This window comes from Glycine max, chromosome 3, assembly GCF_000004515.6.
Source record: "Glycine max cultivar Williams 82 chromosome 3, Glycine_max_v4.0, whole genome shotgun sequence".
Lineage (NCBI taxonomy): Eukaryota > Viridiplantae > Streptophyta > Magnoliopsida > Fabales > Fabaceae > Glycine > Glycine max.
Genome location: NC_016090.4, coordinates 33,483,109 through 33,555,197, shown reverse-complemented (window position 1 = coordinate 33,555,197; position 72,089 = coordinate 33,483,109). Strand labels below are relative to the sequence as shown.

Here is a 72,089-nt window from a genome sequence, read left to right as displayed (position 1 = left end):
TATATTAGAATAATCCTCCTTAGTCAAAACACTGTTGGTCAAGCCAAGTAGACCAAAATCCGTAGAAATGTCTATAAACACTTTCATCAGAGGAGTCTCAGTAAAAGACATCTCAGAAGGTGTAGTTTCCTTCCCTTAGGATAGAGGGAAGGACTCATAAGAGTAATTAGAGGATTAATGCTTCTAAAGTTTGTGTGACTGCAATATGTGTTGTGTGTCTCCAATAGCATATGATACTAAGGGTGTGAAGTTCAAGAGGTTTTTTGAAAGAATACTTGGGTAGAGCTTGCAGAAGCTTAAAGAATTCTAGGTGAAAAGCCTATAGAGGTTTAAAGAATACGGGTGAAGAGCCTATAGAGGCTTAGAGAATACCAGTGGTGCTGCCTATATAAGCAAGCAAAGAATACTATGTAGAACCTACACAAATTTAGAATACTGGGTTGTGGTTTTGCCTCCAGGGACAAGCTAAAAATACTAACTCCCTTGAAATATATTTTTTGTAGTGTATAAACTAAAATAAAAATTAAATAAATATGATTAAAATGATTATTTATGATCACATAACCATGTTAGAGTTATATTTAAGTTTAAATGGTACCAAACATTCAAGAAAAAAAATTAAGTTATCTGAACTAAGGTATCTTCTAATGGTTACTTTGAGTGTGTTTTATAAGATAAAACTAAATTTAGAAACACGGAGAAGGTGTGAAGCATTAGCCTATAGTGAAAGTTTTGCCAACTTAGATTATGTGTAATCAGAAACATAACTACTAGAAAGGGAGTTTTTTAAAGCTAGAAAGGTAGTCACCTTTTATGAGTCAAAGTTAAAATATACTCCCTTTATTTATATATATAAGACTCAATTACCTAATTCGTCAAGATTAAGAAAAGTGGTTAATTTAGTTGATAGCGATGATTTTTTTCTTAAATTTACATTTTTTTCAAAAGTATCCTTATCATTAATACTCATCGCTCTTCTAATTATTTGTCAATATATTCTCTCTCTCTTCTTATTAGGGGTATTTATAGTCTAAAGATAATCAATGCAAGAAACATTATAGATTGGGTATTATAAAAAATATCATTTCAAACTTAGGTCTTATAAATGGAACCAAGGGAGTAAGAAGTTGTGTATGATCTAAAACACAATGTTGGGGTTAGCTTTTGTAAAAACGTAGATATAAGAAGCTACACATGACTAAGGAATCATTAGAATATGTAGTGCAAGAAAGATGTGGGAAATCAAACTTGTATACACCATTCACTAGTGCTAAGATGACAACACATTCAATTCCTGGTAGTGGGGAGAGTGTGATGTGTAAAATTTGTTTGTTAAGGGAAAATGTATCATAAGCAGTAGTATCATGGACTCTAAAAGTCTGGATATCATAACCTAGATACTAGTTATGTTCCCAAATAACTCAATTCGAATAAAACTAAACAATTTGGATTTTATCAAAAGTTGAAGGATTTGTGTTCATAACTAGTTTATAGGGTATGATATATGGACTTTTAGAATCTACGATACTACTGCGTAGGGTACAATTGTCCTTAGCAAACATATTCTGCGCATTAAGTTTCTGTGAATTAAATCATTTGTGTTCCTATTTTTTTACTATCTTTATTTATTTTTATCTATTTTGTTTTATTTTAACTTAGTTTAAATTATGAATTTTTATTACAATTTATTTTCCTTTTTCTCCCAGTTGCGTTTAATCCTTTTTGTGTGTGTTGATAGTCTATGCTAACTTGATCTCATAGGGCTGGAATTCTTAAGCATAATCTTGAGATAAAAAAGTCTATCGTAGGAACAACACTGAAACAAGGAGAAGGAAGGTGCTTGTCGAACAACAAGAGCGCACCTTGCAAGATTACCTCACCGCTAGTGTGGGAAACATTGCAGATACTACTCCCAAATTTGGGAGACCAAACTTGTGAGCTAAGGTATAGAGTGATCAACATGATTGAGAAGATATAGTTCCATGGCCTACCATCAGAAGATCCTATGGTCCATATAAGGAAGTTCTTGATTCTCACAAACATAGTAAAGAGTTTTGTCATTGCCCCTAACTACATCAGATTAGTTGTCTTCCCATTCTCACTCATAGGAAAGGCTGAAGATTGGCTCAGTGACTTTTTGAGTAGGAAAACTACCAACTATGATTAGTACTCACTAGTATTCTTGAAGAAATTCTTCCCTATAGCTAAGTTTGAGAAATTGATCAGAGAAGTGGGGAACTTTGCTCTATTTGAGCAAGAGTTGCTTTTTGAAGCCTGGGAGTGATTCAAGGGACTACATAGAAGCTACACACAACATGGTTATCCATAATAGAGGTTAGTCCATATCTTCTATGGAGCACTATCATAGCACAACCAATCCTGCCTGGATGTTGCAACAAGGGGAAACCTCATGCACAAACTGATTAATGCAACAATAGAGATTATTAAGGCAATGGCCTCTATTTCTTACAATGATGTGGGCAACAAAAGGATTTTTAGGAGGCCTACTGGAGTTTATCAAGTGGAGGCTAATCCATCTAGTTCTTCTCTTAAGAAAAAGATGTATGTGTTGACCAAGCAAATGGAGATTCTAAGAAGGCCTTGATAGAGATGATGACACCCACCACTTCATCCCCTATTTGTGATGAGTGTGGGGAGACTAGACATATGGTTGGAGGAAGTCAACTATGCTGGTAAAAAAAGTATTGGTTATTATCCGTATTCCAACACGTACAACCAGGGGTGGAAAGACCACCTAAACATCTAATAGAGCTAGAGAAGAAAGATAAAACCACTCCACCACCAGAAAAAGAGGCTCTTACTTAAGAGAGCCATGAGGAGAACAAAGAGGATGAGAATGAGGTACTGACACCTCTTTGGGTAAGTGCTCCCTTACCTTAAAGATTGAAAAACAAGAGTGAGGATTGAAAGTTTTCTAAATTTGTTGAGATGCTTAAACGGGTGCATAGTAATATCCCTTTCATTGAGGCAATTGCTCATATGCCAAAGTCTGCCAAATATTTACAAGAAATTTTTGAAAATAAAAGAAATTTGGTGGACTTTGCTACAATTAATCTCAACAAAGAGTGCTCTATTGTAGTTTTAAGGAAGTTGCCACCTAAGCTTAAAGATCTAAGAAGTTTTTAAGTTCCTTGTACTATTGACAACGTCCAAATTGATAAAGTTTTATGTGATTTGGGTGCTAGAATTAATCTAATGTCTTATTTTGTCTATAAGAAGTTAGGGTTACAAGAACCACAACCCACTAACATTTTTATTTTTCTAGCAAACATGGCTCTTAATTATTCGCAAGAAATAGTGGGAAATTTGTTGGTTAAAGTTGGAAAAATCATTTTTCCTACTGATTACGGCTAAACCTCACCTAAGTGTGGGAATAAAGACCCTCAAAGGAAGAAAGTCATTCCAGAAAGCCCTGGAAGGAGTCAGGAAAAAGGAGTTGGCACCACCATTCAAGCTTTGGGCTATGGAGTGGATGATTATATTGGAGGATTAATGCAAAAATGGAAAATCATCTTGTTCAAGGGTGCTTCATTTTCTTTCCTTTTGCATCCATCTGGCTCAGGATGTTAAATAAGCACTACCTAGGAGACATCCTATGGGCATTTTGAGTTCCTAGAACTCATATATCTTTTACTTGCCTTCTTTTACCAATTTATATATTTTTCTTTTTAGTACTTTACATTTATGTTATTTCCTTTTCAATGTTTTGTTTTGATGCATTAGGTACACTATATTGTTTGAGTGTGAGGAGGGTTTCTTTACTGCACATGGCTTGTACCACCCATAACTTGTATTATTGTGGTGCTTTTGTTTGTTATATGTTAGAGTGATTGTTATGATTTCATTATGTATTAAGTTTGATTAAATAAATGCATTTCAAGAGCCCATAAAAAAATGTGTGTGTGTGTTTTGACTTACAACTGAATGATGGAAGTTCTTTGAGGATTTTAGAAACATTAGCAAAAATTACATGGTTTCATAGTCTTCTTTGAGCATAGTTACTAAAGAGTGAGAATTGAGCTACATGATCTTTCAGTGTGTGTTGTTAGGTCCACTTGGATCATCATGCACTTGGTTATATTTTGAAAAATATATCCTTGAATGATTTTTTTGTGTGTGCATGAGTTGATGAGACTATTTGTAGGCTTTATTCTTGAACTTAGAATTTTCCTACAATAGAACTCTTAGTTGCCTATGTTTTAGTCTTAATGAAAAATTCTTTGGCATTCAGTTACTCAATTTTGGGAGAAATAATATGCTGTGATATGGTAGAAGACAAAATTATGAATGCTTATGGCAATTGTAATGTAATCATGACTGAATTCTTCTATGAGCAAAATAAAATAAAGGCAATCAAAAGCCCTTAAAAAAAAGAAAAAAAAGAAAAAGACAAATTTTGAAAATAAAAAAAAAGAGCTCAAAAGGAAAAGATTTTTGGATACTGATAATCGGAAAAAGGCATTTCTCTTCTCAGTTAGTGTCACCAAGTTTGGGATGGGGTATGTGATGAGTCATTTTACTATCCTTTTTGTTCTTTACCCTCCTTACATTGCAGCCTAACCCTATCACAACGTATGAAGCCTCACTTTCTTGCATGCTGGAATTTTGTTTGAGTTGATTGATAGATAAACTGAGTTGCATACTTCTTGAGTGTGATCTGAGTGTTTATGTTTATGTCCCTGAAATACCGAGAATGGTAAGATGAATGACCTGTTGCCCATTAATACTTGCCATTCAAGAAAAATGGAAAGACTAATAAGCTTTCTTAGATAAATATATTATAAATATATGTATCGTTATAATTGTGTTCTAACATGCACTATTATTTTATTCTTTAGGTAAATATTATCTTGTTGATTCTGGTTACCCTACTTTTATGGGTTTTTTAGGGCCGTACAAGAAAACTAGGTATCATCTCCTGCAATTTAGAATTGGGCCTAGAATCAAGGGGAGAGTTGAAGTTTTTAATTATTATCATTCTAGTCTTCAAAGTACAATTGAACGTGCATTTGGTTTATGTAAAGCGAGATGGAAGATATTGGATAATATGCCACCTTTTGCTTTGAAGACACAAAACCAAATCATTGTTGCTTGCATGGGTATACATAACTTCATTCAAAGAAATGACAAGAGTGATGGAGAATTTGATTCACTAGATGAAGATAACGAATATATAGATAGTGATGAGGATGAAAGCGAAGTGGGTCCTAGTACTACAACATGAGAAGAACAAAATACTCAAAGTACTTTACAAATGGAAGGATTTAGAGAATATCTAAAGAATATGTTTCCAACAAGTATTTAATTTCTTTATTTTTTAATAATACAAGGTTGCATGTTTATGGTATGAGTACATTTGAACAATTTTATATCGGAAGACATTATTGATCATATTATTACCAAGTTAATGACATTTTATATTTTATGTTATAAATTATAATTACATACATAATAATTAAATTATAAACTAGAATGTAAGTGATAACATTACTAAAACAATAATGTATTAATTATATTTTAAATATGAAAATTAATTATGTAGAAAGACATATAATTATATTTATATGAGATAAATTTATTTTTATTTTTATAAAAATAGTTATTTTTTAATCAAATTTTTTGCAAGATATATAACAATATTTTAAATATAATGATAAAGTTAAAATAGTTTTATAAATGAAATAGAAAAAAAGTAATTTTTATTATTTTTAATAATATTTAATTATTTAATGCATTTAATAATTATATAATAATATCAAAGTATTTAATTATTAATTTTAATAATGTCAAAGCATATGATACCCTTTTTGGTAATTTTAATTATATAAAAGACTTTTTACAATTTCATTCAAATATCATATTATTTTCAATAAGTACTCAAGAATTTATTATCCAAATATCAAATTAATCTATATAAAAGTAACTTTTCAGATAAGAATTTTTTGAATAAGTTCTTTTCCTATAAAATCTTCTACAGTAGTACATTCAAACAGGCCCTTAGCCTACCTATCTAGAAATAGGTAACACTAACCTAGAAATAGGTAACAATAACAGGTACTACTCCAAAATCATTATTGGCATATTGGCAAATGATACATTTCTCCCAGCAACAACATCTAGTAATAAAGAATATGCTAATTTTATTTTCTACAATGAGGACTTGCAGGAGAGCCAAGAGCTTCTATATTCACTTCACCAGATTTGCCCATTGTGGGAGATGAAACTGTAACATCTCAATTTTTGTAAACTAGATTAAAAATGATTGTTATTTATAAATAAATAAAATTTTAAAAAAATGATGAGATTTTATAAATAAATAAGTAAGAAGATATAATTATTAATTAAAATAATGATTTGAGAGAAAATAAAAAGGGTATTTTATTTATTTGTTTGATAGAAAATAAAATAAAGTTTGTTTTTATAAAATAATAAATAATAAATAAATAAATAGAGTAAATAATAGGTCGTAAATGCCCCTAGCTATAAATAGCAACATGCTAGGTTAGTTTTCAGACTAACTCCTTAGCCTCCTCTGCCTCACAATTTCATTTTTCTCTCTTCTTCCAAAAACCCTCTCTTTTTCCCGTAGGCCACCTAACATGTCTCAGAAAAATGACGATCTCGGACTCATTCACCGTTTGATCGTTGTGAAATTTGAGCACCACGTTCACAACCCAATTCTGAGAATTCCTACCGTTGGATATGTTGTACGAAATTCAATTGCTCACGCTTTCACCATTGGGATTTGCGAGATAATATTTGTGGAGGGAGAAAAATAAATCGCATGAAGACAGTACAATTGTAGGCTTCAATCCCTTCTCTGTCTCTTTGACATTTGGGAACTCTATCGGAGCAGTTAGAGAAAAAAAATCGGAGGAATCTCAGGGAACCGCTAGAGATGCTGCTATCGCTGGCTGAAGACACGTGAGCCCGCTTAAAGGTAAGGGATGCGTTATTCACAATTGGGAACTAGTGAGAACATGTGTAGGGATCCTTAGAGATATCAAATGGAATGGGTTTTTGGGTGCTTTTGCAATTTCATTTTATCCTTATAATTATTACAGTGAATTATATATGTTTGACAGACCAATTGTTGTGAAATTGATATGCTATTGTGTTGAGCGTGAACCCTATAAATTGAGTACTTTTTCTAATTAATATGAATTGATGAAATAAAGTAAGGAGAAATTTAGAGAGAGATATTGATTTTGTATTTTCTCTTTTTCTTGCTGTTTAGGTTTTTATATATAATTTAAAAAATTAATATCATAATTGAAACTGACCAAAGTGTTCATATAATTATTTAGAATTTGTGCATTGAAAGCTTACTTTGAAATTTGTGATTTAATATGATGTATGCTAGTTTATATATATAGAGGTAGTTATTTATATTAATAATTTATGTAAATAATATTGTAGAGTGTTATAGTATGATTCCAAAAATTATTAAGTGTTGGAGTTTGAGAATATTATGGTTAAATTTCATGAACATGTGTATGTTGTACTTTATGAATATCATTGGGAATGTTATGAGATGGTTGATGTGATGTTATGAGATGTTAAAATGTGGACATGATATTCGATTGTGAATAAGTGGATGTGTTTAACACTTGATGTTACATTAATTATATTGTGAGCTATGAATTATACAATAATCCGACCAGTGTTTATGTGCAGTGTTAAAGAGAAAGTGTAGGTTCCTAGTTAGGAACCAGTGTTATATTGTAGCGCAATGTGTTAAGCGTGTTTGAAACATGAGTGTGAGGTCGTGGTATTGTGTAATTCATGAGCAGTGTTTATAAATAGAATATGTGATGAATTGTGGAATAACATGTTGCTTTGAGATTATAATATTGTTATTGAGATTGAGTATAAGTGTAAAGTTGAACATGTGTTAATTTGTGAGATACGTGTAAACATGTGATGGTGGATTGTGACACTATGAGATGTGAAATTGTGAATGAGTTTTAGTTGTGGATAAATGTATAGTTAATACTTGATGTGAAATTACTTGTGTTGTAAGCTATGAATTGTACAATAACCCGACCAGTGTTATCTTGAGAAAAGCGTTGATGCGCAGTGTTAAAGAAAAAATATAGGTTTCCTATTTAGGAACCAGTGTTAAATCGTAGCGCAATTGTGTTGAACGTGTTTAAAACACGAGTGTAAGGTCGTGGGTATTGTATAATTCATAAGCAGTGTCTGCATGCAAAATTATTTTAGGGGTTGGACCTGAATCAAGAGGGAGAGGCCCTAACGGACTCTTCGGAGTGTAGGTCTTGGGGGTCACCGAATTTGAGTGCTCCTTTAAGCCTATGCTGATCCCATATGGTTGGAGCATTCTCGCAAAACATCGTGACCCTGATTAGTCTCCCTATGATCTTACTTAGTGAGAGTGACCTGACAAACCCATTGTGTGATGTGTCTTGTTATGTACTCCTAAGCGCCCCAGGGTGATTTTTCACTGACATGGTACCGCATTACATATGGGATTGAGTCTTAGCATAACTGTTGCATATGTTTGCTAATTGTTTATTATGAAATTGATGTGTTATTATATCTTGATCGGAGTGTGGGATTCTTGTGTAAGTGATTGATGATTGAAAAATGAATTTTGAATGAGGGAGTGGTGAAGTTACGTGAGCTATGTTTAAGCAAGTGGTATCTCATTTATATACTATGTATATTTAATTGTCTTGTTTATCTATTAGCTATGAATGTGATAACTCACTCCCTGTGTGTTGTTGTGTTTGGATCCTGTGATGATCTTGAACTTGTGTTCGGGGGAGCAGATGAATAGGTGGATGACTATGAAGAACCTCATGTTAGAGGACACGGGAACACAACGCTCTGATAGAATGTGACATTAGGATATAGGTCTTATATTAATTGTATGAAGCTTAAACAATCTTGTTTGAGTTGAGAATACTTTATTATTTATTTGGACAAATTTGAATATGATACAGAAGAAAATGAATGTAAGTCTTTTTCCCCTTTGAAAGACTTGTTTAAAAAAATGTTCTAAAAATATTTTTAATTAATATTTGAATTTTTTATTCCTTATTAGTATATATGTGAGGGGTTGAGGGTGTCACAGAAATCACTGGACTAAAATCTGGATTAACTGAGGAGGAGTTCATCAGAGATAATTTCCCAATATATATCAGAGGTGTTCTGCTGTTTCTCCAACCTCTTGCTATCTCAGACTAGTAGAAGCTTTCCTTTTGGATATCCTTACGTGGAACATTGGAGTTAGATATATAGGAGAAAAACAGGAAGAAAAAATAAAGGATTGGGAGAGAAAGTGACTCATGTAATGAGTAATGCAATAAAAAAAAAAGAGCGTTTTTATTGCCAAGAGATGTTGCAGAATTACCAACCTTCAACTGTTTTGTTCACCCTCGCGTTCTTTATCAAATAATTTACATGAATAGACAGTAACACAATATCTGTAAGGAGAGAAAACTAAAGATCGAGGATCTATTTCCGGCCAAAATCAATTTTTAAAAAAGCTCATAAAACTTTGTGCTTGCTAGTTCTCTACGAATTATATCAATGTATATATAATATATTTTTTTAATAATAATAAAAATTACTTTTACATTTGTCTAAAATATTAGCATCACTTTTTACAAGAGAAAAGAGAAATTAAAGAAAAACAAAACAATGAGATAATATGTGACTGAAAAAAAACTAAAAATTAAACAAACGACACTTTTGAATATTAATTTGTAATTTAAGTTCGGGTTAAATAATCATGCATCATACATGTGTAAGCACCAGCTTAATAAATCAATGATCTGCATAATAATATTGATTTAACTACTTTTAATGCAAAATAAATTTAGTTTAGGCCATCCTCCTCGGCCCTGGCCCACAGGAATTAGGCCCAAAAAAATTTACATCATATTGAATTAACTACTTTTAACGCAGGACATGAAAAACTTTGTGGACTAGTTGATATGTAGCTCAAAATGATGGCTTTCTCCTAACCTCCTGCAACAAAGCTACTACCAATCCAACAAAGAGCACAAAGCAAAGCAGCCAAGGAGCCAGCTTTCAGATCCAAAGAAATATAGAAAACTGAGTAGAGCAAAGCAACCAAAAACCTAGACAAAGTGACAAAAATAACAGGAAAAAAACAGTTGAGCATCTTGCCTTAGAGATCCTCAAGCAATCCAAAAACATGAGAACTTAATTCATTTGTTGTACCCCTGAAATCAACCAATTTCTTACAAGATCGACTCCGGTCATCCTATAAATATTTAACCAGATAAAGTACCATATTAAAAATATATATATAGACATCGTGTGACTACATGTCATAGTTTATAAATATTATTATATTAAAAATTAGAAGGCAGAAAAGAAATATATTGACAAAACTCAATATATTAAGATACAGCTTCCACTAGAAATTGCATAAGGGACTTCTGTCACAGGATGACAATTTGGAGTCACCGGGAAGCAATTAAGATACAGCAAATTCTTTCTTCCAATATATTTTTCAATAAAGTCTGGATCAGCACCATTCAACAAATTAAGAACCTGAAAATCAGAAAGATATAAAATTTACACTGTTGTAGCACCAGCAAAAAAGCATGGCTATGTAATAGAAATGACTCAAAAGTTAAAATACCACAGCATAAAAAGCAATCAAGCTGAAAAGATAAAACAGAACATGTTCTCATCTTAATCATATTTAACATGATATAACCAGATCATGAGCCATACTATTACTAGTAACCTTCTAGCAGGCTATATTTTAATTTTGATATAGTGCAAATTTATTGTATCTGAATGAACATTCTACAGACTTCAAAAGCATGTAAATGTGGGTAGTGCTACCTGTGCAGGTGATTCAACACCCTGTAAGAAGACAATGGAACTATAAGAATATGATTTTATCAAAGTTCATAGTTGGAACTTGGAACAAACTGAGGTGTAACAACAATTCTTATATAAGAATAATTGATTTCAATTTTTAATTTTTTTTTACCATTCTAAAGCATTTCTATTTCACATCTCACTGCAGTATGTTTTTTTCCCTATGTTTTTCCATGTACCCCTCAATACACATAGTCACACTTAGTCCTAAAGGCAGCTAGAGCTGTTGTTGTTAGAATAGTAATTCCTATTAGTGGTAGTTATTTCCTTGTTTTAGACACATGGGATATGCAGACTATCTGTTATAAATAAAAAGGCTTGTGAACGTACGTATGTGTGCGTGCAATTTCATACCTTTCACAGAATAAACTTATTATTTTCTTGTTTTCTCTCTCTTTTTCCTTAACAAGTGGTATCAAGAGCCATAATGATTCTAGGAATCCAAGATCAAGAATGGGTCAAGATGGTGGCAATCTTTTGGCAAATCTACCGACGGCAAGAATTGGCATCGGTGGTATGCACATATGAAGGTGATACTTGGGTATCAGGAAGTCCTTGAGATCGTGGAGAAAGGGTATTCACCGCTTGAAGAGGATGCTACAAAAGAACAAAAGGTGGCATATAACGAGAATAAGAAGAACGACTGCAAGGCCCTATGTTTAATTTACCAGAGTGTGGACAATGCCCATTTTGAAAAGATCATTGGAGCAAAAACCTCATCGAAGGCATGGAAGATCTTGGAGAAAGGAAATGAAGGCACGAAACAGTTGAAGAAGGTGCGTCTTCAAACGATATGCAAACAATTCAAATTGATGCAGATGGAGGAAAATGAAAGAGTAGCTGAGTTCTTTAATCATGTCTTTACTCTGACCAATGCAGTTAAGTCCTATGGTGAGAAGGTCACTGATCTCACCATCGTAGAGAAAGTCATATGTACCTTGAACCCCAAATTTGACAACATTGTGGTGGCCATAGAAGAATCAAGAAATTTAGAGATCTTGAAAGTAGAAGAACTTGAAGGCTCACTCGAAGCCCATGAGCAACGATTTCTTGAGCGCTCAGATGGGAAGGCACCAGATCAAGCACTCCAAGCACAAACATACAAAAAAAAGGAGGAGCTCGTGGCAGAGGAGGAGGACATAAAGGAAGGGATTGTGATAGGGTAGCCAAAAATAATCCAGAGAGAAATAATGAAACTCATGAACATTTCAGAACCGAGCAAGATGTACCTGAATCTTCAAGAAGAGGAGGGTACAAGGGGTATGGAAAGAAAAATGACCGAAAGACACTTAAGTGTTTCAATTGCAGAAGGATTTGACATTTTTCATCTGAATGTCAATACCCAATCCAGAATCAGAATAATGGAAAACAAGGCAATGAAGCAAATATGCCCAAGGAAGCAGATTCAAAAGATGACGTTCTCTTGTTAATGATGAGTGATATGAAAGGATCTAGGGGCTCAGAAATTTGGTATTTGGATTCGGGATGCTCCAATCATATGACTAGTCATAGAGAGTGGTTGATCCACTTTGAAAAAAGCAGGAAAAGCCAGATAAGGTTTGCTGACAACAGGATTATACAAGCAGAAGGCATTGGAGACATTTTGATCAGGAGAAAGAATGACAACCAGGCAATGATCAAAGATGTCTTGTACGTTCCAGCAATGAAAAACAATCTCATCAGCATTGGTCAGCTGATTGAAAAAGGCTTTAGTATGAACTTGCATCAAGGAATCTTGGAGCTGTATGGCCCCAAGCATAGAAAGGTTCTCAAAACCCCATTCTCAGCCAATAGAACATTCCAAGTCAAAATTGGCACTCTAAAACCCCAATGTCTGTCAGCTGAGTCTGAGATGAATGATTCTTGGATTTGGCATATGAGGTATGGGCATCGTAACTTCAAAGATTTAAGTATGTTGCATACTAAGAACCTAGTCAATGGTCTCCCTCGAACTAAGAATCCACAAGCTGTATGTGAGAGATTTCTTGTTAGCAAACAACCTAGATCAACATTTGGGTCTTATGTGCCTAGTAGAGCAAGTAATTTGTTGAATATTATTTACTCAGATGTATGTGGCCCCTTTGAAGTTTCTTCTCTAGGTGGAAACAAGTATTTTGTCTCATTTGTAGATGAATTCAGCAAGAAGTTATGAATCTATCCACTTAAAGCTAAGAGTGAAGTATTTGATACCTTTAAGGTGTTCAAGATACTAGTGGAGAAACAGTCAAGAAGAAGTTTAAAGATCCTAAGAACAGATGGTGGAGGGGAGTTCACTTCTGGAGAATTCGAGAACTTCTGTAGAGATAATGGCATAATCCATGAGATCATAGCTCCATATACACCTCAGCATAATGGTGTTGCAGAAAGAAGAAATATAACCATTATGAATATCGTTAGAAGCATGATGAAAGGCACAAATCTTCCACTGAGTTTCTGGGCTGAAGCAGTGGAGGACAACTACCTATATACTAAATCGATGTCTAACTCAGACTCAGTTTTACTAGTACTAGAGGAGGTTTGGTCAGGTAGAAAACCATCAGTTCAACATCTCAAGGTCTTTGGAACCTTATGCTACACTCATGTTCCAGATCAGAAAAGGAGAAAGCTAGATGATAAGAGTGAAGCCATGATTTTTATTGGCTATCATCCTACAGGCTCATACAAACTCTATAATCCCAAGAAAAAAAAAGTAATCTATAGTAGAGATGTACAATTCGATGAATTAAAATACTTGAAGGATAGAGACAACCAGAAGGAGCAAGCAACTATTAGCGTGCAGGTGCCTATGGAGAATTCAGTTAGACATTTAGAAAGGCTATGTATGGACTGAAACATGCTCCAAGGACCTGGAATAAAAGAATAGACTCATTTCTACATTGTGAAGACTTTAAGAAATGTACTGTAGACCATGGTATCTATGTGAAGACAATTAAGGATGGTGGAGTCCTGCTAATATGCCTCTATGTGGATGATTTGCTGATTACAAGGAGTAATCCAGCTGAGATAGAAAACTTGAAGGACAGTCTCAAATCTGAATTCGAGATGTCAGATTTAGGCTTGCTATCATATTTCCTTGATATTGAGTTTGCTGAAACTAAGGATGGAATAGTACTGCACCAGAAGAAGTACGTTAAAGAAGTATTGAAGAGGTTCAACATGGATCAATGTAATAAGGTAGATACTCCAATGGAAGGGAATCTGAAATTGGATACAGGCGATCATGAAGCTTCAGTAGACGCCACATTGTTTAGGCAGCTAGTGGGATGCTTGAGATTCGTCTACCACAGTAGACCAGAAATCTCATATGGAGTTGGTCTTGTCAGCAGATTCATGAGTAATCCAAAATAGTCTCATTTGGCAGCAGCAAAAAAAAATCTTGAGATACCTCAAAGGAACACTTGATTATAGCATATTGTTTCCTCATCCGAAAGAGAAAGGTGAGTTATACCTTGTAGCTTATTCTGACTTAGACTGGTGTGGGGATAAAGTGGAGAGAAGATCTACTTCTGGTTATGTGTTTCTACTTTATGGTGCCCCAATTTCCTGGAATTCAAAAAAGAAATTTGTAGTTGCTTTGTCTACATGTGAAGCTGAGTACATTTCAGCTTGTAGTGTTGCATGTCAAGCACTGTGGATTCTGTCCTTTATTTCCGAACTAAATCTAAAGACTGATGACTTTGTGGAGCTGCATACGGACAATAAGTCTGCATTAACTTAGCAAGGAATCCTGTGTCCCATGGCCATAGAAAGCACATTGAAACTAAGTTTCATTTCTTAAGAGATCAAGTTAACAAAGGGAGGATAAGGTTGAAATATTGTGGGACAGATTTGCAACTTGCTGATATTATGACAAAGGCGTTGAAGGCTAATAGACTCAAGTTGCTGAGAAATATGTTGGGTGTGGTGCATATTTGATGTAATGTTGTTGTTTGTATAGGAATTAAAGGGGAATGTTAGAATAGGAATTAAAGGGGAATGTTAGAATAGTAATTCCTATTAGTGGTAGTTATTTCCTTGTTTTAGACACATGGAATATGCATACTTTCTGTTATAAATAAAAAGGCTTGTGAACATGCGTATGTGTGAGTGCAATTCCATACCTTTCACAGATTAAACCTATTATTTTCTTGCTTTCTCTCTCTTTTTCCTTAACAATTGCAACCCCTAGCAACTGATATTGCTGCATGCACCTCTGCTCTTTGCAACCTCTGATTGTCTTTTCTCTTCATCTTTATTTTATTGAGACACTTTTCAATGGTATGAGCTACTTCCAAGGCATCTGCATGGTGATCACAACAAACCTGCTTGTTGTTGCCAATCGAACTGATAATTATATAATACACATGTTGGTAGAGATCATAAGATTACATACCCATTTCTTTCGAAAATAGCTGTTGTCATTCAATTCAGGATGCATCGCTTGCTGCTTCCATATCCATGACTGAAAAAACACAAGATGAACAAAATATGTATACAAAAATTAGTCATGAAAGATTGCTTCTCAATATAGAATCACTTACTTCTGGCTTATAATTTCTTACCTTTACATTAATAGACTTCCATGCTAGGAATGACCCAAAATTTGCACCATCCATTCTGGCACTCCTTTTCATCTTATGCAAAGTTTCATAAATATTTATCACAAATGGGTAGGTTGAATAACATTAATACAAGTAATGTTACATCCTCTTATTAGTCTTCTAATACTCCACGATAAAAATTAAGAGTAAAAACATCAAAAAAATTCAATAGATTTTTTGTTTAACCAATAAGAGAATTAATAGAAAGATATAGTAAAAGGATTTAGAATTATTCTATTGCAATATATTTGAAGCAATTTGACTCATCGAAGGAAGAGCATTCAGGCTACCAGGCTCTAATTGCTTCATAGAGTCATTATCAAGTATAAGAATTAATCCACGTAGTGGCTTAGGCTGCAGAGGCTACACCATGCAAGTGAAAGGAAATCCATAGTCATGAGTGAGTTTGTGATAAAGGCATTTATACATTCTGAGAATTATCAAGTAATTTTCATCCCTCTCATTAAGGGACAATTAAAAAATTAACACTTGAAAAGAAGAATGATAAGTCATTGAGAAAAATCCAATCCCCAAAACCTAATGTACACCAATTTGGTCATACAATCTAACTAAATGGAGCAACAATTGTGTTAAAAAACTTTACCTATTTTCTATATCATTCCCCCCAGCAGGAAGAGCAAATGGTTGTAGCACTTGAGGGAGAGCGACACCTCCGACTTCTTTAGATCTGGTGCTCATCATGTAGATAGGTTATGCCAATCTCTAGGAATCCGCACCACATGGCACTATCAGATTCGACATCATCACGTGGATTTGCTTTGTCGCTGATCAGTTCTTGGCCATGCTCCATAACAACAACTTGTATTTAGTGGTGTCGATGGTGGTGTTTTTGGCGCGGTGGCTGAAGAAACGGGTGCGTTCGGTTCCCTTGGTGGATACATTATTGTCGTCATGCAACTTGATGGTGACAAGGGCAGAGAGCGCCTTCTTGGTGCAGCTGACCTGGCCATCATCGAAGGGCATTCGTTTGAGGACCACGATGACGATCTCGGTGAGGCACCGAAGATTCTTAACGGCATCGCAGCCGAGGGTGATGGCATTGCAGACCTTGAGGGACTTGACGACGCGTTTGAGAGAGAAGTTCAAAGACAGACTGAGCGGAGTCCATGAAGGTTAGGGCGCGAGCTAAGCAATCACAGTAAAAATAAAAACTCACCTTATTCAAGACGGTTTTCTAAAAACAACTTTGAAATGTTCCTTCTATTTACCAAAATGCCACCGTTTAAAAAATAATGATGGGTTTGAGAGGACCGTTGAGCTTCAATCATTGAAACTAATTTTTTTAGTAGTGTTAAGAGGCTTGTAGGTCAAGGAGATTTGTTGTGTGTAGTATCCATCAATACACCTGGTTCCTTAGCTAGAATAGCTTGCATAGAATTTAAATTCAAACTTTTGGACATTGGTGCTTGTTATTGTTAGTAGCTCATGACGTCTCCTTTTTCCAACATAGTCATAAGTTTGTTACTTCAAAGAAATGTGTCTTCAGCAGACGTAATTTTTCCTCTATTCATTACAGCTTCTATAAGAGAACTTTTCTTGTCTTTTTTGATGTAGCTCCATGTGGAGCTTGTAGGCCTTGAATCTTCTTCATCAATAGAGTCATTTTCTTCTTAAAGATGAATGGCAGTGGAATGAAGAAGGAAGAAATATTATTAGAGACGCCACTTCAAGGAGAAGATGAGTCAAGAAGAAGCTCACCACCATAGGAAGTCATGGATAAAAGCTTGAAGGTAGGAGAAAATGAGTGGAGGGAAAGGGAGAGAAGGATCACGAAATTTTGTGCCTCAAATGAGGTCTGAACTTTGAAATGTAATTCTCAAATGATCAAAGTTCAAAAAATGCACACACATGGTCTCTATTTATAGCCAAAGTGTCACACAAAATTGGAGGCAAATTTGATTTTCTATTTAAATTTCACTTGAATTTGAAATTAAATTTGTGGAGCCAAATTGTGGAGCCAAAAATTTCGCTAATTATGATTAGTGAATTTTAGCTATGGTTCAGCTCACTAATCCAAGATCAAGTCCAAGATTTTCCATTAAGTGTTCTTAGGTGTCATGAGGCATGTAAAGCATGAAGGACATGCACAAAATGTGACTATATGATGTGACAATGGAATGTAGCAAGCAAATGCTCACCTCCCCCTCTAAAATTTAATTGGATTGGGCTTCTCCCAATTCAATTAAATTTATTTCCCAACACACACATCAAATATTCACTTAATGCATGTGAAATTACAAAACTACCCCTAATACAAAAACTAGTCTAGGTACCCTAAAATACAAGGGCTGAAAAATTCTACATTTCTAGGGTACCCTACCTACATTATGGAGCCCTAAATACAAGGCCCAAAAATAATGAAACATTAATCTAATATGTACAAAGATAAGTAGGCTCATACTTAGCCCATGGGCCCAAAATCTACCCTAAAGCTCATGAGAACCCTAGGGCCTTCTCTTGCATCTTTGGCCCAATCTTCTTGGAGTCTTCTATCCAATGCCCTTGGGGGGTAGGATTGCATCATTCTCTCCCCCTTGAAAAGGATTTGACCTCAAATCCATAGGTTCTTCAAACTCTGGGCTTCTTCCCTTAACACTTGTAAAAAGAATAAAAACATATATTAGTGGTGTTTGGTATGTTAGAGTAAGGTAAGGTCTGGAAACCCATTTCTGGGGCATCTTCCCATGAGGGAATATGGTTCCTCACCAACTCAATGAGTGGTGCTACAATTATAGAAAAATGTGAGACAAACCTTTTGTAAAATTTTGTTAAGTCATGGAAGCCCCAAATTTTCCTTATACTTGGTGGAGTGGGCCACTCAGGAATGACCTTTATTTTCTTAGGGCTCGTGGGAACCCCTTGATCACCATTTAAAAAATTAAGGAAAGTAATACAATAAAATGTATCTTTTTATATTTTCATGTTGATTACTCCTACCAAAAAGTATGACAAACCTAAGGTGTCCCATATGAGCATCTAGGTTTGTATTGAATCATGAAGATGTTAGATGCATGGGTGATTTTACAAAAGAGGGTTGCACCACTCAACACATTCATCATATCACCTATCATAGGGATTCGATGCCTCATAATACCTATTTTGGGCACCAACAAAGCACAACAAGTTAAGCTCTTATGAACCAAACCCTCATCCAATAACTCCTTTACTTGAGGAATAACCTCAAGCTCAAGAGGTATGACAGTGCTAAGGGATGTTTCCCTTGATAGGAAAAGGTAGAAAGATTGTTTAAGAAGGAGTGCTATTTTAATATCACCTTTTGTTGAAAAATGATTTTCCTTCTTAACAATCTTCTTAAAGGAATCTTTTTCCTCTTTTTCTTTCCCCTTGGCCTTTGAAGACAAGGCCTCACTATCCTTATTTTTCTTTTGTTTTTCTAGTTTTTCTTCTTCATCCATCTTATTTTTCATAGTTAGTTGATCTTTGGCCACCTGTGAAGGTGTTTGAGGATGCAACACAAATTTAGTGCCAAGATGGGTAAGGATAATCACATTAGTTAGGCCATTGTAAATTATCTTCCTATCAAATTGCCATGGCCTGCCTTCCTAAAAGAATATGCCCTGCCTCCATGGAAACTATATCACAATTAACTTCATCCTTATATGTCCCAATGGAGAAATATACCTTCACTTGTTGGTTAACTATCATTTCCCCTTGCTCATTAAGCCATTGAAGTTTATAAGGTTTTGGGTGGGGAATGATAGTAAGGTTCAACTTGGAAACTAATCTTGTACTACAACAATTGCAACAAGATCCATTATCCATAATGAGAGAACAAGTTTTATCTAAAATTTTATATCATGTATGAAAGATGTTCTCTCTTTGGGATTGAGATAGATCACATGATTGACCTCCAAGGAGCCTTCTAACCATTAGGAGGTCACTTTCTTCATGGGGGTAGACTTCCTCACTAGACTCTTCACCCCTTACTTCATCTTCACTTCCACTAGAGGAAGGGGAAGAAGTCGTCTTCTCTTGAATACTTCAAGGAGAAGATGAGTCGAGAAGAAGCTCACCACCATAGAAAGTCATGGATAAGAGCTTGAAGGTAGGAGAAGATGAGTGGAGGGAGAGGGAGAGAAGGAGCACGAAATTTTGTACCTCAAATGAGGTCTGAACTTTGAAATGTAATTCTCAAATGATCAAAGTTCAAAAAATGCACACATATGACCTCTATTTATAGTCAAAAGTGTCACACAAAATTGGAGGCAAATTTGAATTTCTATTCAAATTTCACTTGAATTTGAAATTGAAATTGTGGAGCCAAAATTTCACTAATTATGATTAGTGAATTTTAACTATGGTTCAGCCCGCTAATCCAAGATCAAGTTCAAGATTTTCCACTAAGTGTGCTTAAGTGTGATAAGGCATGTAAAACATGAAAGACATGCACAGAGTGTGACTATATGATGTGACAATAGGGTGTAGCAAACAAATGCTTAACTCCCTTTCTAAAATTTAATTGGATTGGGCTTCTCCCAATTCAATTAAATTTATTTCCCAACACACATCAAATATTCACTTAATGCATGTGAAATTACAAAACTACCCCTAATACAAAAACTAGTCTAGGTGCCCTAAAATACAAGGGCTAAAAAATCCTATATTTCTAGGATACCCTACCTACATTATGAAGCCCTAAATACAAGGCCCAAAAATAATGAAACCTTAATCTAATATGTACAAAGATAAGTGGACTCATACTTAGCCCATGGACCCAAAATCTACCCTAAGGTTCATGAGAACCCTAGGGCCTTCTCTTGCATATTTGGTCCAATCTTCTTGAAGTCTTCTATCCGATGCTCTTGGGGGGTTGGATTGCATCATTTTGGTTGATAACAAACTTTCTTCTCCAGCATGATTCGGGTCTTCTAGAGAGCTTGTTTCTTCATATGCAATGCTTAAGTACACTGCTACATCTTTTCTCCCTTTTTTGCTTCTAGTGCGTGGTTCTAAATTGTGTAGATACATTTGTCTTCACTGTTCTTTTTGCAATGTATATTTTGATTATACTCTAATCATGTGTAGCTTCTGATGTGTGCCCTTTAACTGAAGTTACCTCCAGAATTATGCTGCTAGTCATATGCAACTTTTGATATCTACACTTCTACTTTTAGTATCTTGCTTATGAGATTAGACAAACTCCAAACTAGGAACATCTTTGTTGTCGGCCAATACTTCACACCTTTCTTCATTCTTTTTAATCAAGTCATGTCTTTTACAAGCACTTTAAGGCAAACCATTAGTAGCACAAGTCTAAAGGACTTAAAATTTACTTCTTAAAAGTTTGTTGTCATTAAAGCATTTTGGTTCATAAGGGTTTTGCTTCAACAATTACAACTTAATTGGTCCATCTTGTTGCAAAGGTATACATTGACGAATATGACTGCATAATATGGATAGGAATGGAACTAACAATTGATTTCATAGGGAACACTTGTCTAATTTTGTTCAAAAGTTTACTTTTCCAAGATATAAGGTTGGATATAATCTTCTCAACAACATGAGAAAATTTGAAATATTTGTTCTCCCAAAAATCGAACGGTAACCTAGATACTTGCCAATCGAAGTTGCTCTTTTGAACCCCAAAATGTTCTCCATATCTTCAATAATGCCACTTTCTATATGCCTAGAAAAAATATCCAGACTTGTCCAAATTTATTCTAAGGCCTCATCCTTACAAAAATGAGAGAGAGTAGACTTCACTTACCTATCTTGGTCTCTAGAGGCCATGCAAACAACAAAATATCATCTACAAAAAATAAATGAGATAAAGAAGGGTCCCCTAGAGAGTGTCATGGGAAGCCAATCTTTTTGGTTTGTAAGCTCGTGAATTTTAATAGCTAGTTTCTACATACAAAACACAAAGAGATAGGGGAGAGAGGGGTCTTGTTGCCATAGGCTCATACTTGGAGAAAAATTACCAAACTGGAAGCCATTCCAAAGAACTCGCAAATTTGATTTGGTAACTCCTCAATGATCAAATGAATAATAATGGGAGGAAACCCAAAATCCTTAAGTCTCTTCAAAAAATGACCATTTAACTCTATCAAACATCTTCTCCAAATCAATTTTAATAGCTAAGAAACCAATTTTTCTCCTATTTATGTGAATATGGTGGATAACTTATTGTGCAAGAATATCACTATCTATAATACCTCTTCCAAGAATGAAACTCCCTTGGAATGGACCAATTAGATCATTTAAAAATGGTCGCAACCTTGTCACTGACTTTAGTGATGATCTTGTAGGACACATTACAAAGACTAATTAGGCTAAATTCCTTCTGGTGGGAAGGATGATCCACTTTAGGAATTAACACCAAAAGAATATCAAGAATGCTTGCATCTAGGTAGCCAAACATAAAGGCTTCATTCACCAATCTCCATACATCCTCTCCAATACCTAGCCCAAGAAAGCAAACTTAGGCTAGGATTTTATCCACCTTTGACTCTAAAGTTAAAAAATATGGATCCCAAGGAAGAATAGTGAGATAATGATCAAAGATCATCCATGGCTCACCATTAACTTCCTTATCCCTATCCACTTCCATGCCAAAAGTTACCATAAAATATCTATTTTTTATGACAATCAAATTAAAGTTGCCTTCTAATTTCCATCTAGATCTCATCTTCTCATGCATAGGTAGAAACCCTATGCTCTTCCCTAAAATCTTGACAACTAAACACTTCCTCCATGGTTGACATAAGTGTTCAAAGGCCATTGAAGCTAGCATAAATTTTGTAAAAAGTCAATTTCCTATTTAATACTTGATTGTCACTAGGGGAGGCAAAGTGATCTAGCTTAACTTGTTTTGCCCCACACCGCGACTAGCCCACCAAAAACAAGAAAAGCGGGCTAGCCTGCCTTTTAATGGCGAGCTAAAAATCCTGATCCGTCCTACTTAGGATGGGTTAGCGGGCCAACCCAACATAAATTAAAAAAAGGGAGAAAAAAGAAAACGGAAGTTTTAATATCTTATTTTATAAAATTAATGCAAATGAATAAATTTAGTTAGAAAATGTAAAGTATATTAATTGTTTATCCAAATTTTGATTTTAATACAATTTTTTCTATTAGTATTAAAGGAATTGAATTTATAAAATAATATAAAACAATAACAAATATGTATTTTATTTTTTTGAATAACACTATAAACTTTAAGAAATACAAAGTGACAATCCAAAGGCTAAACATCTATTATTATTTACATTTTTCTTATATATATGGTATGGGTGGTCGGCGGGCCAACCCACCCCGTTGTTGGCCCACTGGGTTGGCGGGCTAGGCAGGCGGGCCAATGTGATCTAGCTTATCCTACCATTTTTGGCAAGTCGGCTCATTGGGCTAAGGCCCACATTGCCACCCTTAATTGTCACCATATCCTCCTTAACAAGATTCCTAGGCTGTAAAAGTTAAGCAACTTTTCCTATAAGTTTTTCTCAAAGGCTTAGTGCTATGCCAAAATTGCCATAGTATGGTGGTTCTGGTGGTAACGAATGAACCACAAAACTAGAGGTTGCATTCATCACCATTCTTTTTGTTCTTGCTTATGTTTTCTGATAGGCTTAATTATATAATTTGTCTCTTAATTATATTTTAAGGTTCGATTTGGTCCTTCAATTGTTTAAAATGACACAATTATACCCTTTTTGTCATATCTGATAATTATTTGATTGAATTTGGTACTTTTTGCATCGGTTGTCAACACAACCGATGTAAAATGTATTTTTTTAATTGATGCTTAACAACCGATGTAAAAGACTTAATTTGAGTAAAACTTGAAGACAACCTTTTACATTGGTTTCTTGACAACCAATGTAGAAAGTATCAATGTCTAAGTAAAGAATTTGACGAAAAGAGTATAATTATTTCATTTTAAACAATTGAGGGACCAAATTGAATCTTTTAATAATTGAGAGATTAAATTGAACCTTAAAATATAACTAAGGAATCAAATATAGAATTAAGTCTTTCTTATATTTAGAAACAAAGAAATGTTCTTATTTGTTTCTTATATATAAGAACAAATGTATTTTTTTGTTATTGTATGCTTTTGGCACATTTACATTAAAGTAATTTTTTTATTAAATATGTTTTTTGTGCATAATAATAAATTAGCAAATTTTGTTGAGTCCCTAATAATTTGTTTTTGGCATCAAGTACATAATAAAACAAAAATAAAATATTATTTTTTATCCTTATTATTTCTTAGTTATTTTTTTAAAAAAAAAATCACACTTGTCCCTAAAATATGTAGATTATTTGTTATCAGCTTTTATCAAATATTTTTTAAACAAACAAATACAAAATGAAAAAAAAAACTTTATGAGAACTAAAGTAAAAAAAATATTAGAATAACTTAAACAAAAATATTTTATTTTACTTTATTAAGAATTTAATCGGAAAAAAAACTATTAGAAATTCAAAAAAATAATTCGTCAATTTATTATGGACAAAATTATAAGTTTTTTTTCTTTTCAAAAAGACTACTTAAAAACTTTTGGTGTGAGTATTTTGTCCAAACAATTTACCAAGAGTATGCGCTTTAGTACGTTATCTAATGAATAAACCATCAATTTGATCCGTCAAGTATTACCCCATCACGTTAATTACTCCCTAATTATAAGACTCACTCAACTCAATTAATTCATTTTCCTTAAGAAAATTAATTAGTTTAATTTGCATTTTTTTTCTCTCTATGTCCCATTAATTACTTTATATTAATGTCCCATTAATTACTTTATATTAATGTTTGGAGAGAGAATAATTGATTAATTGAGTAAGGATAAGGAAGGAAAAAATAATAAAAACATTTAGAAATTAAAAACTAATTATATAAATAGACAAAAAAATTTCTGAAAAATGTCTTATAATTAGAAAGGAGTAGTCCTTGATGGTGTGTTTGGAATGAAGGGGAGAAATAATATTGAGAAGAAATTTTGTACTACTTTTTTTTTGTGAAACTCATATCTTTTATACTTTAATTAATTTTTTTATTTTCACCCTCTAAACCAAACACACTCTAAATTAATAAAATTAGAATAATTCTTAATCTTCCTACTAAGTTATGAGGTAAGTTTTAATTATGATTTATATTTTCAAGATAATAAATATTTTTACTTTTTATTTTATATTTATAAAAAAAAAGGTAGGAGGAGAATTTCTAGAAGATATAATAAGAGAATTTACCATTACTCAATTTTACAAGTAGTCTCTAAAGTATTAAATATCCCTCAATTTAGTCCTTGTATTGGTATATTTTACCAACGTTGAGAGACTGATTTAAAGGATTCTTTTCAATACTTAAGGGACTATGTAGCACGGTTCTAATAATTTAAAGGACTTTTTATATAATTTCATTTTTTTTAAGATTATTTAAGAGAAAGTTAATACTTTAAGGATCAAAATGATTGTTTTTTCAATGACCATACGTAGAAATTAAACTCATACTATATTCTAATTAAATTTATGCAATGTTTACCTTAAAAAATTGAAAAGAGGAAAATCAGTTAGGCATTTTTATTTTTTGCATGGTACTATCTGGATATGACTCTGACCATGCTCTTGAATAATATAGTCTTGTTGGAAAGGGATCATGGAAAAATTCACTATGATTAAAAAACAATGTCGAAATTTAAACATTGCTGCACGAGAAGATTATGTTTGATTTGTTCATTTGAGATGTTTGCCTTTGAGGGATACATGTCGAAATTTAAACTTTGGCCTAGTGGTGAAGACTGCATGCATACATTCTGCACACATTGTATCATAGGGGTTCAGTTTCATCTGCAGAATTAGAATTGTATAGTTTTGTGAGAGAAAGGATAACATGGTGTTTCATACTTCTCTTTAATAAAAATTTTAACATTACTTACAAATGTTGAGTAGATATATCAGCTATTGAGTTTATAAAATTCTAATCCTCACTTCCATAACTGCAGGTTTCTGTTATGTGAAATGATGAGCAGGAACGCGATCAGACTTGAGGTGGCTCCTAAGGATGGAAATTGGGGCTTCAATATATCGGAGCGTAAGGCCATGCTTCTGGCAGGGACAGTGGATAAGAATGTGGAAAGGGTCTATAAAGAGGTATAGAGGACTTCATCATCTTCATTTTCAATTGTGAATTTTTGGCACACTTGACAATTGTATAAAGTATGCAAACATTATTAGTCCTGGTGAAATTTTTTTTGCTTGAGGAACTTCAGTTGCCCAAGTGGGAAGAAGATCCCAATTTGCACACAAGGCCAAGATATAAGCAAATTGTTAAGGACCTTGCAGACAAATATCATACTGAGAACTTGCTGCTTGTCACACACGGTATAATGTTCAACTTCTTGTCCATCATTCTATCTGGAAAGGCACCTTTTTATTTGTGAATGCAATCTTTCTGTAGTTACTCCCCATGTTATATTAAATGATCAAGAATGGAATTTACTACTATAAAGCAAGAAAGTGCTTGAACCTAAACCTGTTGATCAATGAATGAAGAAGGTGCTCAATGCTCTATTTTGAAGTGTGCAATTGATTTTTGCAAACTGAATTCTAATTACATTGCACCTTTTGTAGGGGAAGGTGTTGGGGTGGCTCTTTCTTCATTCAAAAAGGATGTTGAAGTGTACGAAGTTGATTACTGTGGATATGTCCAACTTAGACGCCCAATTTTCAAGAAAGACCAGTCTTTTACTGCAGGAGAATTTGAAGTTCTTACTCACAATGGTCAAACCGGCATAAATTTCATGTCAAATAAGGCCTGATTCTCACTACTACTCTGGCTACTTCATATTAGAGTCCTCTAAAATCCAAATGACTCCTCTATTGTGGATGCTTGATTGAGTAGGAAAATTTAAACACCATTATTCTTCAATCATAGGATATTTGATTTGCCTTCATTGAATAGCAAACATAGGAGGAAAAGAAATAGTACTAAAGCTTTATTCTTCCATTTTATTCAGAATAAGTTAAAAGATACATTACTCTGAATTTACTGAAAATTTGGTATATGATAGAACACAATTGTGATATTGTTATGAGAAAAGGCTTGGTTTGCTATTGTTATAGTTAGTATGTTAATCATATACTTTGTTCATTGCTGTGTTGCAAATGTAAAACTAGTCTGTAGGAAAGAAAGGAAGAAAATGCTTGTAAAGATACTTGTGTGTTTGTGTGCGCATTTGAAAGGAATAACAAAGCTGTTTGTTGACCTAATTCCAACTTTCTTCCAACGCTATAAAGTCTTAAAATTATGTTATGTTCAATTTTTATTTTTTTATTTTTTATCAATGTTAAGTTCAATTTGCTTTAGAAAAAATTAGTCTCCTTTTTTTTTGGTTGAGAATAAGAATTAGTCTCCTCAAAACTGCACAATCATGATAATCTTTATGAAAAGCACGCTAATGTTGGGGCGGCTAATTTGTTTAAATTAGTATGATTTCAATTTATTAAAGTTTTTTTTTTCAATTGAAATGATTAAGGTTTTATTTGATTAGTTACATATTAGCCGTTTAGGATCGGTTACAGTCGTAATGAGCTGCTGTATAGCAGTTTCTTTGCTATAGGGAAAATGATATTATTTTCTAATGTTGGAAGCTTATGGGAGTTCAAAAGCGATCTCATTCAGTAATGAAAACGTGGCTTTATACCAGCTTTACAAAACAGGAAAAAAGTGAAAAGATAACAACCACGTTTACGTCTCCTAAAGACGTGGTAAATCTGATAAGGAATAACAGAATAAAAGCTAAACTAACCTCTAATAATTAGGACTTTATTAACAGATCAGCAACTAACATGATCTTAATGTGACAAGTCTTGTTGACTTACATGCCCATAAATGTTGGCACTTCTTCAGTGAATTTCTCCAAATTATTTACCAAAATTTATATGTAAAAAAATAAATATATATAAGACAATTTACTTTGGTTTAAGACTATATAAGACAAAATCGTGTGATATTTGGCTGCAACATATGCTAGTAGAATGAACGAAAGATGTTGAAAATACTCTCTCCATTCATAGACGATTTGTGTTTAATATGAAGTTCTAATGAAAGATAAATTAAGAAAAAAAATTGTTTTTGAATTAGAAATGATACAATTTAATAAAATTAATTAATTTTTTTAATATGTGTGAAATTAGTTTTTTTTTCTTATGAAAAAGAAATATCATTGCAGAGTGCGGTTGATACCTTGAATAATCAATGATAAATTAATTAAGATGCAACATAATTTACAAAGATCATATGACTAGTAGCTATTACTTGAAACAACTCAAAAGTCCAACACTAGGACAATTTAGCCATCAGAAAAAAGATCAGCAATGTGGACAAATGCAAATGTCAGGTTTTGGTTATCCTACGAATGACATCAGTATCATTAATTTCAAACTGCAAATGAATGACCAAATTCTAAGTATGACATATAATTTTTAACCTGCAATTACAAGACTGCAACGCTACAAACAACACGTGGAGTAAACGACAATATGATAAAAAAAGTCAGAGGTTTGAAGGGCTTGCAGGTGGGTCCATGTGATCAAACATGTCCACAGGTAAATCATCGAAGAAGCTGTCACTGATTTTGAAGTTATCAATTGCATCCCTTGTCCCAAATCTGCAACTTCCTGGTGGCTCGAAGAAAGGAAAACCAAAGGGGTGTTGTGGACCTATTCCAAACTCAGATACATCAAAGGGACACAAGTCTTCAATGAAACATGGCTCTTCAATTGTGGGCACGAGATCTTGGTTTTCCATTGAGAATGTGAGGCCATTTTGGAGTTCTGGGATCTGAGGAAATGCAATCTGTTCAGTGCTTTTGTAGTTCTCAAAAAGGGTAAACTCTTGTTCAACATGGATTGTGTCGGAACTAGGCAACTCAGACTTTATGAGATCTGGCAAAGACACCATTTGGATAACCTCAGAATTATCAATGTAGGGTAGTGTGCATGTCTGAGGCTTTGATGATGGTTCTCCCTCTGACGATGAACTGAACTTAGGAGCCTATTCAAGTCAACAAAATTAATGTTATGCCTATGCAAAAAACAAAAAATTGCAGTATTGAAAAAAACACTGCCACATAAAACATGTTACTCAGTTTTCCAAGTCTATTACATGCATTTTTGGTTTGCAGTTAAAATTGTGATGCACATTCTAACGCAAACAGAGGAGTGTACAAAGAGAAACAATAATAAATAGCAACTGTTTACAACAGGACAAACTAGCTCTTGAAACTTGCCTTTTAGTCTTTCTTGTCAAATTTTCAGTTATGTCTTGTTTAAGGAAATTTGTATTTTAGTGAAGGCACAAGAATCTTGTCCTTCTCAGCAAAACTGGTTTAGTGTCTCAAATTTTCAATTTTGTTTTGCTTTTCTATTGAACAGTACTGAATTCTGAAGAGAGAAAAAACAGAATGATAGAACTATAAAAGCCCGGAAATAGAGGAACCTTTCAACCCAATTACCTCCAAAGTTGGAACATCAAGAAAGGAAGGAACTTTAGTTTTATTTTTCTGTGATCTGAAAGTTGTTGCTGATGTTTGCAGAATCCTAGCCAACCTCTTTTGCCTACTGCTCCAGAAATTTTTGACATCGTTGTCTGTTCTCCCTGGCAAATAGGATGCAATCTTCGCCCACCTGTTCCCAAATTGTGCCTGCAACTCTATCACAACCCTCTCTTCCTCAAGTGAAAACTTGCAACCACTTTGAGAAGGCCAGGGAGAGACACCAAAAGACAACAATCAGATAAAAAAAAGCTTCAAATTATTTCTTTTGTAAACTTCAAATAATAAGTTTTCGTCCATTTATTCTTGAAATTCTGAAACTTTAGAGACCCTATTAAACCATAAGTTTCATCCCTTAAAGTGTTAGTTTTAGGGACTAAAGTTTGGATAAAATACATCAACAAAATTATGGTTTTGAAAGTCAAGGACTAAAGCAAAAGATGGGCTTTTCAGGAACTAAAAACACCATTAGCCAATAAAAATGAAAATAAAAATCGAGACTAACCAACCGCATCATTGTAAAATCATCAAACACAAGTGAAAATAACAACCATAAACCATCCATGGATATTTGGACACACTAACATAGACCAACTTCTAGTAAAAACTTGAACTCACTTAAGGTAATTAGACCCAGAGACAAATTAAACCCCAAAAGGCCAAGACAAAAACTAAGCAAACCCCATTAGAAAAAAGTGATATATATATATATATAATCCAAGACTAGAAGATCAATGTGAAGCAACCTCATCAATATTGCAACTTTTCATTGAACAAACACCAGTGCAAGTAAGTAACAATTAAACATACATACATGCATGGATATATATGCACATGCACAATCAAATTGAAGAGAAAACATTGACTCACTTCTTGAGGTTTGGTCGAAGCTTATTGACCCAACGAAGACGACACGACTTGCCAGTCCTTTGAAGAAGACCTTTGGATCGAATGGAGCTCCAATCTCTGGGACCATACTTCTTCACGTGGTTCAGTAGCACCTCATCTTCTTCTGCTTCCCATTGCCCTTTCCTTATGTACTCTTCTTGCTCCTTTTTCCCGTGCATTTTTTCCACTACTCATGCAATGAAAGACAAGATCAACAACACAACACAACACAATGTTTTTTCTCTGTTTTTCTCTACCTTAATCAATTACCTTTTGTTGCACCCATTAAACTATTGCTTCTCACACACTAATATAGTACTATTCTATGTTGTTCTAATGTGAATTTTCTTTAGTGATTTTACGGTTATGCATGGCAGTTATTGCCTCGTTCCCACTAACTTGCCCACGTTCTCTCTCACTCTCTCATTACTATTTTTACTATGTTATTTAATAATTATAATTATTACTACTAGCGCATATATGCCTCATTTTTATTACGCTAAAATTAATACTTAAAATTTTCTTATTATGCATTAATGTTTATATTAATTTTAATTTAGCTGTTTTCTAAAATCATGTTTATTCATATGAATTTTTTTCTTTATTTCTCTGCGTATTTATGATAATATGGTAAGTTAAACACTAATTATGTCAAAATTTTAAAATTAATGAGCCTTGTTATTTGGTATGGAACTGATCACACACAAGCTGCATGAAATAGGAAATGAACGGTGGTTATTTTTTCTTAAAAAAATAAATATTGATATATTAAAATATTTAAAAACATGTAAATCATGATTTGACATGAATAATGTATCAAATTTAACATGTGTGTCCGCATTTGTATTGCAACATTATTATATATATATATATATATATATATATATATATATATATATATATATATATATATATATATATATATATATATAAAGTAATGATTTCTCTTATTATGCATTAAATTAAATATTAATTTTAATTTAATATATATTTTTATAACATGCCTATATATACATATCTTATTATTATTTAATGTCCTCCACCTCATTGTGAGTTATTTAAGCCATGCTTGTTTGTGTTATAAAAGTTTTAAGAAAGAAACAAAAAATAAAATTATTGACGGAAAGTGTTTGTTATGTACTAATAAAACACTGTAAAGTTCTCCAAACCACCAACTTACAATTGACATTTTTAAATGTTAAAATTAAATTTTAGGGAAAGAAGATATGGTCATAATATTACTATACAAACATACTTTAATTTTTAAGAGATGAAGATATTAAAAAAATATTTGAAGTGATACATGTTATACAAATTTTCAATAAAAATGAATTTATTCTTAAATAAATAATTATTAAAATGCTGTTTTAAGGTTTGTCTCCTTGTTGTGAAAATATTGTGAGTTTTATAAAAGCATTCAAGATATAGCGGCAATAGTTTCAAGGTACAATTTCTTCATTTACATCAAAGGAAGATTTGAAACAAAAAGAGAGAAAATTTATAACACAACCCAATCGAAAGGCACGAAGGGCATGCTTTTAAGCGGTAGAGAGTAACACTATTATTGATAACGAAAATATCATTCCTATAAAAAAAATTGATTATTTTTTATGCATTTGTTACATTTTCTTTTTTTTCTTTCCTTTTTTTGTACTATGTTTATTAGTCTTTGGTTGAAAGCATTAACATTAACCCTATTGTGGATCCGGGAAGAGAAAGATAGGTGATTGCATCTAATTTTATTTTTTTTTTTGTAAATTTTTTATTTTCAATAAGTTGATTTTGGGAATTAAATTTGGGTGATAAATGCACTATTACTAATATCCAGAATTGATTCAAAAAATGTATTGTATTAACACCTCTTGCTTATTCCTTTTTTTTGTCTAAAAATGTCATTTTGGTTAGATCACCAATAAACAAAATAAAATACATTATTTTTGTTTCTTCTCTTCTTTGAGCTTTGTGGGTTGTTGTTGTATGGCTGGTGCGTAAGAGGCCGGGAATGTTGAAAAGATTGTAATAATTTTTATATGTACATTTTGAAAGGTCAAGTGCTCCATCAACATACAAGTTATTGGAATTCACATGAGCCACAAGGTCATTTAAGATTCTATGATATTTAGTCATTTTTTTATATCTTATATGCTTATGTGTTTCTATTTATCTTTGTAATTCATGAAGTTTTGATTTATTTTATGTATGAATATATTCTGGAAAAATTTATTTCGTGCACACACACATATATATATATATATATATATGAAATCAAATGCATAATATTATGTTTCAATTATGAAATTATATATGAGAATTTTATTCATCATTGTATTATATCTTGATCTTGAAGTGCATAATATGATTTATTCTCATATGATTAAGTTTTATGTCTAAGTGATCTTTATAACTTTGATTAATTATGAATTAGTCACGACATTTATAATTAGATTAAAATTAGATATTAAGTTGTCTAAAGATCATATAAAGAATTAGGCATAATATTGTGATTTATATAATGAATTTTAATTCATAAGAATTTTTATTATATTGTATAATTAATTAGGATAAAATGTCATATTATTTTTCATGGTTTACCCACAGGGATTATGAGGTATGTATATTTTTTCAATTTTATCATAAAGTAAATATTTGTGATAGAAAATCAAATTATTTTTCATGTTGTACTCATAAAACATGAATTTAAGTATGTAATTTGATTATTCTATCATAAAGTTTAATTATTTCTTATTGAATTAAAATTTTAGCCCATGGGCAATTTTTATGTTACAAGATTTAATTTTTTGGTATGTTTACATTGGTAAAACATACAATTAAGATTAATATGCCTCAAATTTTGACATAAGTCTTTGGATTTTTGCAGCTTCTCAAACTGTTAGTTTCCTGATATTCAATGTGATGTTCTCAAACTCAAAGGAGATAACTATAAGATATGGAAGGAGAGAATTCTTCTGCAATTGGGCTGGATGAACATAGACTATACTATAAAGAAAGACGAACCCCCTACAATCACTTATGAAAGTAGCCGAGTTATTGTTGCATTATATGATCAGTGGGAGCAATCCAACCGACTTAGCGTGATGTTCATTAAGACCAAAATCTCAGCTAGCATACATGGTTTTGTCGACCAGCAAGAAAAGCACCAAGATTTGCTTAAGGCTATTGATGATCAGTTCATCACTTCAGATAAGGCTTTAGCAAACACCTTGATCATGAAGTTCTCCTCTCTCCAACTCACCAATGTAAATGTGTTGCGAATGATATCTTGTCTAATGGTTTTTATCTTCTTGGTTTACAAAATGATGTCACTTATAGTTCAATGCATGTTCAAACTGGTATTAAAAGGTGTAATATTAATGAGAATTCCTCTATGTTATGACACCGGAGATTAAGACATATCTCTATTGAGATGATTAAAAGGTTAGTGAAAGATGGGGTACTCAATACTCTAAATTTTGCTAACTTTAAGACTTGTGTGAACTGCATTAAGGGTAAGCAGACCAGCATGTCTAAGAAAGGTGCTAGTAGGAGTTCAAGCATATTAGAAATAATTCATACTGATATTTGTTGTCCAAATATGGATGCACGTGGTCAAAAATATTTTATCACCTTTATAGATGATTATTCACGATATATGAATGTTTATTTGCTTCATAACAAAAATGAAGCATTGGATGCCTTCAAAGTCTTTAAGAGTGAAGTTGAGAACCAATGTGGCAAGCAAATAAAAATTGTGAGATCAAATAGAGGTGGATAATATTATGGCAAATATATTGAGAATAGATAAGCACCTGGTCCTTTTGCAAAGTTTCTTCAAGAACATGAGATTGTTGCCCAGTACATTATGTCTGGTTTTCCAAATCAGAATGGCGTGGTAGAAAAAAGGAACCAAACATTATTGGACATTATACAGAGTATGCTTAGCAACTCCAATCTTCTTAAATACTTGTTGTAACACCCCATTTTCCATAAATACATTAAAAAGGTTTTTATTTTAAAATAAATGTAGTTTTAGAAAAATATTGAGATTTTTTTAATTAAATAAATAAGGAGAAATAATGTTATTAATTAAAATAATGGTTTGAAGTAAAAAAAAAAAGAGGTATTTTATTTATTCATTTGATAGGAAATAAAATAGAGATATTTTTATAGAATAATAAAAATAAAGAAAATAGAGTAAATAATAGGCTGAGAGTAACTAGCTATAAATAGAGACATGTTAGGTTAGTTTTTAGACTGACGATGGTCTCTACGTTTTCTCTTCCTCTAAATCTCGTTTTCTCTTCTCCTCCTCCCAAAACCCTCTCATTTTTCCCGCATACACTCAAATCTGTCTTAGTAAAATGACGATTTCTGACTCGTTAACTGTTGGATCATCATGAAATTTCAGCACCAGGTTCAAAACTCATTTCCAAACATTTTCACCATTGTAAATTGTGAAAACATGTCGGAGGTGATAGAAATTCCCTTTGCATCGTAACTTTCTCTTTTCATGCAAAGACACAAAACCTGTCCCAGTAAAACTATGATCCCGTACTCGTGAACCGTTGGATCATTGTGAAATCTGGACACCATATTTGAAATGCATTGTCTCACATCTTCACCGTTGAGATTTGTAAAATAATGCCTTGGGAGGGAGAAATACTCATTGCATGCAGACAGTGGAATGAAGGCTTCAATTTCTTCTCCTTCTCTCTAACGTTTGGAAACCTTATCAAAGCAATCGGAGGAAAAGCTTGAGGAATGTCAGGGAACTGTTAGAGGTGCCACTATCGCTTCCAGAACACACGTGAGCCCGCTTAGAGGTAAGGGATGAGTTTATCATAATTGGGATTAGAATGAACATGTGTAGGAATCCTTATGGGATCAAATTGGGGTTTATTTTGGAATATTTATTTTATTGTAATTCTTTCTGTATGATTATGTGAAATTTTTTGAGGGGCTTTACTCTCCATATTGTGAGAAATATTCTTGTATAAATTGTTTGTATTTTGGATAAGATTTACTAGGTGAGCATGATAAATTGTAATATTGAGATCATGAAATTGTGATTAAAATTGTGTGTGAATGATAAATTGAATATGTGATGAATTGTGAGATAATTATTGAGATTGAGTATAAGTGTAAAGTTGAATATGTGTTAAATTGTGAGATACTCATAAACATGTGATGGTGGATTGTGACATTATGAGATGTGAAATTGTGAACATGAGATTTAGTTGTGAATAAGTGTGTGGTTAACACTTGATGTAACAATACTTGTGTTGTGAGTTGTGAATTATATAATAACCCGATCAATGTTTACCTTGAGAAAAATGTTTATGTGCAATGTTAAAGGGAAAGTGTAGGATTCCTAGTTAGGAACCTAAAGTGTTAAATTGTAGCGCAATGTGTTAAACATGTTTGAAACACAAGTGTGAGGTCGTGGATATTGTATAATTCATGAGTAGTATTTGCTTATAATATTGTTGTTGAAATCAAGTATAAGTACAAAGTTGAACATGTGTTAATTTGTGAGATACATGTAAACATGTCATGGTGGATTGTGACATTATGAGATGTTAAATTGTGGACATGAGATTTGGTTGTGAATAAGTGTGTATTTAACACTTGATGTGACAATACTTGTGTTGTGAGTTGTGAATTATACGATAATCCGACCAATGTTTACCTTGAGAAAAATGTTTATGTGTAGTGTTAAAGGGAAAGTGTAGGTTTCCTAGTTAGGAATCAGTGTTAAATTGTAGCGTAATGGGTTAAACGTGTTTGAAACATGAGTTTATGGTCATGAGTATTGTATAATTCATGAGCAGTGTCTACGTGCAAAAATTGTTTTAGGGGTTGGACCTGAATCAGAAAGGTAAGGCCCTAACGGATTCTTCGGAATCTAGGCATTGGGGGTAAAGACACTCGGTTTGAGTGCTCCTTTAAGCCTATGTTGATCTCATATGGTTGGAGCATTCTCGCAAAATGGAGTGACCCTGACTGGTCACCTTATGATTTTACTTAGTGAGAGTGACCTACATACCCATTGTGTGGTGTGACTTGTTATGTACTCCTAAGTGCCCCAGGGTGGTTTCTCACTGACATGGTACCACATTGCATATAGGCTTGAGTCTTAGTGTATCTATTGCATAACGCTTGTGTATTTATTGATATTGATTGATTTAGTGATATTTTTGTTTTGATCTTTGAGTATGTGAATGATGTGAAAATGAATGAGACATGTTGTGTTGTGATGTGATGTTACGCGACAAAGTGGTGGAATTACGTGAGTTATGTTTAAGTAAGTTGCATCTCATTTATATGATATGTATATTTAGTTGTCTCGTTTCTCTTTATCAGTTAGGAATGTGATAACTCACTCCCCATGTGTTATTTGTGTTTAGATCATGTGATGATCTCGAACTTTGTGTTCGTGGGAGTAGATGGTTAGGTGAATGACTATGGAGAGCCTCATGCTAGAGGATGCGAGAACACAATGCTCTGATAGAATGTGACATTGGGGTATAGGTTTCTATATTAATTGCATAAAGTCTTGGACGACCTTGTTTGAGCCGAGATGATTTTATTATTTATTTGGACAAGTTTTATTATGATGCGAGAAAAGTGCATGTGAGCCTTTTACCCTTTTGAAAGGTTTTTATTTAAATGTGTTTTAAGAACTTTTAATTAATTATAATTTCTTATTCCTTTTATTATTAGTACATATATGTATGAGGTAGAGGGTGTCACACTTGTGGACTAAAGCACTAAAGACGACAATGTATATATTAAATTGTGTTCCAACTAAGGTTGTCCCAGTGACACCTTTTAAGTTGTTTAAAGGTTGGAAACCAAGTTTGAAATATATGCGAATTTTGGGTTGTCCGTTTGAGGTGAGAATATATAACTCACAAGAGAAGAAACTTGACCCGAGGACTATTAGTGGGTATTTAGTTGGATATGTCGAAAGGTCTAAATGTTATAGGTTTTACCGTCCATATCATATTACTAGCATTATGGAATCAACAAATGTCAAGTTTCTTGAAAATGACTTAATCAGTGGGAGTGATCAATTAAGGGACTTAGGTTTTGAAATTGATCATATAGAGTCTTACCCTTCAATGTCAAGTGAAAGATTGGTTGTAATTCATATCCCTCAAGTTCAAGGGATGATGAGCAACAAATGATTGGCATTCCATAATCTGTTGTTGATAATCTAGTAGATCAAGTTAATCATCAAATTCCTAAAAATGATGAACAACCAACTGAACAACATGATCCCCGAGAAAATATTGATGCAACATTAAGGAGATCTACTAGAGTAAGAAAATCATCTATTCCTAGTGATTATATTGTATATTTGCAAGAATCTGACTATAATATTGGAGCTGAAAATAATCCCAAAACTTTTGATCAAGCCATGAGTTGTAAAGAGTCAAATTTATGGTATGATGCCATAAAGGATGAGATGAATTACATGTAGAGTAACAGAGTTTGAAACCTTATAGAGTTGCCTATTGGGACAAAGGTCATTGGCTGTAAATGGGTCTTTAAGACCAAAAGGAATTTATTAGGCAACATTGAGAGATACAAGGTAAGACTCGTTGCTAAGGGATTTACTCAAAAAGAATGATTCGATTACACAAAAACCTTTTTTCCTGTTTCTAAGAAAGATTTTCTTTGTATAATATTGCCATTAGTTGCTCATTTTGACCTTGAGTTGCAACAAATGGATGTGAAAATAACATTTCTTAATGGTGATTTAGAGGAAGAGGTTTATATGAAACAATCTGAAGGTTTCTCCTCTAGCAGTAGTGAACATTTGGTTTGCAAGCTTAATAAATCTATATATGGTTTGAAACAAGCCTTCCGTCAGTGGTACCTTAAGTTTTATGGGATAATTTCTTCATTTGGTTTTGATGAAAGCCCCATGGATCAATGCATATACCATAAGGTCAGTAGGAGTAAAATATTTTTCCTTGTTTTATATGTAGATGATATTTTACTTGCAACCAATGATCATGGTTTGTTACATGAGGTGAAACAATTTCTCTCTAAGAATTTTGACATAAAGGATACGGGTGACGCATCTTATGTTACTGACATTAAGATTAATAGAGATAGACCTCGAGGTATTTTAGGTCTATCACAGGAAACTTATATTAACAAAATTTTAGAAAGATTTCGGATGAAAGATTGTTCAGCAAGTGTCGCTCCCATTATGAAGGGTGATACATTTAATTTGAACCAATTCCCAAAGAATGACTTTGTGAGGAAACATATGGAAAACATTCATTATGCTTGAGTTGTTGGAAGCCTCTTGTATGCTCAAGTATGCACAAAGCCTGACATTGCTTTTGTAGTTGAAATGTTAGAAAGATATTAGAGTAATCCAAGTATTGACCATTGTAGAGTTGCAAAGAAAGTGATGAGGTACCTTCAAGGGAACAAATATTACATGCTTATGTATAGACAGACAGACAGACAATCTAGATGTGATTGGTTATTCAGACTCAGACTTTACTAGTTGTGTTGATTCTCGCAAATCAACATCTGGGTACATTTTCATGATGGCTGGTGGAGCTATTTCGTGGAGGAGTGTTAAGTAGCCTTTGACTACTACTTCTACCATGGAAGCTGAGTTTGTCTCTTACTTTGAGGCTACATCACATGGTGTATGACTTAAGAGTTTCATTTCTGGGCTAAAGATAGTTGATATTATTTCAAGGCCTTTTAGAATTTTCTGCGATAACTCAACTGTTGTCTTTATGTCTAAGAATAACAAAAGTGGAAGTCGAAGTAAGCACATCGACATTAAGTACTTAGCCATTAGAGAAAGAGTAAAAGACAAGAAAATGGTCATTGAGCATATAAGCACTAGGTTGATGATCGTTGATCCTTTGACTAAGGGCATACCACCGTTTAAATTCAAGGATCATGTAGAGAGAATGAGACTTGGTTCCACTTTATGATTGTATTCATTAAGCTTTATTACCACCTTGAGTATACTACTTGAGAAATTGAGCATGTTATAATACATGGATGATATTACTCGTTATAAGAGGAACTATCGCTATGATTCATATGTTTATTTTTTAAGAAGATTGAACATTGACTTATTTTAATCAATGAGACAAAACGTTTAGACCAAGTGAGAGAATGTAATAATTTTGGTTCGTACGTTTTGGAAGGTCAAGTGCTCCATCAGTTACTGATGGGAGGTAATGACTACTAATGAGTGGTAATGACTATTAATTAGTAGTAATAGCTACTAAATGTATTCATGATGGTAGAATGCCTATATATAGTTCATCTATTTGGTCCCTAAGCTCATATCTTTCAATTTTCGTTTGATACACCATCTACAAAGAGAGAGTGTGAGAGCTTGGAAGAATCAAAACAAAACAGCTCTTTCATGATAATGATTGGAAGTATATTTTGATTTTATTTTTCTGCATTTGTTAATGACTTGTGTTTTGTTTTATAGTTTGTAACATCATAGACTTAAAATTTTAGTCTTACAAAGATAAGCAATATGAAAGGCCTGGTGGTGTCAATCATGATCAATGTTAGTCTCATTATACAATTGACAAATAAATTGATCCATGAATATTACTACTTAGTGTCATTTTGGTCCATGAACAAATTTTAATTCAAAAATCCATACTATATTGTGTTTTTGTTGGTTTTCCTTATAATGTAGTGTAGACCACGAAAGGTTAACACAATGAAGGTTGTGAAAGTGCTCGGCCTCACTCATAAAAAGCTTAAAAGGAAATAACAAAAGGCTCTGTGTGTTACTAAAGTAATAAAAAGTTTTTTTTTTCTTGACATTTTACTCTCGCTTAGGAAGCACATCACTTGTAAAAACCAAAGCCATGTCATTAATAAAAATATCACATAGGCACCATCTTTAATGTCAACATAACATAAGTTTCTTAACAATATTACGAATTTGTTATATTTTTTTCACAGAGAATAAATAATATTTTTTAAATTTTTTTAAAGATTAAACTATTATCAATTTATACTTTCAAGAATTAAAGTAATCATTTATCCAATAAAAAGATAGAGAAATAAAGAAATTATATTATTTAGATGAATAGAAATGGAGAAAAAAGTGAAAAAATTTCTGTTCGGCCAGTGAAAAAGAAAGTGAATAGAAATAAATAAATTATACAAACATAGTTTGTAATAATAAAAAAATTATATAATTTTTTCTTAGCATAAATTATTTACGATTTTTAGTTTATAATATTATAAAAAAATAAATGAGAGATATATATCACTTTCCTGCCATTTCATTGTGATTTGGAAATTGTTTTTATAATGAGTCACACGAAATAATTTTCTTTCTTCTTACTTCTCATCTTTAAGAAATAATAAAAATTTAATATCTGCATCATCTTTCTTTCCACTTTATTTCTAAAAGTTGAATCAGCTTCATTCTCCTTTAATTTTTCTCCTACTTAACCCCAAACAAATTCAGTGTTAATGTCATCGTCAATTTTATTTCATAGCTAAAATTAGTATACATCAATAATGATGTTATATTTTATTTGATCAATTTTGATTGGTGAATATTAATATCAATTTTTAAAAATATTTCCTCTAATACTCAAAGAAAGAAAAATCTAAAAATAATAACAATAATAGTAATATTTTTCTTATTTTCCACAATTTCCTTCCACCAAATAAATCAAAAAGCTACTCCTCTTTGCATTTCTAAGAACTTCTCAAACAATAAAGTGAGAAATTCTCGAAATGACGATTCATTTGTGCATTTCAAAAATGTCTCCTTGGAACATTCAAATCCTCCTAATCATAGAAAAAAGATTATTCTAATTCTGAGATTTCGAAGGAAAAAAACTCCTCCTACATAGATGAACTCAAATGAGGATTAATAATAAATTTTTACCATAATTATTTTCCAAATTTTCAAATTAATTCCAAAAAACTCCAAAACTCCTTTACTTTCATCTCTTATTTTCTTCATTAATGCCAAATTGCCCCTAATTAAACACATAAAATTAACCCCCTTATATTCGACCCGTGAATAGAACAGACACCCCCACCCAGTCATAACTCATATGACCATATCCATCCAAAAAGCCTTAACCCACAGTTTTATTTCCCAAAACCCAGTGATTATTACTGTGAGCCCAGCTAAGCCAAATCCACCCTATAAATTTGCATTTGCACATTCACACTCCTTAGTGGACACACACAACTTCATAAAGTGTAACAAACAAAATCACACCACAGATCTGCACAACATGATTCATGACACATTAGATCTGTGTCATTAGTCCTTGGTTTATCAAACCACCACAATTACACCGATCAAAAACACAAAACACTACTCATCACATCTTATTCACATCACATCCACTTTCATTACTACATCATTTTCCACTTCACAATCTTCACACCACACACACACACACACACAACACAACACAATCATGGAAATTGATGGTAGGTTTCTGAACACTGGCCTCCTCCTTGTGGCCACAATCCTTGTAGCCAAACTCATCTCAGCTTTCATAGTGCCCAAGTCCAGAAAGAGGGTACCCCCAATTGTGAAGGGGTGGCCCTTAATTGGAGGGCTAATCCGTTTCCTTAAAGGTCCAATCTTTATGCTCCGTGAGGAGTACCCTAAGCTTGGGAGTGTCTTCACCCTCAAGCTCTTCCACAAGAACATCACCTTCCTCGTTGGCCCTGAGGTCTCTGCATACTTCTTCAAGGCCTCAGAGACTGATCTCAGCCAGCAAGAGGTGTATCAGTTCAATGTGCCAAGTTTTGGACCTGGTGTGGTCTTTGATGTTGATTACTCTGTGAGGCAGGAACAGTTCAGGTTCTTCACTGAGGCTCTTAGGGTCAACAAGCTCAAGGGCTATGTCAATCAGATGGTTGCAGAAGCTGAGGTATGTATTATATTTTTGTTTGATTGGTCCTTTTTATTTAACTTTTGGGTATTGGATGATCTATTGTGATGGTGTCTCATATTGATTTGGAATTGTATTTTGTATTGGTCTTGGACTTGATCATTGTAATCAATCAGGAATATGGTTTGGTTTATTTTATTTTGTGACAAATTGTATGGTACTTTGAAATTTTTTAAGGGTTTGGTACGGTTATTCAGAAATTCTCTGTTTCCCTTGTCTTGTACAAACTCCTTTAATTATTAGCCGCCCAAAAAACAACTGTACCGAATGCTTTGTTGGATTTGGTCAGTGGCAATGCCTGCAATGATCTGTGTATTCTGCAGGCCGTAGCTTATTGCAACTTTTATTCAATAATAACAATAACTAAGCAGCCTTATCCAACTTGGTGGAATCAGATATAGATGATTTTGCTTTAGAGTGAAAAGTGTGGCATTATAATTCTTACTAGAAAACTGGGTAAAATTTAACAATTTTATCATTTATAGCAAAAATGCATACTTCTTATCACCAGAATGGGTCATTGAATTGTCAACAATGATTATAAGTTTAACTCTCGTCTTAGTGTAGTGTGATTCTTCTTTTAATTGGAAACAAAGTTTTATTCTGCTACTTGAATTCGTTCCATATAAAGCTGGAGAAGCTCCTCATTTCCATTTGGACTTGACCATGGTGAAATGGCGTCAAACCTGGCAGTTCATTGTTTTGTTTCTCTATGTTGTTAATAGTAAACTCTTTCTTTGTAATTTTCATTTGTTGTATTGGTATTGAAGACTGCTCTTTCCCAAACACAAACTCAATTTGCAGGACTATTTCTCAAAATGGGGACCAAGTGGTGAGGTTGATTTGAAGTATGAGCTTGAGCATCTGATCATCTTGACAGCCAGTAGATGTCTCTTGGGGCGTGAAGTTCGTGACAAGCTCTTTGATGATGTCTCTGCATTGTTCCACGACCTTGACAATGGGATGCTTCCAATCAGTGTTCTCTTCCCATACCTGCCAATCCCAGCTCACAAGCGCCGTGACCAGGCACGCAAGAAGCTTGCTGAAATCTTCGCAAGCATCATAACATCTCGCAAGAGTGCCAGCAAATCAGAAGAAGACATGCTGCAGTGCTTCATTGACTCAAAATACAAAGATGGTCGCTCAACAACAGAAGCTGAAGTGACCGGACTCCTCATTGCTGCACTTTTTGCCGGTCAACACACAAGTTCAATTACCTCCACTTGGACTGGAGCATATCTGCTGTCTGACAACCAGTGCCTTTCAGCTGTGCAGGAGGAGCAGAAGATGTTAATAGAAAAGCATGGGGACAGAGTTGATCATGATGTTTTGGCTGAAATGGATGTGCTGTATAGGTGCATCAAAGAAGCCTTGAGACTCCATCCTCCTCTAATTATGCTGATGAGAAGCTCACACACTGATTTTAGTGTCACGACACGAGAGGGTAAAGAGTATGACATTCCCAAGGGTCATATAATTGCCACATCACCTGCTTTTGCAAACAGGCTAGGTCATGTTTTCAAGGACCCTGATAGGTATGATCCTGATCGATTTGCTGTGGGGAGGGAAGAGGACAAGGTGGCAGGTGCATTCTCATACATTTCATTTGGAGGAGGCAGACATGGATGCCTTGGGGAGCCTTTTGCATATCTGCAGATAAAAGCTATATGGACTCATCTGCTTAGGAATTTTGAACTGGAGTTGGTGTCACCTTTCCCCGAGATTGATTGGAATGCCATGGTTGTGGGAGTGAAGGGGAAAGTGATGGTCCGATATAAGCGGAAGGAGCTTTCGGTTAATCAATAGGACTGCATGATTCGGTTTCTGGCATGATTTTATTTTAAGCAGTTATTGTTAGTCTTTTCTGGTTCAGCTTCTATCCAAGTTCATTGTTTATTTAACAATGGATATCTAGAATCTTGATTTTGATTTTTTATTTTGTAATTCTGGTAAGTGATTTAAACTTATTTTGGTTTTGTGTATTAGATGCTACTGTGATGCAATTAGTTACTCGGGTTGGTTAGTGTAAAATGCTGCATGGGATATTTGAACAAACTGGTTCCATTTAAAAGCTGGGGAATCTTTCTCCCTCTAAACTAATTTACTTATATATTCTTATTTCTTAGAGGATATATCAATTCATAAAAAAAATTAGAGGACTCTATTCAGAATTCAACCAACTAAAGTGGCCTTATTTAAAAAGATAGTTTCTCATCTTAGCATGTTTCCAAGAGTTCAGGATGCACATGTACCATCATCACACACATGTGCAACTATTATTAATACATAGGTTCAACAATAAACAAACCACTTTTAGTACAAGTAAATGGGAAATGAAATAGTTATGGTGCAATCATTGACAATGATGTAATACTAAAAAGGTCATTCAATAATCAATTTATAATTCTCAATTTACGGCATGTTTGGAACGATGTCTGCAGACTGTATCAACCACCAAAAGCACTCCAACAGCCCATAAGACGCATAAACCACAACAACCAACTTCTGAATTGACGAAAATCTAGGTAGAAATAATGTGTAAGCAAACATGCACTTACTAAAAGAGTAGATCAGTTACGCGGTAGAAGTTGAAGATGGTGAATACGAGGACAGCAACTCCAACTATAGTAGAACTGCTTCTCCAAGGGTCACGGAAGTAAACCCACCTTAATGTACCCATTGCCCACTTCCAATTATTGTTGTAGTGTTCATTAACATCTTCAATAATTTGGTGGTAGCATGTTGAATTTGTCACCACATGTTTACTAAGATCATTAACCAAATTTGCCAATTCCTGATCACTTCCCAGTTCATGGACAATAGCTTCTTTCTCAACAAGAAACTCTGCATCATCTTTGGTGTGAATAAGAGAGTCAATTAGAGAAACATAGTTGCAAATGTAAGGCTCCTCAGGATAGTGACACTGCTCAAAGGCTATCAGGTTCCTAAGAACACATTCTGTTGTGTGGTCTACTTTCAACTGGGGGATTAGAAACCTAGCTTTGAACAACTTGCAGCATGGCAAGCAACCCAAGCAAAGAAACCAGCTGAAAAATCGCTTCTTCTCAAACTTTACGTCAAGTAAGCATCTCTCGTCAACCTTATCAAAGCTTATCCCAGACTCATTCAACTTTGTTGCAGTCCTTAGCACACACTCCTTTTGAGGATAGTTTTTCTGACTGCTCAGTTTCTTAGGGAGATAGGCATTTCTAATTAAATCAGTGAAATGCAGTGATTTCTCCCACTTTCTCAGCTCAAACTTGTTTTCTGAAGATTGCTGATGAGGATAATAAGATCTAAAGTACTCATGAGCAAGGTTAATAAATCTGGTGTGTTTTTTGGCATTGCTTGGAACAACTCTATCATATAGATTTTCCAACACTACCATTGGAAGCTGATTCTCAAGCAGCATCAAGTCACACCGGATACTTTTGCTAACACATCCTTGAGTCATTAGATAGTCATCCTTATGTTCCCATTTTTTCGCTTCTCTCAGAAACAGCTCCATGATGAACACAGTATCCAGCAGCAGCATCTCCACAAATTGCTCCTTGCTGATTTCGGGGAATTTCTTTTGGTAACAACGGCGTAGGTTTCGCTCTTCTAGTTCAAGGAAGGCTTTGTAGTGCACAAAATCAAGCTTGTTCATTAGGCTTAGGCGTGCCCAAAAGAAATGAAAATATCTGTGTTTCTGCTCTTGCATTTCCATTAGTTGCTCTTTGTTATGGTGGATAGGGCCAATTGAGATCAATAGAGGAGTGTAGGCCACCTCTTTCACCTTCAAAAGACTAGTAGGTACCTTGTAGATACAACATTCTGGCCACAATGCAGGCTCAATCTCTTCTGGGATTTTAATTATGTGTTGGATGTGATATTCAATAGTAGACCCCATGAGATCTCTTCTTCTGATCCTGTTGAGCAAGCACATCAACCATCGGACAAATGAATAACTTGTGATTGATACAAATCAAGAGCCACAAAAATTTCCCTGTTTTCATTTTCAAATTTTCAAGATTTAGAAAACATGTGTTTGTTTGACTTATGTTTCCAACATAGGACGCCGTTTCCTTACTCGTGTGATCTTTCACCAAAAGAATTATAGAATCTTCTAGAGGCTTCCTAGCTACGAAGAAAAGGTTTATGTTTACAATAAGTCACACAGGTTCATAGTTTTTATTTCCACTGTTTACTCTTTTAAAATATTTAAAAAATTATTAAGCTAGTTTCTTTAGTACACTTGCAATTTAGAGATATGAACTCCAAAATTCCTACAAATTATCTATTTTTATGAGAAATGACCCATTTTAAAGACAAACCAATTTTTAGTATTCTTGTGAATATGAAAATCTATGCTCTCAAGTATAATAAAGATGTATTTTAATACAAAAAAGTTAAAAGACATCCATAGTGCAGATGTGCTGTGACTCTTCAAAGTAAGATAAGGCAGATTCCAGTACTGATATACACATAGGATCCATCCATCTTCTTGTACAGACATAAAGTGAAGATACTTTCAACAAAAAATGGCTTTGCCACTTTGGCTAAAGTCATTCTTGCTTTGCATAAAGATAAAATTAAAATTTTTAAATATCAACTACAAACAGAAGGCCCAGAAGAATACAAGGGGAAAAAGAATCACTTGTAAAGTAACCAATGGCAACATCTCAAACAAACAGAACAAAAGAAACAAAACCAAAATGAAAAATCAGAAGCTGAACACAATTGGGGGAAGAGGATAGAATCTAGAGTAGATTTTTCCTAATAAAAGATCATGGCATAGTTTTAGAGTGAAGACACAAATCAGAATTAGTGATAAACAAAATTAACTACTATAAGGATCTAATTGGTATTATCATATCACAAACTAATGTTAACTACAATGCACATTGCATGAACCTGAAAGACTGTTTCCTCCAACAATTTCTCAGTTCCAAAAGCTCCTGGATCTTCAGTTCTACACTCTCTTTTTCTCTGCTTCTTTTTGTGGTTTGTACTTGAACTTTGGAGTGTCCTTTGTAGATGTAGAAAGTGAAAAATCAACAAGTCAAAGAAGAAAAATCTACATTACAACCAAATTGATTATTGATGTTCTAATTTTGTTTGTTACTGCTTGGCAGGTTTAATGATAAAATGAATTATTGGAAGATTAGAAATTATTTGGCATTCTGAAATACGTACTATTTTTACTATTTTGTCAATTTATGATGAACAGTAGTTTAATGACCAATGATTCAAAGAAGATTCAAGGACCCAAAAATTGATTGCATGAAAATATTGGTAGCTCTGATTTTTATTTTTTTCATGTTTGGTACACTACAAGGTGTTTTATAACAATTAGGTGAGTAATAATTCTTGAGACGCTCACCTAAGTGACTAATCAGGAAGAGGCAAAAATGTGAGATGTATAAATATTTGTTTGCTTTTGCTTTACAATATAATTATATCACTAATATCCACATGTTACATGATAATTTATTAGAAATCATCGGAGTAAATTTTGTTTCTCATTTAATAATTATTTCTCATGATTTATATTAAATGAGAAGTAAAACTTATCAAAATGAATAATTTTTAATAAATTTTAACCAATAAATAGAGAATTTTAGGTAGAATGTCAAAAAAAAATATCACTAGCATTCCTCATTATTTAATAGATTTATGGCTAATTAAATTTTCTATTTATCAATATGATTATTTAAATTCCGATTACATATTAAAATATTAATAAACAATTTTTACATCTCCAACTTTCTCTTCCACCAACTCCACCATATTCTTAGCCTAAATAATATTCTGAACTCTCTCCAGTTCATAGGGTTGTTGACACTCACCTCTTTGATGGTGGGTTTCAATTTTTCCATTGACAGAAACTTGAAGGGCTTGCTTAAATTATATTGATTTGTGGAGCCATTGAATGCAAAACTCCAATGTGGTCTCTGTTTAATTTTGTTTGTTTGTTTTTTCACTATGTCTTCATCAATCACTTCAGCTAAAATTTTAATTCAAAATAGCCTCTTCGTCCCCTCCTTCAAATGAAAATTTGAAAATCACAAAAATAAACATAATTTTAGTGTAGTTACATAGTTATTCAATCATATGTATGATAGTTTTGTTAATTTTTTTAGTAACTATCCTTTTTCTTTGAAGTGTCTAACAGTTATCTTAAAAATTATATTAACTATGATTTTAAATTAATTGATAGTTTAAAAAATATACTGATAATATATAAAAATTAAACTCTATTTTTTAAATCTTAAAAAATTAAAATAAAAACTATATTGTTTTGGAATAAAAATAAAATGACAATAAAAAAGGGTTTTCTTTGAAAAAAAAAAAGCTCAACTAAAAGATGACACCTTAATCTTACATAATACAGACAATGAGAAAGGTTTGTCTTTCAATTAGTTGTAAAAAAAAGTTGATTTATATGTATAGACAAATTTATTTATATATATATATATATATATATATATATATATATATATATATATATATATATATATATATAGACTTACTTAAAAAATAATAATTCAAAGACTATAGACATGTTTTTTTGGTGCTACACTCAATTTCTAAACTATATACAAATTTTAATGAAAAATTTATAGTTGAAATTAATTTAGGCATTCGTCCCTATAAATTATAAATACTAATTTTAAAAAAATTGTTATCAAAATTAATTTTATATTTTAAAAAAGATGAAAAATAGATCATTATATTAAATAAATACACAAGTCATAACTATTTGAGAATTTTTAAATATATTTTTATATATAATTTTGAAATTAGTAGTTTCCCTGATGATGATTATTTTTTCTAACTTTATAACTTTTAAAATTTAAATATAATTAATACTATTATTCAGAAAAAAATGAATTAATTTGAAATTTGAAAAAATAATTAGCTTTAATAATGTGTAACAATTCTTTTTTATATATAACTCTAGTAGAACAATTTTGGTTATTAATATCCTATAATAATTTTGATTTTTTTTAAAAACACACACATGTACGTATATATAAAATAAATATAATATTAAAGGATAATTTAAAATACTTCCATAACTTTTTATTAATCGGCCTATTTATTAGTTTAAAAATTGCTAATTATTTTTTTAATATAAAAATATTTATATTTTATTGTCAAATAATTTCTTTACAAAAATATTATAAAAGTAATAAAATAAAATAATAAAATAATACAACTTGAATTTTTTATTTATCCATTTATCAATTTTTTTTCTATTTATTTATCATTTTAAAATTCTATAATAATATTAATTAATATATTTCACTATATCCTTATTAATAAAATAAATAATAATAAATGTTTGAATGAATAAATAAAAAAGGTTAAAACATATATATTGAAAATTATATATAATTTTAATATTAACAATTTTTTTATAATTTGTGTTCATCAATAATAAACGATAACTAAAAAAACAAAGAAATATCATTGTACCAGCAAATACAAAATGAATAATACATTTTTTTAATTTTAATTTTTTAATGAATTTCTTTCATCAAAATAATAATGAAACAGTATCCATTTTTAATATGATTTTGGAACATATTTTTTTTATTAAATTTTGTAATAATTTTATAAATAGTGCCTTATTCTAATAAATATAACACTTATTATTATTATTATATATATCTCATTAATATAAATTATAGATAAATTTAATAAAAAATAGGATAAAAGAGACACTCTATATTTATTTTAAAACAACAATAAAATAAAAGAGAGATAATAGAACCTAAATAATAGTGGATATATGGTTTGCACTCCATGTTGTGCAATTGGAGGGTGTGAGTTATTTGAAGAGTGTAATTATTAATTTATATGAGTAAAGTAAGATAATGGGAGAGAAAAATGATATACAGAGGTGGTTATAAAGGTAAAATAGGACATAAAAATATATACACTATACACCAAAATTTCATATTATAATTTAAATTGTTTTCATATTGCATTAATAAATATTTCATTTAATATTTTTTCGTATTACTACTAAATTTTATTTAGTTTTAAGTGTTTTACGTACCAATCTGTTCCAATGAATTGAATTCCATGCATTTAAAGAGGTGAAATTTGCAAACCCCACCGTGATGTACATGTCCATAATTCATATCATGATTCATGAATTTCTCTCTAGCCCATATTTCCATTAATCAATGACGTGTATACATGTACACGATAGCTATTTCCATCACATATTGTCTAGAATATATAGTTTTACAATTATTTACAACATGTATAGTTTTATTACATTAGCGCCAAAGAAAATATTCTCTTATATATCGATATTCTCTTCATCCCACATTAATTATGCAAGTAATTAAACTCAAATGTAAATATCTTCTTTTCATACCAAAACTGGTTGATGGAATGCGATGACAGAAGTGTACAAATTTTAATTAATTGATAAAAAAAACAAAAAAAAATACAAAAAAAAAAAATAACGTGAAAAAAAGGAATTACGACTTTGAAGTGGTAATCCATTAAAAAAATATTATATATTACGACTTCAAAGTCGTAAAAACAAAAAAAATATAAAATAAAATAATTTACTAGTTTGAAGTTGTAAAAAAAATTTCACTGAAATCGTAAAATTACTTATGAAAAAAAATTAAAGTCATAATAGACGTTACAACTTCTTATAACTTATTTTGGAAAAAAAATTTAATAGTGCCCCCATTTAGAAAATAGAAGAAAAAATTGCACTCAGTTGGTAAAAAGCATATATATATATATATATATATATATATATATATATATATATATATATATATAAATTATTTATCAGTTTTATATAAAATTATTTAAATTTATTTATCATTTTAAAATTCTAAAATAATATATTAACTATTTTTCACTATATCCTTGTTTTAAAAAGAAAGAGAAATAATAATACATCAAAATTTTAACTAATAAATTGAAAAGATTATAGATATACGACAATTTATTTTGTAATTTATGTACATCAATCTAAACGATAAATAAAAAGGAAGAAAATATCATTGCACCTGTCAAATACAAAATGAATTATTGAGCTGAATTTGTACGGGTGGAAAACCAATTACAGGTCGTACAGTAATGCCTTTATTGCACAGATTTATTATTGACATCGCAGCTTCAAAAAGTAGAAGACAAGGGAGAAGATATATTTAGTTTCTTCGGGTTCGGGTCAGAATGCTGGGAGTTGAGGGATTGTTTACTGGCAAATTTACAAGGCAGGGACCCTTTTAGAAACTATTTATTAAACAGGGTCCCTTTTAAAAGTATTAACGGAGGGAGTCTCTTTTTACATAGGTGCCGTCGGAAGTAATGACGAGACCATTGATGTCGTCATCATCACTGACGAGAAGGGTGCTGACGTGATGCAGGTGTGCTAGGGTCACATGCATACGGTGCGGCTTGCAGAGGGTCACATGCATGGTTAAATGGCCACACGACTTCGTGGAAATTTGGCTTGGTCACATGCATGCTTTAATGGCCAGACTTTGTGTAGTTTTCGTTTAAATAGGAGCATGATACGTATAATTTCAAATTTCACATTCTGAAGCGAGAAAGAAAGAAAGCGAGAAAGAAAGTGATTTGAAGAGAGAAAGAAAGGCTGAAACACGTTTTCTTTGAAGTTTGTTTTTGTTTGAAGTTTGTTCATTTCATCTTCAACTTCAAAGTTCTATTTATTTTTTGAAAGTAAGGATTTTTTGTATTTATTTTAAGGAACGGATTTTTATTGAGTCAAATTTTTAGAAGCATTATTTCATTCTGTTTCAACTTAATTTTTATCATTTACAAATTGTTTATTTTGAAGTAATAAATTTTGTGGTTAGAATCGGATTTGAAGCTGAAATTTAAGTGTAGTAATTTTTTGAATTAGATTTTGTATTTGAAAATTATTACCAGTAATTATTTGAATTAGGTTTTTGTGTCTAAATTTTTTTTAAGTATAACTCTTCCATTTATAAGCCTTTGTTAAAGGTATTTCAACCTTAAGAATATTTATATGTGATAGTTGCCGATTTTGAAGTTGAGGAATTTTTCATAAATTATTTAATTAGAATAATAATTTTATTTTTAGAATAAAGTATGAATGTCTAGTTTAAGTTTAATAGAGCAAGCAAATAATTTTTTTTTATTTTTATCATTGACAAAATATTAGTTGAAGTAATAATTTTTTTTGTTAGACTAAAAATTGAAGGTAAAGTTTAAGTGTAGTAATTTTTGGAATTAGAATTTTTATTTTAAAATTATTATGAGTAATTATTTGTAAACATCTTTGTTCATGGTTTTTGTGGCTTAGAAATTTGACGTGTGACCCTTCGGGTTATAAGCTTTTGTTAATGCTATTTCTGACTTAAAAATATTTAGAGGTGAGTCTTTCAGTTTTGTAAGTTAAGGAATTTTTTTAGAATTAATTAGTTGGAGTAATAATTTTTTTGTTAGAATGAAGTATCAATGTCTAGTTTAAGTTTAATAGTGCAAGCAAATAGATTTTTTTATTTTTATCATTCACAAAATATTTAACTAAAGTAATAATTGTTTTTTTAGAAAAAAATTTGAACGTGAAGTTTAAGCTTATTAATTTTTGTAATTAGGTTTTTTTACTTTGAAGTTATTTTAATTATGTTTAATTATTTACAAGCCTTTGTTGATGGTTTTTCAGGCCTTACAAATATTTACCAGATTCCCTTCTAGTTTTTTGAAGTTAGAATGGAATTTTAATCTGTAGTTTAAGTTTAAGTTAGTAAATGAAGCAAGCAAATACAGTTATTTATTTTAAAACTACTCTTGTTATGATTAATTATTTTTAATTTTGTTCATGTAGGTATATCATGAATTCAATTATTACACTGTTGTATTTCAACGGAAGAGTATATGAAAACAATGATGGTGTAATATTTGAAGGCAGTAAAAAGGCGATTCAGATTAAACGCGTAATTAGTTTCAATGCTTTGAAAAAAAAATTGGAGATAAGGTAAAGTTAGAAAATAATGAAATTATTTCTACTATAAGTTGTAGATTTTTCATTTCAGGAAAATATGTTGCCTTGCAAATTTGTGATGACGAAGATGTTGAAACTATGATCGAAAGTTTTCAACAACAACTACAAATGTCAGTTCTAGAATTGTACATAGAAAAGGATGTTGCTGGTGGTTCTATGTTTCATTCTGCAAATTATGTTACATCATGTGGACATAATGTATCTCATCATGAGTCGGAACTGCCAAGAAATATAAGCAATTTACATGATGATGAAGATGATGATGATGATTATCTTGCGTCTAACTCATACGTTGAAGAGTCTTTGGATGAAGATGATAGTGTTGATGGAATATCTGATACAGACGATGAAGTCACCGACATCATTGAACCAGCTTCAATTGTTCACCCAACAGAAGGTAAATTTTGTGAAATTATTAGGTGTACCAGGAATTCAAAATCCATTTTGGAATGATGCTTTGCATTATAACAATATCAATTAGAGTCATCCGGACGAGGAGAACATTTGTGGTTTGGACATGCCAACGACTTTTAATGTTGGACAAGAATTATATGTTGGCATGAATTTTGACAGTAAAGATGCGGTAAAAAATGCACTGAAACAATATGTGATGAAGGTGCATCAAAGTTTTAAGGTTGCAGAAACCAAATCGCACAAATATATCGTTTGTTGTCCCAACAACAGCGCAGAGTCTCCTTGCCCTTTTTATATGAGGGCAATTTTATCTAAAAAAAATTATGCATGGAAAGTGACACAATGGGGTGGACCGCACACATGTCTAAATATGAGTATGACACAAGACCATGAGAAGCTTGATTCAGATTTAGTTGCGACTTGCGTAGTAGGTACGTTTTTTATGTTCATATTATCCTACTTTTGTGTTATTTGTTATTTTAATTTGTTATTTTAATTTATTATTTGAATTACAGGCATGATCAGAGAAGATCCATCAATAAAAATTTCTTTGATTCAAGAAAGGATAAATAGTGAATTTTCCTATAAGGTTTCATACAGAAAAGCATGGATGGCGAAACAAAAGGCGATTGCAATTGAATATGGCAATTGGGAAGAGTCATATGGGAAACTTTCATCATGGCTAACACACATGCAAAATCATTCTCCTGACTCTTATTTTCAAATACTACATGACGATTTTATTGTTGGTAATTGGGTGAGTCGCGAACATCGTCAGTTTCATATAGTATTTTGGACATTTGGTCAATGTAAAGAGGCTTTTAAGTATTGTAAGCCAATCATACAAGTTGACGGCACACATTTATACGGGAAATACTGTGGAACCCTGTTAATGGCCACATCACAAGATGGAAATGGTGGTGTTCTTTCTCTAGCATTCGCCGTGGTCGAAGGTGAGACGTTAACAGCATGGTCATGGTTTTTGGCCCACTTGCGTGAACACGTCACAGATAAGAATGAAATTTGTCTAATATCTGATCGTCACGTGAGTATAAAGTCTGTTGTCGCTAACGAAACACTTGGTTGGCAACCACCCCATGGTTATCATGTGTACTGCGTCCGACACATAGCGAACAATTTCAATCGCAAATTCAACAACGCGAAACAAAAAGAGATGTTCAAGAAATTGGGTAAGGTTTATTTTGTACATGAAGTTAATTTGAGTTTCATATCTACCTACAACTTTTGATGGTAACAAATTTGATGTAGCGTACACTCCTTGCAAGCATGTGTTTGATCAAAACTTAGAAAAATTTTGTCAATTGAGTCCAGCCATAGCGACATGGATTGATCGCATTTCAAAGGAAAAATGGAGCATGGCTTATGATACATCTGGACGAAGATATGGTCACATGACAACCAACCTCTCAGAATGTGTGAATAAGGTGTTGAAGGATTGTCGCAGCATACCGATAAGAGCGTTGGTCAAGTCAACATATAGTAGGTGCCGAAAGTACTTTGTTGATCGAGGCCGCCAAGCCCAAAGACAATTAAATGAAGGACAAGTATATTGTTCTAAGCTTGTTAAAGAACTTAGAAAAAATCAAGAACAAGCTTGTTCGCACATCGTTCGCGTGTATGATATCCACTCGACAAGGTTTGAAGTAGAGGAGATCTTCAATCCTATAACGCAATGCGGCGGAAAAAAGTGGGCAGTTAACTTGAATGACCATTATTGTCAATGCGAAAGGTATTCTGCGGTTCACTATCCATGTTCACACATTATTGCAGTTTGTGGTTACGTGAGCATGAACTACTACCAATATATAGATGTTGTTTACACAAATGAACACATCTTAAAAGCATACTCCGCACAATGGTGGCCTCTTGGGAATGAAGTGGCAATTCCACCTTCTGATGATGCATGGACACTTATCCTTGACCCAACTACAATTCGTGCGAAAGGTCAGCCAAAATCAACAAGGATAAGGAATGAGATGGATTGGCTCGAACCATCTGACCACCGACAAAAATGTAGTAGATATGGAGCAGAAGGGCACAATAGGCGCTGATGTCCAATGCTATCTGACCGTGGGAGTAATTCATTTAATTGATTTATGTACGTTAGATGAGTGACTTGTATTGGTTGAGGTTCTGTTCAATGTATTTACTTTGTGGTGTTCAATGAAATCGTCAATTAGTTATTTTTGAATGTGTACTTTTGTCAGGAAATGTATACATTACTTATTTTTGAAATTAATACTAAAGGAGAACTATCTACAATGTTGTAGTTAAGGGTATTCAAATAGATACTAAAGGACAACTATCTACAATGACAAACTATGGACTTAGTCATTATGGACTATCTGGAACAAGGACTAAACCCTAAAGAATAACACCTAAACCCTAAATAATAGAGCATAAACCCTAAACCATTCAAATACCCCTAACCCTAAACCATTGTTCTAAGCCCTAACCAGTAACCCATAAGCCTAAAACCCTAACACGTAAGCCCTAAGCCCTAACCAGTAACCCATAAGCCCTAATCTGTAACCCCTGAGCAAACATGAAGGTGGAAAAACTCCAGACTCATATGCATCTAATGAAATAAAATTACATTTAGAAGTTGAAATAAATGGAGTGGATCAATCCAGGTTGAGTGACATTAGTTATTTTCTTTTGTCTACCTTAGTGCACATATGACATTGGTGTTCATCGTTAGTTAGAAATATTAGTTATTTTCTTTTCTCTACCTTAGTTTTTTTTTAACTTTATTTATTATTATAGTTTGATGCGCAACATAAACTGTATCCATTAGTAAGCCTTAATAAACTGCATACGATAGATTAAGTGTCAAATTCAAATGACAAATATACAACAACATATTTAAATAGAGACATGCAAATCATTCATTTTGGCGTCCGTGATGCCGTGAGGATGTGCCACATGGTTGATCCTATCTTCGTGCTTGGCGATCAGGATTTCTTCTACCCCGATGTCTCCCTGCTTCTACTTCGTCAGCCTCAGCAAAAAATTCGTGACGCAAATCAACTCCTAATAAGTCACCCACATTAGGTATTGGTCCCGGTACATTCCATTGTGTACCTAATGGGGCATTAGGTGTTGGAATTGGGCCATGATATTGTTGTGAAAGGGTCATAGTCGGCCATGAAAAATGAGGATGTGTTTCCGCAACACCACCGAACGAATGCTCACTTGCAGAAGTATCAGTGTGATGACCTTGAAAAGGATACTAATACATTTGTGTCGGATACTGAGCAAATGTTTGTGGCATGTAATACATTCCATGACCACGCTTCGCCATTTGTTTGGAATATTCTTCCGCTTCAATAGCCTCCCTTCGTCTGCCTATGCCCTAAGTTTCAACACTTGACTGAAGAATATGAAACTCTTGTGTTGGAAATTGACGCTCTGATGCTGGACCATGTGACACAGGCTTAATGATTCTCTCTTGCTCTTCGGATAAAATCGTAATTTTCTCCACATAAGGCACGAGATCATCAACTGTCCATGTATTCCTCCCTTGAGGAGACACCATGTATTGTAATATCTCCACAACTTCAGTCTGCAATTATTAGGGTCAGAAAATTAATGGGCATCATTAAAAAAAACATTTAAAGTTAAATATTGAAAAAGCAAAAAAATATCAATGTAGCTATGTTTGCATTTTGTGGGTCAACAAACATCTTTATCTTTCGCCTATACCAGACCATATAGTCGGAGTTAAAGCTCAATAGGCCCTCTTGTCGGGGATAAGCGTCGACCCTAAAAGCATGGCGATTGTTCCACTAATCAATCATTGGGGCGAACAATTGCCCCCAATTTTCGTCATGTTTCCCTTTCAGTGTTATGCCATGAATGTTCAAGGGTTGCGAAGGAGATTCTGGAATTGGTTGCTGCATTCCAAATTGTCTCAATACTTTATCCGGTTGGTACCACTCAATAACTTGGAAACAAATTAGTGACACCATCGCGCACCACGCGACACTTCCGACTACACAAATGGGAGGCAACAATGATATAACAGTTGTTGTGTAAGGCTCCCACACAAACTGCATATAACAACATAGTTGTCAGCATTTTAGTAAAATAACACATATTATTTTTTATTTTACAAATACAATACCATGTTCTTACCTCATGACATTTCATAATATCCAACTTGTGACGAAAAACTCTCACATCATCATTGCCGATATATTGATTTTCATGTCACAGCCACCTACAAAGATTAAAATTTAATATATCTTGAAACCATTTATTCTTTTTAAATGAAAGACGCTTTTAAAAATGACTAACTTGTGCCCGAGTGGTTTATTTTCTACAAGGGGAGGAGTCCTCTTTGGAGCCAAAGTTATACCTCGCTCCCATGCCCACATTTGTATTAAGATGCACATACCTTCGATTGATTTAGTTTTATAATTGGTGGCACTGCACATCTCTCTGTATAAAAAAGCAATTACGACAAGTCATCATGCATATGTGCTACAGTCTCCAAAGTCACGTAAAAATTGAAGATACCTTAGCGAAACTTTATTACTGCTTTTGTCAACGAACAAGACACTTCCAATGAATCTTAGTATCCATGCATGGGTAAACCTTCGTACTTGTTCTTTGTCATCGTGGTTATTTATTTGTGCAAAATGGTGAGCCAGCCAACTTAATTTAACCACACTATCTTTAATTTCACCTTCTTGTGGTCTGACTCCCAATAATTCCTCACATAAATCAGCCCAATTAAGATTTGTTGGACCAATTAATGGTAAACCATCCACACGTAGACCTAACAATACAGAGACATCTTGAAGAGTAATAGTACACTCTCTGCATCTCATGTGAAACGTATATGTTTCCAGCCTCCATCTTTCTATCAAAGCACTAATTAATGAGGCATTTATTTTTAAGTATCCCATCTTCATAATCCAGTAAAAACCAGATTGTCGAAGGAAAGGAAAAATTTGCTCTGGTATTTGTTCTTCCCCTTGATATGTGGGGACAACTCGTCTGATGTGCAATTTCCGGTCTTCTTCCCCATTTCAAACATGTTCTGAAACATGCTTAGCTTGCATCCATAATACGTCATCATCGATCGGGCCATACTTAATTTTAATATTTGATGGACATGACGACGAAGATGCCATTGATACTGCAAAATAAAATATAATACAATAAATTCACAAAATAATTTATACATTATTTCTACATAATATAAATAAAACTAGGCACATTTATAAAAATGTTATTAAATATATATAAATAAATTTGTAATAAATAACAAAATATATTTATTTCATAACAAAATATATTATACAAATAATAAAATTGAAATATATTCTACAAATAATTTCAAATACATACATGCAAACAAATTAAAATAATTAACATAATATATTCTACAATTAACAAAAAATAATTAAATCAAATATGGACTAACAAATAAATTAAAATACAAACAAATATTGAAATGCAAAAGTTAATTTAAACAATATATATTCAAAAATAATAATAATGTACAATGTATCATATATTTAATAACGTAAATTTCCTAAAACAAATAATATTAACCTACAAACTAAAACTAACACTATCTTATCATATATACCCTAACATTCAAACTAAAAATAATTAACTTAAATAATATTAACTTATCAACTCATTTATTTAAAACTGTACTATCTATATATAACATAAAATTATAATACTAAAAAGGCAAATTTATGTGTGTAAAGTGTCTAATATTATAATTATTTATTTACGTGTGAAGTGCTTAATATTACAAAAACTAAAAATTTACGTTTGCCCTAAAATTTACAAATATATACCTAAAACTAATATTAACTTGTGCCTAATATTTCTACAAGCTAATATTATGTGTGCGTGACTAAAGTATCATATATATATATATATATATATATATATATATATATATATATATATATATATATATATATCACATATATAATATCTAAGAATATATACAACAACCAAATAATATTTTCATATTAACTGACCTAACCTTGGAATATCTATTAATACATAAAAATTAAGAACAAAATACCTACTAATACTAACTAACCTAAGCTTATAATATCTATTAATACTAACTAACCTACTATTTTTATAATATTATCAACAAAATATATAAATCTTATTTATTTCAAAAATCACTTACCAGGAATTATGGAGGACAAGGTCGGCACACATGAAACTTCAAGGAAGCACAACAAGCACACACTGAAGGAGAATCAGAAAGGAGAAGCTCAGCTTAGAGAGGAGAAGTGCAGATAAATTTACGTTGATGGAGCATTTTTTTATAGGAGAAAACGTAAACAAGCAACGGTCAAAAGCCTACTCTGCATTTTCACCTTCAGTTGCAACCCTAGCCTGCATCTTCAGAAAACATTGCAACCCTACACTGCAAACACTGTGCATGGCTGAAGGTGTCTCGCCAATGGGAGAGGCGAGACCTTCTTTACGTGGCTCCACGTCAGCCTCGCCATTGGTGATGGCGGTACCTTCTTGACGTGGCGTGTCTCGCCAATGGGAGGAACGACACCGTGTCCACGTCAGGTGTCTCGCCATTGGTGATGGCGGCACCCTTCCAGGTCAGCAAGCTTCTCACCATTGGTGATGGCGACACCCGTATCTTGCCAAAGCTTCCAGCTGCACCCATGCAAAAACAGACCCCCTTTGCAAATACTTTGAAAAGGGACCCTGTTTGGTAAATGCTTTATAAAAGGGCCCCTTTGTGGTAAATTTGCCGTTGTTTACCATTCAGGCCTTATTAGATCGATCGACTTATCCAAGACCCATTAAATTAAATACCGAATGACCTAACTCAAATATGACATTATTATATATAATTTATGTAATACTTATTTTTTTTGTAAAATAAATTAAAAAGAATTTCATTTAAAAATAAATAAAGTTTTTAAAAAAATAATGAGATTTTATAATTAAATAAATAAAGAGAAATAATTTTATTAATTAAAATAATATTTTAAAGATAAATAAAATAAATATGTGTTTTAGAAAATAAAAAAATGATGTTTTATTTATTCGTTTGATAAAGAGTAAAATAAAGTTTCTTTTTATAAATAAAAAAAGTAGAGTAAATAATAGGCCGAGAGTAACCTAATTATAAATAAAGACATATTAGGTGAATTTTTACATTTTACTATACTTATCTACGTTCTTCCTTTATCCCAAATTCCTTTCCCCTCCTTCCTCTCCGAAAATTCTCTCTTTTCCTGCATACACACAAACTTATTCCAGTAAAACTACGATTTTGGACTCGTTAACTGTTGGATCATCGTGAAATTTAGACACCACTTTCAAAACTCATTTTCTCACATTTCCACCATTGGGATTTACGAAATAATATATGTAGATAGATAACTTTCCCTTGCACTGAGACAATAAATTTGAGGCTTCAATCCATTCTTCTTCTCTATAATACTTGGAAACTCTAGCAGAACAACATGAAGAAAAGCTTGAGGAATTTTAGGGAACCATTAGAGACACTGCTATGGTTGTCGGACAACACACATGAGTCCGCTTAGAGGTAAGAGATGAGTTATTCACAGTTGGGGAGTAGTGAGAACATATGTAGGGATCCTTAGAATAACAATTGAGATGGGTTTTTGGGTGTTTCTATAATTTTTGTTCTATCTTTACAACTATAGCTATGAATTATATATGTTTGACGGACCAATTAATGTCCCAATGCGAAATTGCTGTAAAATTTATATGTTGTGTGGAGTGTGAACCCTATAAATTGAGATTTTTTTTTCTAATTAGCGTGAATTGATGTGATATATTAATTTTGTATTTTCCCCTTTTCTTTCTTTTTTTGGGTTTTTTTTTAGTTTGAAATTAATATTATAATTGAAATTGATCAAAAATTTCTAGTAAATTATGTGGTGTATTCTTAGATAATATATATGAATTCATGTACATTTATTTTTACATTTATATATACATATATATTGTATTTTAAAAATATTTGAGATTAACTCATGATGTGTGTGTGTGTGTGTGCGCGCGTGTGTGGGTGTGGGTAAAGTGTTCATATAATTATTTGAAAGTGTTCATATAGTTATTTGAAATTGGTGCATTGAAAGTTTACTTGAAATTCAATATCTAATGTGATGTGTGCTAATTATATATATATATATATATATATATATATATATATATATATATAGATTTAATTATATATTTATTTATATTAATATTTGATGTAAATAATATTGTTGTGTCGTTACAGTATGATTTTGCAAATTATTCAAGTGTTGGAGTTTGAGAATATTATGGCTAGATTTGATGTACATGTGTATGTTGTAATTTATGAATATTGTTATGAATGTTATGAAAATGTATAAATAAACATGAGGCGTAATGACATATTGTTTTGAGATTATGAAATTGTGATTGAGATTGATTATAAGTGGCAAGTTGAGCATGCGCTGATATGTGCGATATACATGAACATGTGATGGTGGATTGTGACATTGTGATATGTTAAATTGTGGACATGAGATATGGTTGTGAATACGTGTGTGATTAATACTTCATGTGACAATACTTGTATTATGAGTTATAAATTATATAATAACTCGACCGATGTTTACCTTGAGAAAAGTGTTTATGCACAAGGTGTTAAAAAGAAAGTATAATGCAATGTGTTAAACATGTTTGAAAACAACTGTAGGGGTTGGACATAAATCAAGAAGACGGACCCTAACAGATTCTTCAGAGTTTAGGCCTAGAAGGTAAATACACTCGATTTGAGTGCTCCTTTAAGTTTATGTTGATCCTATATGGTTGAAGCATTCTCGCAAAATAGAGTGACATTGACAGATCACCTTATGATTTTACTTAGTGAGAGTGACCTGCCATACCTATTGTGTGATGTGTCTTATTATGTACCCTTAAGCGCCCTAGTGTTGTTTTTCACTGACATGATATCACATTACATATAGGTTTGAGTCTTAGTATAATTGTTGCATAATGCTTGTGAATTGTTCATTATGAAATTGCTGAGTGGTTTTACGTCTTGAGTTGAGTGTGTGATTTATGTGAAATGTGATTGGTGATTGAAAAATGAATTTTAAATGATAAAGTGGTGAAGTGACCTGAATTGTATTAAGTTGAGTTATGTTATAAATATTTCTATATTGTATTTTGCTTATGTCTTTGTTTATCTATATTTTATTTTGAAATGTGATAATTCACTTCCTATTTGTTGTTTGTATTTGGATCCCTTTATGATCTCGAACCTTGTGTTTGTAGGAGCAAATAACTAGATTGATGACTTTAAATAACCTCGTACTAGAGGACGCTGAGACATAATACTCTGATAGGATGTGATATTGGGGCATGAGTTTCTGCTTTAATTGCATGATGTTTCAAACATGTTATTTTACTTTATTTTATTTCGTTGCTTAACTTGAGTTTTTTTGTAAACTTGGACAACCTTGTTTTGAGCTGGAGATGTTTTTAATAAGTTTTATTTGGTAATAGTGAAGCGAATGTGACCCTTTTATCCACGTGAATTTGTTTACGTGATTTGAATAAATTGATTTAATTAAATTCTGGATTTTTATATGTTTTTCTTAATTATATTTATGTAAGGATAGAGGGTGTCACAACTCATACTAAACTTAAAAGGCAGGACAAATTATATTTTTACACTTGAATGTTTTTTGGACTATGTCTCATTTATTCGAGGTATGACCTAGTCACATATAGGAGCTTATAGAAAAATATAAACTCAAAATGATGCTCTAGTACTCGATCTCATTCTATAGGTGGTTTAATTCATTGAATAAAAAATCCAACCAATTTTCAATTTTCTCCATCTTGTTTTGCATTTTCTTAATTTCTATTTGTTAGAATACAAGTGTGAGATGAAGTCTCACATCAGGTAGGAATGCAAAAGTTGAACACCATATAAGTGAGGAAAAAACTCATAAACTTGAACCTTAAGATTTTGGGTTAAAGTATAGTGTTAGGTTCACTTATGGGTTACTCATGACCGAGTGGTCTAAATCTCTCTACCCTAGGTGAGAGAGTAAGTTCATGTTAAGGGAAGGTTTAACTCTTATAAACTCTTATATGATTTTGTAATTCTAAATGGGCAAAACGAGTTAACTTGTCAATTTTTTTGGGTAAGCTTGTGTAAACTCGCATAAGCTCTCGAGTCAAGGAAGTTAGTGAGTTTGAAATTAAATGTAATTTTGCCCCCATTTGATTCCATAGACCATAGTGACGTTGTTTTACCAGGTTCAAATGATTTGTAGGAATTAACTCTTTTTTTTTAAATGTTTTTCACATTATTAACTTATGTTTTTTCTTAATGAAATTATATATGATTTGGTCATTTGTGTACTTTGATCTTATTCAGTTCTAATGTACTATCACACTTAATTATTGTGTTTTTTGTGTATTAGATGCTAGTGGCCTAGAGTGGTGCAAGTAATTACTGGGTTTGAAATGAAATGGTTAGAGTAAAATGATGCTTGTGATATTTTTTGATTGTAGCATCCTGAAACAGTTTCTACCTTTTTTGTTATGAGCATTGCTTCCTCACTTCATGAAATATGATCAAATTAGGTCCATTTCAAAACTGGGGAAGCTTTCTCCCTCTAAACAATTAACTTACATATTCTTAGAGGATATATCAATTCATGACAAAAATTAGATGATCATATTCAGAATCAAGCCTACTGAAGTAGCCTGATTAAAAAATGTTGCTCATTTTAATACATTTCCAAGAATTCAGGATGTACTAGTACCATCATCACACTTACGTGCAACTATTAAATAGGAAATGGAAGAGTTACATTGCAATTTTTTTTTTTTGAAAAAGAAATATAAATTTATATTCCAAAAAACTATGAAGTACAGAACGACCAATAGGGTCCAGTTTAAAAGAAACAAAGAAAACCAAAACTATATCATAAGGAGGTGAGCAATTTGCTCTCTATAATTCCTTTTCATCCATAATCGATGCACTACTGTACCTATAATTTCATCAGCTATATCTGTCGTGTCAACTTTTTCATGATTTTTATTATTTCTATACTTCCAACATCTATACACCATCTCCGCAAAAGCTGTTTTTAGGAAACGACTCTTCCAATTCTTTCATTTGCTCGTATCCTTTATCGAATCTAACTCTTGCAACCACCCTGCGGGTTCATGATCAACATTTAACCAATCCAGCACCTTTTTCCAAATAGCATACATTTCCCCGCATTCAAACAGAAGATGTTGAACCGTTTCAACCTCTTCACAGAACGCACACCGGGCATCATTCACAATACCAAACCTATACAACCTTTCTTTCGTGGCCAATCTGTTATGACAAGCTAGCCATAGAATAAACAAGGCTCTAGGCCGAGCTTCATTGTTAAAAAAATACTTTCCTCCAAGATACCACCGGTTGGGGCTCCAACAGCCCATAGTAAAACTGGTTGACGCGAAATCTGTTGGTCTGGAGCAAATCTGTCCATTGAGCCATCTCTTGCACTTTCACCCTCTGCTTTAGAATTCCTTTCATAATCCAAGAGCAGGACGCTTTTATCGACACTGTCATAATGTCTTCTCCTCTAGTGTAGTATGTATGAACCCATTGAATCCACAAGCTATCTTCTTTCTTATACAGATTCCAAAGTAGTTTGATTAAGCACGCCTTGTTCCAACTTTGGAAACTTATCACATTCAAACCACCTTGATTTTTTGGAGCACATACCTTATTCCACGCCACGGGACTTTTCTTCGTAACACAACTTTTACCAGTCCAGAGAAAAGACCTGCAGACAGCCTCTATTCTACGAATCACACCCTTAGGAAGCGGTAAACACTGCAATCATTGACAATGATGCAATACAGAAAAGATGATTCAATCAATATAATTCTCAATTTAGTTAAAGATTATATCAATAACGTGGTAAAAGTTGAAGATGTTGAATACTAGGATAGCAACTCCAACTATAGTAGAACTACTTCTCCAAGGGTCACAGAAATAAACCCACCTTAATGTACCCGTTGCCCATTTCCAATTGTTGTTGTAGTGTCCATTAACATCTTCAATAATTTGGTGGTAGCATGTTGAATTTTTCAGCTCATGTTTGCAAAAATCGTTGACCAGATTCGCCAATTCCTAATCACTTCCCAATTCATGGACAATATCTTCTTTCTCAACAAGAAACCATGTATCATCTTTGGTGTGAATAGGAGAGTCAATTAGAGAAACATAGTTGCAAATGTAAGGCTCCTTAAGATAGTGACACTGCTCAAAGGCTATTAGGTTCCTAAGAACACATTCTATTGTGTGGTCTACTCGTAATTGAGGGATTTGAAACCATGCATTGAACAACTTGCAACATGGCAAGCAACCAAAAGTTTTTCATTGTTACATAGCACTTGAAACATAGTTTTCAAAAGTTCACAATTTATAAATATATTTTAACTTGTATAATTGATGCAATCCAAGTCATGGACGCTTAGTTCGGATCGTTCCGTATGCAAATTCAAGAATCACCATTATTGACCTTCCAAGAACTCAAGAACAGAACATAAAATATGGATAAGATGAAGAAGATGAACAGAATGATGCCACAATCTACAGAGAATTGATAAGCTGAAGGAGGATTCGCCACAAAGGAATAGCTTCCTTGATAAAAATCAATTTGATTTTCAGTCAAAAACCAAAGAAAAAACTAAGCTCTCTCTAAGCACAAGCTTAATTTCAACGATGTCAAAAGTCCCTACAATTAAGAGTTTCTGAGTATTTATAGAACTAGCTTTAGAGGATAACTAAGCCTCTAATAAGACCTATTTACATCAAGCTCAAGCCCATTACACAAATAAACAAAAATTAGGAATTTTCGTAAATTCACGCTAAAGGTGTGCGCTAAGCCAGGCAGCTCGCGCTAAGTCCAATTTCTCCTTAGGTTGGAATTGGGCTAAGCTAGACAGCTCGCGCTAAGCCCACTGAAGGTGTGCGCTAAGCCCAGGCGTGTTGTTCAACAATCTTCAACGTGCTCCAATTCGGCTCCTTATGATTTTCTCCTTCCTTTCCTTTGATGATTAGTCCATCCCTGATCCTTTTGATCATCTCTTCTTATAGAAGCTTGACTCTAGACCTTGTCATTGGCCCCTTCAACTCATGAAGAGTTTTTAGGTCATTGTGCTATTTGGACAACCCTCTATCAATAATGTATGACTATATTCATATACTTAATTAAAATTTAATTTATGTGAATATGACTTATGTCTCATAAGGAAAAAAAAGATAATTAAACAGACTTTGTAAGATGGTTCTTCAAAAAATTGTCTTAGAAAATATATTTTTTAAGATGATTTATTGAAAGAACCGTTTTAAAAATCTCAATTTTTTAAATATTTTTAAAACAAAAAACATATTCTAAGATGATTTTCAAAGAGAACCAACATAGAAATCAAGATTTAAAGACAGTTTAAAATCTGTTGTAGAAAATGTTAATTTTTCGCGACAACAACTTTAAAGACAATTTTTAAACCATCGTAAAATATGCTAAATAACCAACCTGAAAAACGATTTTTCTAATAGAACATTTATATATATGTAGAATTTAATTTTAGTCCTCTGAAAACATTATTTGCACTATCAACATGAAAAGATTAAAACTTTCGTAATCATTGACAGTGTGCCACTGAATAGACCGAATTGATTGAAACTTAGTTTAAATTACTTCAACTATTATCAACCCAAAAAAAATCTACACGAAAAACATAAAAATAAAGCCTTTAGAAAACCGCAGAAGTACTGCAATAAAACCAAAACAAAGACTTTTAAACTGAAATTGAAACCACAAATTTACACAAAATAAAAAAAAATTCCTACAATTATTATCATCAATCAATAATAATGATTAAAAATATATACTGATCAATAACATCCTTCAGTTTTGCAGTGACTTCCTTAGCTTCCTAAAAGAGGCTTCCTCGAAAAAGGGAACAAAATTGAACACCATCATCAACACGCCTAACTCATCGTCATCAACGAAATTCCAGATTGTCATGGTGGGTGAAGATTGGTGTGCAATGATGCTTTTTGGCATGTTTAGTGTTCATGGAGGAAGAAAGAGACAAGGGTGCAAGTGAGAGCAAGAAAGAAGGGATGAATTGGAGAGAGAAAGATTCTTTATTTATTTTTAATAACGTGTAAACTTTTGATTGGATGTGTATAAATCTAATGTGTTGGGTGTGTGCCTATCTAAGATTTTCTCATCACAGGCGTCACTAAAAGTGTGTGTCCTTTTTTTGTAGGGTTTTTTTTTTTTTTAATAGTGAGAAGTTATATTACAAAATAATTTCTATTCCCATTAAAACATAAGATTTTGATTCTTTTACATGAAAACAGAAATTTTTACAAAATAAAAAAACTTTTAAGGGATAAAATTAAGATTATGTTTATATTTTTGGAATGGTTTCTGAGAAAATTTTGACAAATGCAGTCAAAAGTAACCTTAATTATGGTGAATTAGGACGTATATTTGTATAACTAACTAACTATATATATATGTATATATATATATATAATTGAAGGTTAATTTTAATTATGATGTTTTAAAAATATTCAAAAGGATTTTTCTCAGTGTTTTCAAAATATCTTCTTCCAACCAGAGGAAATATCCTTTATATTCATCTTAGAGAAAAGTTTTTAAAGGTTCTTTTCTTTCTTTAATCAAGATTTCCATTCCTCAATAGAATTTTCTTTGTGATATTTGAATCTTTATAAATTATCTTGCAAAAAATATATATCCGTATAAATCAAAGATAAGTATAAAAAATTTATAACAATTCACACATTTTTTTCAAACAATTAATCTATATTAGGGGAAAATATATAAATTGATTTGACCTGTTTTTAAGGTCCAACCACAAAGCCTGCATTTTGTTCAACCAATTAATCTAGCCTAACACTAATATATTTCATGGAACACTTAATAGAGCAAATGAATGACATGATGTAATACAAAATACCGAAAGTCAACAATAAATTATTAGAGATGAAATGTAAAATATGAAAATATTTTAGAGATTAAGGATATATTTAAGCTTAAATATATTTATATTCATTTTGAATAATTTATTTATAAAATATTAGAAAATTTATTCAAAATAAAAAAAGAAAATAGGACCTTCATTTTATTATTTACTAGCTTTATAGAAAAATTAATTTTTATTTATTATTTTTTTAAAATTAAAAAATAGTGCTTCTCTACTATTTTCTTATTTTAGAAAGAAAAAAACATAACTCATGGAATGTTTTTAAAAAAGATTAAAAGTCATAATAAAATTTATACAATTTTAATGTTAAAAAAAACATATGTCTTTTAATTTATATACACCCACCGTATAGATAAGAAAAACGAAGAAAATATCATTGCACCAGTCAAATACAATATGAATTGTTAAATTAAATAACACTTTAAAATTAATTTTAACAAAAATTAATCTTATTAAATAAATTTTCTTTAAAAACAATTTTACAATGGCCACAAATATATCGTGGGATCACAACTACATGACTTACAGGAATGCAGTCTTTATTGAACAGATCTTATTTATTTTTGACATTTACAGCTTCAAAAAGAAAGGACAAAGGAGAAAAAAATCGTTGTAGTCAAGTCATGCTTTCTTTTATAAAAGCTACTCCAAGATTCGAAGTGCATGATTAGAACCCGACACTGACCTTTTAACCCAAACTTTTATTGCACTCTTTTAATTAAAGTGAAATTGCACTAACGAGAACTTGAATTCTTACAAGAAACATGCACACTAATTTAATAACAAGACAAATAAGATAAAAGAAAAAATTATATAAATAAATAAAATAATAGAAAGAAATAAAAAAAAAGTGATACGTAAGTTATGATATAACTTCATGAATTCAAATAGTATAAAAGATTTTTTACATTAATATCAAATCATGAATTATTATATAATTAAAAATTATTTATTTTTAATAATTCATTTTAAAATTTAAAATGATTTATAATATTAAAATGTAAATATATTTATATCAATAATATACCAAAATTAACTTGTAATTTTATTATATAAATAATATATTATGAGCATATTAAGTGAGAGAAATTTTATTATGAAATAGTAATAAGAATTAATTATGGTTTCTCTAAAAAAAGAATTAATTATGGTCAAATTGTAAAAGGTTAAGATTAAAAGATAAAGTTCCGTTACTTTTTTAAGTGATTATATATGAGTATTAATTAATTGCAATTATATTTGTATGATCTAGATTTATTCTTCAGAGTTATTAATAATATAAGAAGTCTTCCCACTTAATATATTAAATTGCTAAAAAATTAAAGAGAGAGAGAGTAAATCCATATATGTATCTACTTAAGTTTTGACACCAATTTTGGGGAATACAAGTTAATAGTTAAATTAGTTTAATAAATATGTATTGTTAGTGTAAAATATTTTATAATATCGACATATTTAGGGGTTTTTCCTAAAAAAAACATTATAAATTGTTTTAGTATAATTTTTAAAATAATTATTATATAAATTAATATTTGTAGTGACTATTTTTATTAGAGGATAATGTAAAAAGATTTTATATATGTTACTCTCTTGTATTATTTATTCTACGTAAATTAATAATCTTATAAATACATATGTACTTGACATTTAAGACGTGTTCATCTTTGTGTTGATCTTATTAGGAAAAGGGTAGTAATAAACAATATGAGAAACAGTTTTTATAGCCACATTCAACGATGGCAGGGACCTCTCACGGTCTCACCAGATATTAATTACATGCGTGACTCAACCAATCACGAGTAGCATTCAAAACAAAAATTCAATTTTAATTCCATCATCAACTAATAAAAAATCATGATTATTAAAGTTAATAATATCTATATTTAATGATCTTTAAAAATTATCTATATTTAACGACCTAAATGATTCAACACATCTAGGGGTAGAAATAGGTCAAGTCGATATACAAAGGCCTACGACCTGACCTACATAAAGTCTGGCCTGAACTGACCTATTTAATTAAAAAGTTAAGTTCAGACTTTTTTGAAAGCTTATTAAATTAAATAGATCAGGCTTATGCTTATTAAAAAGTCGTATAATAGGCTGGTCTCTCTCTTCAGACTTTGATTACAAATTACGGCTCCATAACTTTCATTCCTATAATTAAGTAAGACTTTAATTACAATTTAGGTGTGAGTCATGTGTCCCTTTATATTCTTTATTTATTCACTTTCTTATTTCTCTTAACGTTTCGTTTCCCTTTAATACTTTCGCTCTTAAAAAGACTATCAGGTTATATTAGACTTTTAAAAAGGTTAAGCCGAACCAAAAATAAAAACCTTTGATAGGCTATAGGTCCAACTCAGACATCAAAAATTCATCATAGACTAGGCTCATATCTGTCTTTTAAAGTATGATCTGGTCTATTCTCACCCTAAACACATCATTACCACTGAAACTAAATGATTTTTTTAAAAGTAGAATATATTTATTTTTTCGGCTTTCCAGTTTTAATCAACAGTCATTTGTAGGAACTCGATTTCGGCTTCGAAATACTGAATATATCCTATCAATCCCTTCACCGATAGTAGGAATTTTTCATCCCAATAATACAAAAAAAGTTTAAAAATTATTTAAATAATACAACTCAAAATTATTTACACAAATAATAAATTATTATTTACGATGAGAAATCAGTTCCCCATCTAATTTCTCATTTTTTTTTTATTTTTACATGTAAAATCGATTAATCCCAAATTTGTTATTTTTATTTATTTAGGATCAGCCAAGTCAAGCTGACGAAAAATATAAAAAAAATTACAAATGTCATTGTAATTGTTTTAATTATTATTTATTCTTTCGCTATATGATTATATATATTTCATTGTAAACTTTATAATATAATATTTTCTTCATTTTTGTACATATATTTAATAATCTTAAAAGAATAAAATAAAGATTAATAAAGTAGATATGAATGAAAAAAATACTTATATTTTTAAAAGTATTTTTTTAATAAAATAACCAGATTTTTATTTTTCTTTTATCTCAAATATAGGTATTTTGCGTGGGGGATATAATAGAGAATGTTTGATATTAAAATAGTATGTGCATGATAGAGTTTGGCCGATGCAAAATAACTATATTAGATTGTAAAGGAAAAATAAAAAATGGTTATTTTATTAAAAACTACTTTTAAAAGTATAAGTATTTTTCATTCATATGTAGTTTATTAATCTTTATTTCAGTTTTTTTGTTAAAATTATAAAATATAAATATAAAAAATAAAGAGTATATTATAATTAAAAAGTTTACAATAAAATATAATTATACAATGAAATGTTAAACAATAATTAAAACAATTGTAATGAAATTTGTAATTTTTCTGTATTTTGTGTCAGTTTATCCGACATTAAATAAAAAAAAACAACATTATCGGTTTCATATTTCACAACGTAAAAATAAAAAATAAAATAAAATGAATCGTTTAGAGGAAATTGATTTCTCACTTTAAATAGTAATTTATATTATTTATGTAAATAATTTTTAAATTGTATTATTTGGATTTTTTTTTTGTATTATTGGGATGAAAAATTCCCAATAGAAATAATTAAATGGAGTTATTTTTACTATCATCTTGAATTTCTTTCCATAATTCTGTTATGATCAGTAGCTTTCCCCCCGTTTCTACAATACCATTAGCTACCAACTATAA

The 72,089-nt window shown here is 32.0% G+C and overlaps 5 protein-coding genes across 5 annotated transcripts; 3 read left to right on the top strand and 2 right to left on the bottom strand.

Moving 5' to 3' along the window:
- Positions 1-11,432: 11,432 nt before the first annotated feature.
- LOC102663375 (uncharacterized) lies at positions 11,433-12,074 on the top strand. Its single transcript, XM_006577587.1, has one exon. It carries the CDS (start codon positions 11,433-11,435, stop codon positions 12,072-12,074), a length of 642 nt encoding a protein of 213 aa, XP_006577650.1.
- Positions 12,075-25,484: 13,410 nt separating this feature from the next.
- LOC100805923 (uncharacterized) lies at positions 25,485-26,287 on the top strand. The gene is made up of 3 exons (XM_006577586.2): positions 25,485-25,619; positions 25,739-25,850; positions 26,100-26,287. Exons 1-3 carry the CDS (start codon positions 25,488-25,490, stop codon positions 26,285-26,287), a joined length of 432 nt encoding a protein of 143 aa, XP_006577649.1. The 5' UTR covers positions 25,485-25,487.
- A 1,736-nt stretch (positions 26,288-28,023) lies between these two features.
- Positions 28,024-30,093, bottom strand: LOC100805384 (transcription factor DUO1). Its single transcript, XM_003520394.4, has 3 exons — positions 29,894-30,093; positions 28,985-29,222; positions 28,024-28,524 (listed from the first exon to the last, which is right to left on the bottom strand). The coding sequence occupies exons 1-3, from the start codon at positions 30,088-30,090 to the stop codon at positions 28,024-28,026; spliced, it is 936 nt and encodes a 311-aa protein (XP_003520442.1). The 5' UTR covers positions 30,091-30,093.
- Positions 30,094-41,032: 10,939 nt separating this feature from the next.
- Positions 41,033-43,914, top strand: LOC100799526 (obtusifoliol 14-alpha demethylase). The gene is made up of 2 exons (XM_041014000.1): positions 41,033-41,838; positions 42,664-43,914. Exons 1-2 carry the CDS (start codon positions 41,377-41,379, stop codon positions 43,663-43,665), a joined length of 1,464 nt encoding a protein of 487 aa, XP_040869934.1. The 5' UTR covers positions 41,033-41,376; the 3' UTR covers positions 43,666-43,914.
- Positions 43,915-44,108: 194 nt separating this feature from the next.
- LOC100804849 (UPF0481 protein At3g47200) lies at positions 44,109-47,049 on the bottom strand. Its single transcript, XM_003520393.5, has 2 exons — positions 46,756-47,049; positions 44,109-45,770 (listed from the first exon to the last, which is right to left on the bottom strand). Exon 2 carries the CDS (start codon positions 45,749-45,751, stop codon positions 44,417-44,419), a length of 1,335 nt encoding a protein of 444 aa, XP_003520441.1. The 5' UTR covers positions 45,752-45,770; positions 46,756-47,049; the 3' UTR covers positions 44,109-44,416.
- Positions 47,050-72,089: the final 25,040 nt, after the last annotated feature.

Bases quoted from the DNA above. Each gene is read 5' to 3' on its own strand.
- LOC100804849 (XM_003520393.5), bottom strand. From the start codon at position 45,751: ATGGGGTCTACTATTGAATATCACATCCAACACATAATTAAAATCCCA.
- LOC100805923 (XM_006577586.2), top strand. From the start codon at position 25,488: ATGATGAGCAGGAACGCGATCAGACTTGAGGTGGCTCCTAAGGATGGA. The intron at 25,620-25,738 runs GTATAGAGGACT...GAGGAACTTCAG, and splicing joins TGGAAAGGGTCTATAAAGAG to TTGCCCAAGTGGGAAGAAGA. The intron at 25,851-26,099 runs GTATAATGTTCA...CACCTTTTGTAG, and splicing joins CTTGCTGCTTGTCACACACG to GGGAAGGTGTTGGGGTGGCT.
- LOC102663375 (XM_006577587.1), top strand. From the start codon at position 11,433: ATGAAGGTGATACTTGGGTATCAGGAAGTCCTTGAGATCGTGGAGAAA.
- LOC100799526 (XM_041014000.1), top strand. From the start codon at position 41,377: ATGGAAATTGATGGTAGGTTTCTGAACACTGGCCTCCTCCTTGTGGCC. The intron at 41,839-42,663 runs GTATGTATTATA...CTCAATTTGCAG, and splicing joins AGATGGTTGCAGAAGCTGAG to GACTATTTCTCAAAATGGGG.
- LOC100805384 (XM_003520394.4), bottom strand. From the start codon at position 30,090: ATGCACGGGAAAAAGGAGCAAGAAGAGTACATAAGGAAAGGGCAATGG. The intron at 29,223-29,893 runs GTGAGTCAATGT...GCCTTCTCAAAG, and splicing joins CTTCGACCAAACCTCAAGAA to TGGTTGCAAGTTTTCACTTG. The intron at 28,525-28,984 runs GTAATTGGGTTG...TGACTTGAATAG, and splicing joins TTGATGTTCCAACTTTGGAG to GCTCCTAAGTTCAGTTCATC.